The sequence below is a fragment of the Amblyomma mixtum genome, chromosome 7 (genome assembly GCF_055824585.1).
Source record: "Amblyomma mixtum isolate Tamu chromosome 7, ASM5582458v1, whole genome shotgun sequence".
Lineage (NCBI taxonomy): Eukaryota > Metazoa > Arthropoda > Arachnida > Ixodida > Ixodidae > Amblyomma > Amblyomma mixtum.
The window spans coordinates 89,453,721-89,525,444 of NC_143018.1; the positions used below are offsets into that span (position 1 = coordinate 89,453,721).

A 71,724-nucleotide genomic window follows, 5' to 3' on the forward strand; every position below is an offset into this window, starting at 1 on the left:
AAGCGAGTGACTTTTGCGGTCCTCTTTAACCTCGCGCTAAAAGTAGAGGGTCGCGATCCCCTGCTGATTGTGGGCGACTTGAACGCTCCCAGTCAGCTGTGGGGGTATCGCAAGGAGGAGTCGCGGACGGCTGGCGGAGCTTGTGTCAAGGTTGGGCCTCACCCTCCACACGGATCCCGTCCACCCAACACGGCTAGGAAACTCCGTGACACGGGATACGTGTCCGGACATAACCTTCACTCGCAGCATACGACACGCAGACTGGCTCACCACCGAGGAGACCTTCGGTAGCGACTCCAGCATCCTTGACACTAAACTACGCACACGTCCCCTCAAGCGTCCCAAAACACGAGCCCGTATCCCAGATTGAACAAAATTGAGGAAAAATTTTGACGCACTTGATAATACAACCATTTCCGAGCAATTCTACACAGCATGCCCCCAACAGCTGCTGACACACCTTTGCTTGCATGAAACTCAGATCCAGCTCTCGGAGGCGGTCACGGACGTGGATAACCACCTGCTACACCTGTGGGAAGCCTGTCACAGCCTTGCATGCCGTCTGCGACGCCAGAAACTAAATAGAAGGCTTAAAGCTCGAATTGCCTAGCTTACCCGGAAAGCGGCACAGTAGGCGGCCCAACTCGCCGACTTCAACTGGGTGGATAGATGCAACACGGCCGTGTGATATACGTCCAGCCCAAACACATGGCGTCTCTTTCGAGCTCTAATCGACCCAACCCAAACTCTAACCGAAACACACAAACATTTTGCAGGGAGCCGTGCACACTTTTCCTGGCAACCTGACTCTGGAACAAAAACATCGGGACCACTATCTGTGTACGCCCCAGACCCCGTGGATCTGCGTACTCTTATGCAGGCAGAGAGAACACGGAGCTGGATCAACCTTTCCAACTTCATGATCTGCGGGCGGCTCTCGCCAAAATGACACAGGGCACTGCGCCAGGAAATGATAAGGTCACCGTCAAGCTTTTGACGAACCTGCCCAACTTGCATACTAGTCTCTCCTCGACTAGATCAATGCGATTTGTCGCGGGGACCCCCCCTGCCAGTTGACTGAAAAAACGGCTCTGGTCACCTTTATTTCAAAAGCAGGAAAACCAATTGACACAGATAATCTCCGCCCCATCTCTCTCACCTCCTGTGCGGGCAAACTAATGGAGACGATGGTGCGGGATCGGTTATCTGCATACTTGAACATAAATATGTCTTTGCGAGCACCATGTTCGGATTCCGCCCACACAGATCCGCACAGGATGACCACCTGCAACTCAGTCGGGAAGTCCTTGACCCCCTCGAATGCTCCCATAATGACCGGGTAGTACTCGCCTTGGATCTTAAAGTAGCATTTGACAATATAACACACGAGATCATACTCGCTAACCCAAGAGTTGAGGTCCCCTCTCGATCTCATAGAGGGGAATTGTGTTGAATGATGATTGTTGTAGGATGTTTGACGTCTTGCAGATTGGAATTGCTCAATCACATGGCAAGAGGACACTTCTGGAGAGGTTAACTTTTTATAACAATTAAAAGCACAAAGGAAGATACAAGCAAGGAGAAAACATATTTACACTTGACTGGCTCGTAATTCTACGTGACGAAACCAGCCCTCGGTCCTGCCGAAACAGCTGCTTTTAAACGCTATGTCCCCGCCCTCGGTGGGGAGAATAACCAATCAGGTAGCTGCACAAACATCCACCCAATAAATTATTGGGGAAATGAAAACATCACAAATCCGCAATTTGGAAAGGACAACACAACCAATCAGTGATTGGGGAAAGAAGGCAACTCATCGCGACAAACTCTGTACACATATGTACACTTTCTACCATCACGATTTTGGAGAGTTATGCTTTCTTGCTGCGAGCTTAGCGAGCACTCTCACTTTCCCAACGTCCGGTTGACCCCAGTTCAAGGAAAGTCCCCTCAACCCATCTGTTCCGCATCGTCGCTCCTCATGCCTGCAGCTAGCGTGGCAATATCCTGTTGACCGCGCTTCAAGCTGTCAAAGCACGCCGCTGCAGACATGGGACAAAAGCTACGCACTCTGACGCGAATACCGCCTCGCCGCAAGCACGTGCACACAGGATGCGACGTAATGAATCCGCCCCTGAAGGGAGTTTGACCTTTACCGTAATCCTCCGCTATCCGGCGCCCCCCTTATCCCACTGGGTTGAGTATGACTCACCCCCTTCTCTGCGGTTGTGCGGAGGGCCCAGAGAAAGAACGTAATGGGCGTTCCACTAACGCGAACCGGATGCGGCAAACAAAATACAGCACCGCGAACTTCACTCCAAGCCAGACCGATTGTGGTCTCAACACATTCCGGTATATATGCCAATTTCTGATAGATCGTCAATCCTACATCCGTATCAAAAATAGAGAGCAATGTTCTTGCCTACTTGGCACGCGGGGAACACCCCCAAGGGGCGGTACTTTCCCCGTTGCTCTTCAGTCTGGCTATGATACACCTGCCGGCCCAGCTGAATGGTGTCGCCGGCGTGCATCACACCCTGTACGCCGATGACATCACTCTGTGGGCCACGCAGAGCAGCCCAGGGGACTTTGAAACCTTCTTGTAAACAGCGGCGGTGATAGTAGACCACTAAGCCCGCCGCTGCGGTCTTCAATGTTCCCCTCAAAAATAGGAATTTGTGCATCTCCGCCCCTCAAAAAAGTACACCCCTAAAATCTCTCTTTCTCTTCAGAGTGGTCCTACACGCGAAACTGACTAGATACGGGTACTAGGACTCTGCATCCACAAACCCAGACGGGCAGACGCTACATTAGCTAAACTCCTTTAGGGCACCTGCTTTGATCGAATAAATGCACACGTTAGTTAGTGATTTCGTCATGCGGTGTCCCGGACTAGGGACGCCGACCATGTAGCGGGGCCACTCTGTGGCTCCCAAACTCTTTCACCAAATAAAAGTTTTCACCACCACCAGCCAGACGTAGACTCTAAAAATGAGATATAAATGCGCCTGTGAACGAAGACCAAGATAATGACTTAGGAACAAAATGAAATAGGCGAACCATAGGCTGGAAATGCATATTTTATCTTTAGAAAACGTTCATGTGCTGCATTAATTATGATTAAAATGATCAAATACTTTTCATAACGGTGATGGCTTTATGTAACTTGAACCAAGGTAAAAAAAAGAGGGGGGAGGTGGAGGAGCATTGTTCATAAATGGTACAAGGCGCACACCATTGGCAGCCGTGTTGGACAAGGCAGATTATTTCCGTTCTGCCACACGAGAGAATATTGGAGCGCACACTTAAAGGTGCACTGAAGAGGAATCTGAACTTGTCTTTTTGCCGCAGGAACTCGATCTACACGTTCCGAGCTTTCTTAGAAACGTCGATTTATTGTCATGTGTGGCCGATTTCCCTAATTAAATCGAATTAACGTCCGGCTCCCACCTGTTTTTTTTAATTCTCCCACGTACGGTGGGCGGAGTCGACCAACGCGTGGAGTGCCTTTCACCCAGTCCCGTGGCGGCTTGCCGCTCTGCCATCGGCGGAGTAATGCGTAGTAGTCAGTAGTAGCAAATAGTCCGCGCGTATTTTTATTTCTGCCGGCTTATTTTGCGGCTATATTATCTGCGAATGAAACTTATTCACGGAAACCTAAAATTTATTCACGGAAACCTAAAAAACAAAATAAAGCGAAAGCAAAGCCTCCACGGAGCTGGCTGAAAGGCAGTTCACGTGTTGGTTGACTCCGCCCACCGTACGGGGGGAGAATTCAAAAATAAAGGCGAGAGCCGGACGTTAATTCGATTTAATTACGGAAATCGGCCACACAGGGCAATAAGTTGAAGTTTCTAAGAACGCGAGGAACGTGTAGATCCGAGTTCCCGCGGCAAAAAGACAAGTTCAGAATCCTCTTCAGTGCACCTTTAAGCTCCGCCTTAAGGGCACGACGCGATAGCGTAAATGGGTTAAATCCCAAATATGCAGAAGGCCATTCTCTACTTCACATTCATAGGTCCCTGGGACTCCTTAAACCGTCCCTGGCGCCGTGGTGCAGCGGTTGAGGGATGCGCCACTGCCCTGCGATGGCAGGTGCTCCCAGCTGTGGGCCTTGTGTGGCCCAGGTTTCTCTTCCCGAGTTTCCAGTCATTTATTAATGCGAAAGCATTACTAGGCTACGTCGGCGGGTTTCTGTCCGCAAATAACGTGTCGGCAGCAGTTACGGAGAACTATAAAGAGATATCGTCTAAAAAGTACTTATAATCGAAGGGGGGTGATGTGAGGACTCCGGGGGAAAATTATTGCCAATCGGATCATTACTTAATTAATTAGAGACAAAAAAAAGCGTCCAAAAGTAGGCGTGGTCGGGTCGCGAGTGGCGCGAAATTTGAATTGCCGGAAGTGCCGTACCACGTGACGCCGCCACGTGACCTACCACGTGTTGTAGCACGTGACCGGATGTGTTGGCGGCGTCAACGCGGCGCCAAATCGGAATGCCCGAATGCATACTTGGGTTAATCTAATCTAATCTAATTCTAATTATAATCTAAGTTAATCTAACTCTAATCAATGCTTAACAACTGACGAAATGTCGAGAGTAAATGGAGGTTGCATTAATGCAGTAAATGGAGGTTGCAGTAAATGGAGTAAATGGAAGTAAGGTTGCATTAAGTTTGAAATAAGGCGAATTAATCATTGATTAAAGTAGATTAATGTGGATATATTGTGTTTTAAATATACATTGAATTGAATTAAATTTAATTTGACGATAGATTGTAAATTAATTAGTAATTAACAAATAAATCTAAAGTAGGTTATTAAATGAAATTGAGCTAATTGTTGGCTAATTTTGTCAGAACTGCTAATTAAGTGAATTCAGTGTGCATTAAGAGAGACAAAGAGAGGACAAGAGGGGCGAGGAGGCGTCAGGGCTTTCGCATCCCTCCAATGCGGGTTACTGCAGTGATCGCAAACGTTTTTAAACCACCACCTGCCACAGTGGCCAGTTTATGGTGCCCGTCACTCAGTGGTTATGGTGCTCGGCTCCTGACCCGAAAGACGCGGGTTCGATCCCGGCCGCGGCGGTTGAATTTCTTTGGAGGAGAAATTCTAGAGGCCTGTGTACTGTGCGATGTCAGTGCACGTTAATTAAAGAACCCCAGGTGGTCGAAATTTCCGGAGCCCTCAACTACGGCGTCTGTCATAGCCATAGTCGCTTTGGGACGTTAAACCCCATTAACCAACCAACCAACCAACCAACCAACCAGTTTGCTCATTATCCGGTGGACAGGTTGTGATGACAGTGCAACGTCACGTGACATAGGTGGCCAACCTGCCTCCTAGGGAGCTCTCTTGCGACCACCTGCCAGAGCCATGCTACTGATTTTTCGCTCACCTCGGCGACAACGCCGACACTGGATTTTTTGGTGAACGAGGACTTTAAAGTTATCGCGCTAATAAATAATTACTGATAATTTTATTGACTACTGACTATTCATTCCATGACACTATAATGATTTCAGGGAACGTGGAGGGTGTTTACAAACGCTCAGATGCTTCCCGGCAAAGTAGAGAAGAAGCAGGCACAAAGTCCTGGGTGTCCGTTTCTTTATCTTGAAATAGTTCTAAGGCCCTAGTAATCATATAAATGAGCTCAGAACACCAATACGCTGCGTGAACAATTAATTACAAACAGTTCTTTACCAGCCATTTCAGTCTCGGTCGGTGCCAGCGCTGAAGTGCACGGTGACGTCACAGCCGACCGGACAACCTGGACTGCCACAATACTGATGATGCAGGCGTCGCCGGCAAGCACTAGTTTTTCCCGAGAACGACACTGATTTTGGTGACGTCACAATACTTGGGGAGAGTGCACCCTGACGTCCCTCAGTGCGGATGGAAACGCCGAGCGGCTTCTCGGACAACATTAAATGGCGTATTAAATGCTGTTCTACTGAAAGCGTGCGCCTTAAACTCGCTAGAAGACATCTTCTTGAGCCCGCGAAACAATCGTATCGTTAATTTGCGCTCAAAAATTTGTGCCTGTACCCCGTCGAGGCTCTTTCCACCCAACCCCTTCCCCCTCACCCCCTGCTGCGCCGCAGCGGCTCAGGGGTTATGGCGCTCGCCTGCTGTCTGAAAAGACGCGGGTTCGAGCCCGGCCGCAGTGGTAAAATTCGATGGAGGCGAAATTCTAGAGTCCCGTGTACTGTGCGATGTCAGTGCACTTTAAAGGAGCCCAGGTGGTGGAAATTTCCGGAGCCCTCCACCAAGGCGTCCCTCATAGCATGAGTGGCTTTGGGACGTTAAGCATTCATAAAATTAACTAAACTAAACTAAGCTCTTTTTCCGAATGTTCGAACAAAGGGCATGTATTACAAGGAAAAAAATTGAATAATTTTCAAATTGCGCTCTTGGTTTATAGCTCCTCCATGAATGGCCTGAAGAAACGACGCCCGCAAGGCGGCTGTGAGCAGGTCAAAAGCCCCTAATGAAGGAGAGACAGGAAAAATAGCCAGTGTTCTAACTGTCAAGAGACACGTTTCTGACCCATCATGCTTCATACGGGATTGCCCAAGCCACGCCGTGAGTGACCTCATTTTAGTCTCTGCACAACACACATGAGTAAGACAATAGCGCCAAATCTAACGTAACGTAATACCTTCGATGCATTCCGATAATGCCTCGCCCGTATAGCACTCGGAGTGTATTCCTGTTTTCTTTCCCCTCTTCTTTCCCTTTCTTCTCAGACACACCTTCAAGCTAGCTTTATTCACTCCGCGCGCGCAGGCATGATTACAGACAATTTTACAGTGGCTTTAGACACGATACTGAGGCAGAATTAAATTTAGAGGAACTGGGAAAGTACTGCTTTTGTTTTTACTCCCTGCGGCGCCAGTGATTCCTTTCGCGTCGTCAGCGATGTCGTGCCTCCGTTAATGCTAATGCTGCGTCGCTTTTCTAGAGGCCCCTTTTAAAATAAATAGGGCCCGAAAGCCATTACCAAAGCCCTGCGAACATGAATCACATTGCTTGAGTCAGACACAAGAGAGTGCTCCGATGAAACTTGTGGTACGTCGGAAGCCAAGCTATATTTACTCAAGATTACACACTCAGAAGCGTCGTGAGAAAAAAAAAGTGAAAGTTTGAATGACAGGAAGGTGCCCATGCTTCATTCAGCTTTCATTGAGTCTTAAGACATGGACCATAGGGTAGTGATGCAAAACTATCGGAAAACTGACTATCGATAGTATCGATAGTTTTTTTTGAAACTATCGATAGTGTAAAAAATATCGATAGTGCTACTATCGATAGACTATTGATAGTATTATCCATAGTCTACTATCGATAGTTTTGCTTTCGATGGTACTACTAGCGATAGTACCGCTATCGATAGCAAGACTATATGTAGTTAAACTATCAATGGTAAGACTTTTGATAGTAACAATATTAATATTATGCATTTGTTGGCCAGCGGTATAACGAAAACATTTGCGATACCTGATTGGTTTGACGGTCTCCTGAGGCTTAATGTCCCAAAGAGACTCAAGCTATGAGGGATGCCGTAGCGGAGGTCTCCGGGCAAATTTCGACTAGCTGTGGATCTTTAACGCGCACTGGGACAGTTCGGAAAAATAGCTGGAACTGCATCCGATGAAAGAACAAACAGCACAAGTTGTGCTGGCGTGCTGACGTAACCGCTGCAGAAATGGTTTTCGCACACATGCTTCGCAACTAGGACATTCGCTCGATAACATTTTATCCAACAATTTTACGTGGGGCGCGTCTGTAGAGCTCATTGACGCGTAGGCCGCGAAAACGGACGAGTCCTGTCAGTTACTCATACCATCACCTCCATACTACACACTCGGGAAACCAAGTTTAGGATGAAGTAGGTACGCGTGGTTGATTTTATAGTATCGATAGTACTATATATAACAAGTTCCGATACGGCTACCGATAGTAATATCAATAGAACTATCGATAGTACTACCGATTGTCCTTTTTCTGTCGATAGTTAGATAGTGACTCAACTATCGATAGTATCGATAGTACTATCGATAATTTTGTATCCCTACCATCGAGTTGTAGCAAGAAATTTCTCCGGAAGATACGTCAAAAGAAAAATGGTCCCCTGATAAAAGGTCCTCTGGGAAAGCACCCACTTGAAAGATATGTCCCCAAGTGAAGAACTGCACAAAGAATGAATTCTTCCTGAACTCATTTGATAAAAAATTGCCGTCTTATTTGTCGTCATCAGTAAATTTGAGAATACATGGAAGCGAAAACAACTTTGCAATACCAGATCACACCACGCTTATGCGAAGAAAAAGCACTTCAGCCGGTGACTTTGCTCAAGCGCCGAGCGAACCATAAACGCACTTACCCTGGTCCACTTCCTTTCATCCGCTATCATTTTTTTTTACATACGCCCCGCATCTGTTCGTTGTTAGCCGCTTCTATGCCGACAGGTGAAATCGCTGCAGCTTACAACAATGCAGCTGCCAAGGACAAAAGCAGTCGAATCACAGCGAATAAATGCAGCGGGAAGCAAAGAAATACGCTGATAGGATTCGACGGGTAGGTTTTGCACCGCTGTCTGCGAATGCAGCCTTTCTGGCTCTGTTCGCTGTTCATGCGACATTTTTTTCTCCTGCACTTAGGTCTTTGACTGCATCTGTGGCAATGGCGGCTGGCTGTTCTTTCCACACAAGAGCGGCCTTTTTTATCTTCTGTTTTTTTTCGCCACATTCATAGCAGCATTATCTACGGGGTGATTGCGGAGAGCACTTAGGCGCTTAGTCTTTTGAGAAATGCTCTACAGTTAATGCACTTCTGCAGCTCTTGCATTTACCACATTAGCAGAGGATGCTAGAGGCAATATATTTTTGTCTCGTGTACATAAACCCCTCAAGGCACAGCTTTATGCTTGCTTTGCTCGACTTGATGGTCTTCATTCTGAAAATAAATACCGCAGCGTTTAAATCAATACTGGGACAAGTATCTAAGTTTTAGGGCTCTGCATACCGTTAGGCCACTTGTGCTAACCCGCTCACCAAACTTGCAAGCGTTGGTTCTAGCGCGAGGCTGCTGTCGCCTGGTGCAGTGCATAGGCGTTGAACTACCGCCCTCTAAGTAATGCTTCGAGTTGGTGTGATAGTTCGATGGTAGTGCACAGGACATGCACACTGATTTTGCAAAACGCTATCATTAACCTAAAGATACGTACGACGCACAACATTAAGCGTTCGGTCATGATGTCAAGTGCCTTCGTTATGATCTAATACATATGTAGATACATTTTTTTGTGCAGTTGCTTTGGGCAGTCTATTATCTTCTGCTTGTATTTAGCTTTTATCTAGTGCCTGTATCAAGATGTCTTTCTCATACAGTGTTCTGTGAGAAATATTCCGAATCTCGAACAATAAACCACTACCACATTTGCGTTGCGTTCATCATACCGTTGTGTTTTAGGGCCAGTGGTTCGTTCCACCGTCGAACTCAAATCCGCCTCATGGGGCAAAAGTCCACTAGTGGCATCTCCCGCATGCAAGGCAGATACCCAAATCACTGCGAGTTACGAGACGTTTGATGGCACCCGTTTGAGGACATTTTTTCGGGGACTTTTTTCGGGAACCTATCTTCCACGGACGTTTTTTTCCGGAACCGAGACCATGGACAGAGCAAATTGATCTGAGTGTAGCATCTGTAAACAAAACGTGGTCAGGCCATAAAAGGGTTTCACACAAGAAAACGAACGTACCATCAATGTCAAAACAACCAAAACAAGATAAACGGAGCGCGAAAACATAGAAGTATTAGTTCCTCGATAAGAAATACACAACGTGTTTGCTATAACTTGTGGGGTTACTGGCACGGTTCGGACCCTGAACTCAGGGCCAACGCCACTCCGCTAGCTCGACCACACCTGTGGCCGCGAAGAACAACACTTCCGAGGAATAAGCCCGCAGGCAGAACCTTTAATTGGGATCTCCCAATGTCTTTCCTCGGTCGCGCGCAGGCAGCAACAGCAGGCAACAGGCACAGGACACAGGCACAGGAGACAGGCACAGAGGAGTTCAGGTCACCTGGGCCGCCGCTGGCGTCGCGTCCGCTCTCTCTCAGGGCTCGCTCTCAACTCTCCATCAGGCTGTGCCGTGCGCGCGGCCCGCGCGGCCGCCGAAACCAAGAGGGCTGGGTAAGGAGGGCTGCCCACGTGACGACGCGTAGTCGCGGGCATGGTCGCGGGCGCCTCCCCTCCGCTCCATGTCGGGGGCCGCCAGAGGAAGAGCCGTGGTAGGCCACGAGAGAGAGAAGGGTGCATCCGGCGGGCGAGGGGCAACATGAATCCCCACACCCTCCCTCTCTCAATAGTGACCTCCACCCGCTGAAGCGAACTCGGCGGATCAGCAGGTCCATGCCGCCTTTCCGGAGACTGGGCCCCGGGATGGTAGCTCTGCGCCTGGGGCGCGGGCCAGACCAGGATGGCGCCCGCGAAAGCCGGCCTGCTCCGCGTTCAGGCCGCCCATCGTCAGCTCGCCCCGCGCTGCTCCGGAACCGCCGCCGATGCCCCGTGCGATGGTGTGGGGGCGAAGTTTGGCGGCTCGACCCCGGCCGCGCGCCGCTCTCCGTGCCGTCGCTGAAGCCAGGGCCGTAAATCAGGGCAGCCGGAGGGGGCTCGGCTGCTCCGATCGGGCGTCTTGCACGGTTCCGGGCACAGGAACTACACCGGCTTGTGTATCCACACAGGCAGGGTGGGCACGAGACCTCTCGCAGCAGGCTTTGCCGTGGTCGGCATGGGTCACATTCGGCGATCTCGCCCAGTTCGGATATTGTGACGTCGGGGGCAAGGATCTCCTTGCATGAGGTCCACCGTGCGCGATCTCGCGCATCTGGCGTTCCTTCGCCGTTTGCTCGATCTCGAGCTGTTTTGGCAACCGACGCCGCCGTGTGCGTGATCTCACGCTTTCGGCATTCTCCCGTTGCCCCAGCGAGCTCGCTGGCTTCGGGTATTATAGCGATGCCTGTAGAGATCTCTCTGGGCTTCGCTCGCCTCGGCGCAATCTTGCGCGGGTGGCGTTTCTGCTTCCACAGCAACCTCCCTCTGGAAGTACTGTTTCAGCTCTCCCACGTGAATGGGTCCGCTGATTCGACCCGATCTCAGGTCTTTCAGCCGGTAGTTAAGCCGCGAAAGCTTCTCAGCGATCAGGAAGGGTCCCACCCATTTGGGCGCTAGACTGGCCGCGAAACCTGCGGTTGCATCGCTGAGTGCGTGATTGCGCTTGAGAACGAGGTCTCCCATCTGAAAGTCCACGTCTCTGTGTGCGCGATCATAAGTGGCCTTTTGACTCTCCCTGGCCTTCGCGCGGCTGCGGTTCGCCTCCTTAATGGCATTTGCCAAACGCTCGCGCAATCGCCTTGCGTAGTCGTCAACATCTGCCGTGACTTCGCGGACACTCTCCGACCCTTCCATGAGAATTGTGTCCATAGGCGTGTTCAGCTCTCTGCCAAACATGAGAAAAGCCGGCGTGAAGCCGGTCGAGCGATTTGTGCTCGTGCGCAGAGCGAAGGAGATGGCGTCCAAGTGCTCGTCCCAATCATTGTGCGATCTCGCATATGCGCCCAGGAGCGGCTTGATATCTCGATTTCGGCGCTCACTCACATTGGACTGGGGATGGTAGCACGTGGTTTTCTGCTGCCGGACACCCATTGCTGCACACGTATCACGGAAAACTTTCGATGTGAAATACGTGGCATTGTCAGTGATCAGCCGCTTTGGGAAGCCGTAGCGGCAAAACACTTCACACAGCTTTGCCAGGATCTCCCGGGCAGTCGCTTTTCGCAGCGGGTACAATTCAGCGATCCCACTGAAGTGACACGTGACTACCAGCACGTATCTGTACCCTTGTTTGCTGCGCGGCAGCGGACCCATCAAATCGCACGCCAGGATCTCCCAGGGTTTGGTGCTTATGACGGGTTGGAGTAAGCCGGGTGCCTTTCCACCTCTAGGCTTTCTCTCTTGGCATACGTGGCATGTTCGTACATATCTACATACGTCAGCCTTCATTCCCGGCCAGGTAGCAAACCGACAAAGCTTCTGCCATGTCTTTGGAGCGCTCCCGTGACCGTCTGCGTCGTGATAGTGCCGCATAGCGGCGCGCCGCAGTTTGCGCGGAATAACGGCTTTGAAACTCTCATCCGAGGCCTCTTTGCCTGGCACGTATTTTAGCAAAGCTCCATCACGGTCCAGCAGGAAGTTCTCCAACTCACTCGCCGCAATACCAGCGACACTAGAGTTAGCGCCAACCACACTACCAGTGGCTTCACAGCGCAATTTGGCCTGACTCGTCGGAGTGTCTGTTTCTTCACTAAGACTATTGATCAACTCCTGACAGAATGAGTCTTCCTGCTGAGCCTTGACAAGCTCTTCTCTGCTGAACGCAACCTCGAGAGGGATCCCCGCTCCAACGAGGTGCACGTGCTCTCGGGGCTTCGAAAACGGGGCACTCCCCGCAAGGAGCTCCTTCCGCAGAGGGGGAGACAGTTGCCACTCTGCCTCCTCCTCGTCCTGGCCGGCCGGTTGGGTGTCAGTGACCGGCGCCCGTGACAGCGCATCGGCGACTACATTTGCAGTGCCTTTGCGGTAACGCACTTCGAACTCGAAGCGTTGCAGTGTCAGGGCCCATCGCGCAAGCCTCCCGCTGGGCTCACGCAGGCGTTTCAGCCAGGTTAAGGCCATATGGTCGGTCTCGACCGTGAACTTTGTTCCCTCTACGTACATCTCGAACCTTCGAAGTGCGTAGATGATGGCCAGGCATTCCTTTTCTGTCGCTGAGTAATTGCGTTCTGCCGGCGTCAGGGCGCGGCTCGCAAATGCCACAGGTAGGAGTTCATGCCCCTCCATCTGAAGGAGTACTGCTCCCACCCCGATATCACAGGCATCTGTCTGGATAACAAATGGGCGGTTCAGGTCGGGCAGCTTCAAAGCCGCCGTCTCAGCGATAGCGTGCGAGAGCTGATGAAAGCTCTTTTCCTGCTCGTCTCCCCATATCCACGGAGAAGACTTTCTTAGCAATCTTGCCAAGGGCGCTTGCAGTCGCACACAGTTAGGAATGAAATGGCGATAGTATCCCACCATGCCAAGATAACGGCGGACACCGCTCACATCTTTAGGCGCAGGAAACTCCAGGATCCCCCGAAGCTTCTCTGGATCAGGAGACACCTGTCCCCGTTTTACTCGATATCCAAGCAAGCTCACCTGAGCCTGGCAGATTTGCACCTTTGCGGGATTGAGCGTGATGCCCCCCGCTCTCAGATTTCCCAGGACATCTCTCAGGTGATCGAGGTGCTCCTCGAAAGTTTGAGAGTAGACGATCACATCGTCCAGGTATGCGAGAGCGTGATGCCATCTGGCGTCTCCGAGTACACGGTCCATCAGCCTTTGGAATGTGCTCGGAGCTCCGGACAAACCGAAAGGCATTCTCGTGAAGTGAAACAGACCTCTGTGACACGTGAAGGCCGTTTTGCACTCATCGCCCGGTCGCATTTCGACCTGCAGGTACCCCTTGCTTGCGTCAAGAATCGAGAAGAACTTAGCGCCGCCGAGATTTGAGACGATCTCGTCTATTCTCGGGAAGGGGTACGCATCTTTCTTTGTGACCGCATTCAACCGCCGATAGTCAACGCACAAGCGCCACGTGCGATCTTTCTTCGGCACAAGAACCACTGGGAACCCCCAGGGACTGGAAGAGCGGCATATGAGACCAGCATCGAGCAACTCCTGGAGCGCCTCGTCGATAGCTTGCCGTCTGGCACCACTGACGGGCCTTGGGTTACATTTCCAGGGCAGCGCGTCACTCGTATCTATGCGGTGCTGCACCAAACTAGTGCATCCCGGCTGGTCCGTGAATATCTCGTCAAAGTCATCCAACAACGACAAGAGGCGGTCACGTTCGAGCTGTGTCAGCGCACCGGCATCTGCCAGTAAGTTGTGCATTTTCGCCCCCGATCTCGGAGGAAAACCGTGCTGACAGGCCGCCGCTGCCGATCTCGGCATTGGGCGGGGAAACCCGCTGTCTCTTAGCTCGCCGACATCTGTCGGTACAGCCTGCTTTCCCTTCTCCGACCTCGGAGAGGGCGCATTGGAGCGGGCCGCTGCTGCCGATCCCGGCATTTGGCGGTGCGGGCTTTGCTCGTGGGAGGTATTTCGCTCCTCCGCGGGCGTGTCGGCCGTGCGTTCTGACAACGATCTCGTTGCAGTCGGCGGGTCGACAAAGGGCCTCAGTGGGGCGCACGGGTTCTCCCGATATCCGCCACGGGCGATGTCTACAACCAGTCCAGTTTTCGCCAAGAACTCTCGGCCTAGAATAACTGGCACTGTGAGACCAGGCAGGTGAACGAAACGCATTCTGCGCACACGCTGATCCCAGCGCACTGCGAGGCGAACGTCACCACAGGACCGCACTTCTCCGCTAGCTAGCTGGAGTGGCGTCCTTCGCTGTCGCAACCGAACGGATCTCCGCCGGAGCTGGGAAACGACCTCGTCTCCTATTAGCGAGATGCTTGCCCCCGTGTCCAGCAACGCCTTAAAGGTTCTCCCCGCAACTGCGAGGTCCATGAAAGGAGCAGGCGTGTTAGTTGGTTCTCCAACTTTGAATGCGGACGTGACGGGGATGGGCTCCCGAGCGTTGGTAGCCTCCGCCGGTGCTGCTACCGGCGGCCTGCCTCGTTTCCCGATCTCGAGGGGCAGTGTCTGGCTATGTGACCATTCTGGCCACAATTAAAGCAGCGCACAGATCTCCATGCTTCTCGCTGCGACGCTCGGGGGGTCTCAGTGGCACCTCGGCCATCCAGCCGTACACGGATCTCCGTGGGTGCTTTCTGAGCAGGCGTGGGCTTTTGTGGCGGTACCCCGCAGATCTCCGGGGGTTGTGTATCAGCCCTCCGCAGCCCATACCTGTAAGGATCCAGAGCACGATCCGATAATTCGAACGGCATCCGCTCGTTCGTGAACGCACCTGCCGTGGGAGTGATCTCACCCCTTACCGCTGCAACGCCGCTCCAGGCACACCTTGGCTCGAGGCACTCCTCAGCCGGCGGTGGGGGCCGGTATTTACGGGCCGCTGAAATTTGAGCCTGGACTCGGCGCGCTTCAATGGCAAGCTCGTTCATATCGCTGCATCTTCAGCCCCTCAAGTAGAGGGAAAATGTCGGATGGCTCTGCCGGATGACACGTTCCACTCGCTCCGAACTCGGAGCTCCTGGGTCTGCATATTCATACAGCTCTTGCATCGCTCGTACGAACTCGACAAGCGATTCATCCGGGGCCTGTGTCCGCAGTTCAAGCTCTCGTCGCATACGCAGCTTGTAATCGTATGGAAGGAACTCCTCCCTGAACAAGCGTCGGAAATCAGCCATGTTGCCTGCTGTGTGGCCAACCAACTGGTACCACCGGGCGGCTTGATCAACGAGTGCGACGGGGAGAACTCGTCTCAGAATCTCGCTCTCGCTCAGGTCACTCGCTAGCTCGTACCGGCGCAGGGCCAGCAGAAAGTCATTCGCACTTTGCTTGTCGCTGTAGCCACTGTAATTCGGTATCGGCACTCCGATCCGAGGGCCGGGCGAGCGCGCTAATTGCAACATCTGCTGCAAAGCGTTTGCGAGGACGTTTGCGATGTTCTCTCCTTCCGCCGGACACACTGCGCGCTCTTCAGCCACCTGGCTGGGTGCGCGTCCCACATTTGCGGGCGTAGCTAGAGCGGGGCCAACTGGCCAGCTTTTGTCTGAGGCGGGAAAAGGGTTGCCTTCGCCAACTGGCGGTGGCTTGTAGTGGTGCTCGGGACCTCCCGGACCAAGTTGCGCTGCGTCACCCTCTGCCATCTGGCGGGGAGCGCGGCCCGCATCTGCGGGCGTCGACGCAGTTAGACCACCTGGTCTGAGTGCGTGCGCAGGAGTTGAAAGGAGCGAGTAGCCGACGCCAACTGGCAATGGCTCTACGAGCAGTCCAGGATCTCCTGGGTGGAAACTCGGTTTGCGAACCGCATCTGCGGACGCGCCTGAGACGTAGCGGAGCGTTTGGAAGCCACTGACACCTGACTTTGGCTTTCCTTGCTGGCCGGGATCTCCCGGAGCGTAACCAGTTGCGCGACCCGCATCTGCGGGAGCGCCTGGGCACACGTTCAGCAGAACGGAACTCCTGTAGCCACAGCCATCTGGCTGCTCCAGCTCGGAGTATTCACCAGGAACTCCTGGCGCAATATTTCGGGCGCCAGCCGCGCCCGCGGCTTCATGCATAGCGCCCGACGGACCTTGCGCTACCGCATCCGCGGTCGGTTTAGATGTGGCCACGGAAACGATGCTCGAGATCTCCCGTGCTTCGCCGCATACATCAGCCAACATCATTAGGTCCGGCAGCCCGTAGCGCGGGCTGGTCATGCTGTTCTTCGTGAGCTAGCACCCCACCTGGAACTCCAGAGGGGCCCCACGTTGGTGCGCCAAAATGTGGGGTTACTGGCACGGTTCGGACCCTGAACTCAGGGCCAACGCCACTCCGCTAGCTCGACCACACCTGTGGCCGCGAAGAACAACACTTCCGAGGAATAAGCCCGCAGGCAGAACCTTTAATTGGGATCTCCCAATGTCTTTCCTCGGTCGCGCGCAGGCAGCAACAGCAGGCAACAGGCACAGGACACAGGCACAGGAGACAGGCACAGAGGAGTTCAGGTCACCTGGGCCGCCGCTGGCGTCGCGTCCGCTCTCTCTCAGGGCTCGCTCTCAACTCTCCATCAGGCTGTGCCGTGCGCGCGGCCCGCGCGGCCGCCGAAACCAAGAGGGCTGGGTAAGGAGGGCTGCCCACGTGACGACGCGTAGTCGCGGGCGCCTCCCCTCCGCTCCATGTCGGGGGCCGCCAGAGGAAGAGCCGTGGTAGGCCACGAGAGAGAGAAGGGTGCATCCGGCGGGCGAGGGGCAACATGAATCCCCACAAACTAAAAAACATCTTTTGTCACTCCTTACAAGCGAAAATAAACTTTGCCGCTGTTCAGTTTTTTTGTTCAACAGGAACCTTTCATGCTATGGGCGATTAAACTTTCTGCTGTCGTTTCACTTCACGCTGACAGAATTCAATGTATGTGAAAAAGCGAAAAATTTAAAAGGCTCTGCTTAAAGGGCGAATGGTTTAAAGGGCAAGAGCGAAAGCCTAAATGTCTACAAAGTATGCTTAGGTCCATCACTTTCTTATGCATATGCGTGTTTTATTGCATCACTGACGGGAGCGTCACCGACAGCGAGCACCGAGGCATGACGGACCGAACGCCAGGTAATAGTAGTAGTAGTAGTAGTAGTAGTAGTAGTAGTAGTAGTAGTAGTAGTAGTAGTAGTAGTAGTAGTAGTAGTAGTAGTAGTAAAAGACTTTTATTCGACCATAATTTATAGGCCGAGCATGTCGACCGCCTGGGCGACCAGAACCCGCTGTTCTTCTTCCCCTTCAGCGCCAAGCCAGTCGAGCCAGGTGGTGATGGATAGAGAGGGTGGGGGGAAGGAACCCGACTGCTGAGCAGCCGGGCAATAGAAGAGGCATTGGGCCAGGTCCGCATAGATACAGGGGCAGTTGGGACAGGAAGGGTCCGATCGATAGCGATAGAGGAAGAGGCGGGGCGGGGTGATAACTGCATTCATCTGAATGCACCGAAGAAGGCGAGACTCCGGCACCGTGAGTGATGGATGAGGGGGAGGGTAAAGGCGTTTGTCGAGGCGGAGCTCAAGGTATAACTTCCTCTCTAGTAGGCCCCTTTTAAAACGACACCATTGAACGGTACACATTTATACAGTACACATTTATAGTTACCTTACCGTTTCATACATTCATGTAAAACTGTCGTACACACACAAATTCGCCAGTAATAACTTCTTGAGCATATTAACGTAGCGCTGCAGCTGTAATGCGACGCAAAAACCGAAACGCACTGCAAAGGGAGCGAACTGAAGGCTGTACGGAGTGCGGCGGCCGACCTGAAAGCAAAACAAAAACTTCAACGTCAAGGTTGAGTGCCAAAGCGACGCAGCGCGACATCGGTCGTGCAGGTGTGCATCGACAGAAAACACGTCGCCAATTGACCCGACGTCCCCCTGCGCTCCGCGCTGACGCGCTGCGCGTTTCGGAAGGCGCAGTTTTCAGCGTGCGCTCACCGCATCTGCCTGGCTGTCACTACAAGCTGAACCGCGACCATTGCAGTGAAATGCGAAAATATTTGACACCTTGTTAACCCATGTTATGTCGGTCAATGCATGCTTCATTATTCTTCTAGTCTGGCGTGTCGGACTATGTGGTTATTACTATATTTAACAAAGGACAGTGAAACATAAGCCTCTAATTACACAATTATAAAATGGGACAGATGTCACATCATAGAAATTAGCCATCAGGAGGATGTCTGAACAGAACATTCGCTATAAATCGCAATAATTGTTTAAGCCGCACCTTTGGAGGTCACGAATGATGTCGTTTCACCTCTAAACCGGAGGAGCGACCTGACGTCATGGCACGTGACTCGCCACAGCTGCGCCGGGCGCCGCCGCCGCCGTGCCAGGCTCCGCGGCTCGACCGATAACGTGACCCCCCGTGTGAATAATTCGTGGGCCACCGCAGCTGCAGCTTTGCCGCCGCCGCACCGCCGCCCGTGCAGTAGGTATCGAGTACTCCAGTATTCGTTCCGCACAGCCATGGAGGCCGGTCCTAGCGAGATAACGGTTCGGCACACAAACCAGACTGCGTCCGGTTATCCAGCCAACATTATTCGCCGAGCCGAGGCACTGCGAAAGCGGAGTGCTAAACGTGAATCGGGAAAAAACAATATGTAACCTTGCTCAAGTACGGCTTCCTCTCGTCTCACTAGGTAGAACAGAGTAAAAAACTCTTGCCCCTCGAAGAGCCTTCACGCATTTCACGCTGCCTACATAATCAGTATAGCATTCAACCCATTTACGGAAGAACCCTAGTCTTCAATTCATCTACACTTCCAAGTGCCATTATTCTTTGGAATGATCTTCCCAACTGTATCGCATCTATCGGCAACCACCAATCATTTCAAGACCAGCTGCACAAACATTTTCTTTAACGACATTGTGTCTTGTTACAGGTTGTTCTGTGTCGTTTGTTCCCTTTTCTTCTCGTTGCTATTGTATTAAGTTTTGGTTTCTCGTGCAATTTCAACCATTCGTATGTTTTTTATGGCTACTGCTTTTTCTTTAGATGTGTGTTGGGCACATGCGATGCATTCTTGCTACTATTTTAATTTTTGTTGCCCGGGGTGATGTATGTCTTGTAGTTACGTTTTGCCCGGTATATTTATATTTGTTTTTACTTTTTGCCTTGTATCACGCGTTGTTTTTGATTTATTGTTCCTATTGTGCTTAATCTATTGTTTTTGCCCCCCTTACTCAATGCCCTTCTGGGCCCTGTAAGGTATTTTGAATAAATAAATAAATAAATAAGTGAATATCTAAGCTGGTGACACCTGTTCAGCCCGGAAAAAGGCTGCAGTATTTGACAGAGAATGCACCACGAAATTTGGGATCATAATTAACGCAACATAGAGAAACTCGCGGATCACTCGCTCGAAGGTAATGCACGTTGCGGTCCTGTGGCTCCCCTTATGTTGTCGCTCTGGGAACAACCGAGTGAGAGCAAAACGGAGAGGAGCGCAGCAGGGTAGAAGAGGAGAAATTGGAGGAAACAAGCGCCCCAAACCGTGGAGGGAGAAAACTTAGAAAAGGGAGCGTGACGTGAGAGTTCGTGAAAGCCAAGGTGAAACCTCCCCGCGCTCCGAAGACATGGCAACGTGACCGAAAAGGGACAGCTAACTCCTCTCCCCGTGGACCCCGCTGGCCGCGGTGGCAGCGGCCTGTCAGCGCCGGCTGCCGAGCTGCCCCTTAGCAGTTACGAAGGCATTGGTATTTGTCCCACAGTATAGGCTTCTTAAAGACGCGTGAAGAAAAGGGCATGCTCATGACATGTAGTTTGAAGGCAAGGTAACCGATGGTGTTTAAGGGTAACAGATTTGATTTCAATAGAAGGCAAGCGTAGCAGTGGCCGGCAGATAGTTGGGGGGGGGGGGGAGAGATAAGGTTAACAAGTTTTGCGGGAATAACGTAGCCGCAGCTGGCACACGGCAGAGTTAATAGGAGAAATGTTGGAGAGCCCTCTTTACTGCAGTGAACGTAGTAAGACCCATGATGTTGATGACGAAGGTATGCACGAGGACATCCTGCTTTTTCCTTCCTGCATGACCACGATGCAGCGGCCGTGATTCATTTCACTCTTTGAAGGGACGAATGTTTTTGGCGAGTCAACAGCGACGCGTATGCTGATGATGTGTGCCCAGCTTTATTGTGAATCTTCAAGGAACCCATTGTTGTCGGAAACCTTCCTTGCTTCTCAACCAACACTGACGAATAATATATGGCTCAGAGTAAAGTGGTTTGCGCGGAGGGATCTTACCGACGCGCCTTGGCCTCCAGTACCTGGTGCTATTCATGGTAAATTTTGTGTGTGTAACTAAGACGTAACGTTGAAGAACTGCGTCTCTGCTTCCATAGAGGTAACAGAGCGTGTCAGCGATACAGGGCCTGCCCTGTGTTGCTTCATTACGTTGACTATCTCATTATAACAAATGTCCAACAAGTAGAGGCACAAGTTTTGGCCTTAACAGCGCCTTGAAGGTAACAATTGTAATTTCCACTAACAGCATCCTAATTCCCACTCCAACTCCGATGAGAAAGCTAACTTCCAAACGGCGCGACATTCGCGACACTCACCTGATTGCATTTGGATAAAATTCTCATTGGCTAAGAGGTGAACTGAACAGTTCTCACTTCAGACATGCTGCGATATTTCTAGTTATTTCCTCCTAAAACTTCACACACGCAACTATCGCCCGAAGAGGGGACACGATCTCCAGGTGCTTGAAAGCACGAGCATCGAACTTCTGGCGCACCTTTAAGGGTCAAATACCAGATATTTCACCTAAGATGTTCGGGAATTCTTAAACATAGGCTTTTCGAGTTAGTGTAGCGAACAATTTTGGGTAAAAGCGGTTTTAAGGAAGAAACCATTAATAAATGCATTTTTTTTCTATATTGCAAAATTTCATTATAACTGCATATCTAGTATATCCGCAGATCAGGCAGTGGAAATCTTGTATTTTTTTCTGTTAACGCTTTCGCTACCATCACAAGCGTTCGTAATTGGTTTTCAATGGCAGCCTTAACTCTTCGATCCGATCGACGGAAACACTTAAAAAGAATGATTTGCTGCATACGAAATTTCTCTCACACTGTCTTACAATTCATGTTCAAATTTTTTGTCCGAGAATGTAGGACATGCGAGCATTGTCAGCTATATACCCAATGAGGGTACTGCTAATCCGAACTTGTTAGTAGGCGGATTAACTAATATTGAGTACTCAACCTCTGAACTATTACTGTTAGTGTCCTGACGTATTCAGGGACATGTAGCCTACGTAAGTAATATCCATAATACGTTTCAGAATTTCGGAAATGCTTTTCCCTTGCCACTGCAGCGCAGCAAGTTTTGGTTACATAGCAACAAAATAAGGTGCCGCCGCGGTGGCTCAGTGGCTATGGTGCTCGGCTGCTGTCCCGAAAGACGCGGGTTCGATCCCGCCCGCGGGGCTGAATTTCTTTGGACGAGAAATTCTAGAGGCCCTTGTACTGTGCGATGTCAGTGCACGTTAAAGAACCCCAGGTGGTCGAAATTTCCGGAGCCCTCCACTACGGTGTCTCTCATAGCCGTTGTCGCTTTGGGACGTTAAACCCCATAAACCAACCAACCAACCAACAAAATAAGTGCATTTCCTGAAGCTTGCAGGCAAAACAATCCTTCCAGTGCATGTAACTCGTCGGATTGGCCACAATTTTTTGGGCAACATTGCGGAGGGAAACGGCGCATTTCAAATTATAAAAACTGATGCACATTACTTACAGGGGCTACACGCCTTTCAGTAAATAAGTAGACAAAGTGTAATTGTTAAAAAGTTAACTATTGAGTATTAATTAACCAGCCCACAAGTTAACATGTTTTAGCTGTGTTATAACGTGTCATAGCTCTGACAATGCTTTGCTGAAAAAAAAAGAAACGCGTCTGTAACTCCACGAGCATGATTTTAAAAACTGCAAAACATCATAGGTGAAATATACGAATTTTGAAATGGTGGGAAAGTGTATCGCGCCACAAAGTTGCCTGCTCTCAACATCCAGTGCAGCAGATCGAGCACAGCTGCTCGGCAAAGGCCATTAAACAGCGAGCGGCGCATCATACATGCCGACGCAGCTGCCAGAACTAGGTGAATCCCCATCAAACCGTTCTCAATATCAGCAGCACTGCCGTCGCCGAAGGGAAGCATGGCTCAAGTCGTGGACTATGTCGCCTTCTCTCTGCTTACGGGCGTCAGTCTGGGCGTAGGATGCTATTTCTCCATCCGAAGAAAGAAGGCAGCCTCCGGACAGACCACGGACGAGCTCTTCCTCGGGAGCAAGTCGCTGCAGACCCTCCCTCTGGCCGCGTCTGTGCTGGCCACCGTGGGCTCCGCGACCGGCGTCGTCGGAATGCCTGCCCACATGTACGCGTACGGACTCCACCTGGGTTGGCTTGGCTTGTCCAACCTGATCTTGATTCCACTCGCTGTAACCGCAGTCGTGCCGGTCTTGTACCAGTTGAACATCACGTCGGTCTTTCAGGTTAGTGAAATATTGATCATACCTGGCATAGGATGGTTTGGTTTATGGGGTTTAATGTCCCAAAGCGACTCAGGCTATGAGGGACGCCGTAGTGAAGGGCTCCGGAAATTTCGACCACCTGGGGGTTTTTTTACAATTCCTCCCTTCCCTTACGGCGCGGTTCAGGTGTCCGCCGAGATATGTGAGACAGATACTGCGCCATTTCCTTTCCTCAAAAACCAATTTAATTTAATTTAATTTAATTTAATTCTTTAACGTGCACTGACATCGCACAGTACACGGGCCTCTAGAATTGCTCCTCCATAGAAATTCAACCGCCGCGGCCGGGATCGAACCCGCGTCTTTCGGGTCAGCAGCCGAGCACCATAACCACTGAGCCACCGCGGCGGCATGCCCGGCATAGGAGTTGTGCAGAACTTGGCACTTCTTGGTATGCGATATGCAGCGTGTAGGTTTGAAACGGCAAGTACTTACTTTTATATTCGCCGTTAGAAATATAGTCAAGAAAATGGAACAGTAACAACGGAGGCTATTAAAGTGAGCAGGATCAACGAAGTCGTAATGTCAAATGGATCATGAACCTACAGCAGTAATATGGAAACGAAAATGCGCTATTCTCCAACAGAGACTACCTTAACAAATGTGTAAAACTTTAAAATGCATAAAAGGTCTGATCCACAAAACTGATGGGACAACAACGAATTCTGCACGTCCCTACATGGAGAATTTTTAGGTACTGCATCTTAGAATAGAGCCTCCAATCTGCACTTCACAGGCTTGAAGCGACTGATCACTGATGAGTACGTCGTGTTGATAGGTCTGAGTGTAAGTGGTTGGAAACTGGTTTTGAGGAAAGGATATGGCGTCGTAACTGTCTCACATATCTCGGTGGATACTCGAACCGTGCAGGAAGGGAAAGGATAAATGAGGGAGTGAAAGAAGAGGGGAAGAAGGAGTTGCCGTAGTGGAGGGCTCCGGAATAATCTCGACCACCTGGGGGTTTTTGTCGTGCACTGACACCGCATAGCACGCGAGCACCTTTTGTGTTTCACCTCCCTCTAAGCGCGGCCGGCGCGGCAGGGTTTGAACCCTGTGACTCCTTCTCAGTAGTCGAGCGCCCTAACCACTGAAGCACTGCGGTGGGTCTTGTCTGAATGTGCACATCTCAGATTTTTGGTCATGATAAGTACTTTTCGGAGTACTTGAAAGGTGGATCTCCCGGTGTGACTCGCAGCTTCATGCACCTTCGAACTGCGCTGCTCATAGCTAGACTACAGCTAGCGCTGCCCTTGGTGCGGGCAAATATCGGGCGCACTCACATACGGAAACGACGCAGCATGCAAACTGCGGTAGTCGGTTTTTAATAAAGATGGCGGATGCTTGCATCATGATTCCTTTCATTGACATCAGTGCAAGCTATGTATAGTGCTTGGGTGGATGCTGTCGCATTAGATTGGCAGCCGCATATGGCATGCATTGTGTGCGAATTTGCACGCGTAAGCAGCATTTTGCAGTCCTGGAAACGCATACAACGGGAGACATTCTACCTATCGCTTTTTTAGTACGAAAGCACTGCTAGCCGCCCTTCCCGTGCTTCAGCGGTGCGTCTTTTTGTGTATGAAGCTTTGGAGTAGCAAGTGTATCGTCATCATGGGGTCAATGGACACTTCAATCGCGCTTTGACGTACGTGACGGTGAGGACGCCGCCGGCCTATTGCTCCAGGAGGGGTGATAACGTCATCTGCATGACGCGTTTCGGCAGCGAGTTTCTGATGATAGGCCTCGTGTTGTCAACTCTGGGTTGATACGTTTTAACTTGAATCTAAAACTGGTGTGTCACGTATCACGTTCAGTGAAAGCCAGAAAAGTGTTTTTATGTCTGATTTTTTAATGAAGTCCCAGCGTTACACAAACGTAAACCAACTATTCGACTAGACACTTACAGCGTCAAGTGTGAACGAGTATTAAATAATTAGGATTTGTTTTTGACTCTCGCTTAAGCCTTATTCCTCATGTTAACCACTTGAAAACGGATATTCTTGTATCACCACCAAGCTCCTTAACTGGTTGCATTTACATTTTCGTGTTTTTTCTTCTCATATGCACCAAATTTATTGTCAGGTTATTCTTCCCACAATTACGTATGCCGCCTAAGTTTGGTGGTTTCATTGTCCCCTTTCCCGACTACGAGATCGCGTCTTATCACTTCAACGAATTTCACTTCTTGCTCTTACTGGTGCTTACAATACTACGCGAACCGCTGCTTTACCTAAAGTAAAGTTAGAGCATTATATTAGCTACATTGTTAGAGCATTACGCCGCCGGCTAATGTAATGGGAGTGGTAATGCTTTCGAATTAAAAATAAATATTACCTGTATTGTTTCCAGCCTGCAGCGGCAAGAACAGATCAGCTTCGCAGGACACTGCACGACAGCACTTAACTACCGTCGCAGCCGATCACACCTCTTGTTAAACTGTCAAACTGTCGCGCTGTGCATTGCCCGCCGTAGTTCATCAACTTCCATCTGTGCGCAAAAGTCACGAAGCGAAAGGGAACGCCCATAACTGGCTCGCTGGGTTAGCGGACACCTGAACCACGCTTTGAGCCACGTGGCACTAGTGGCAAGGAGACGTGCGCTGCCTGGGTTTGCGTCAGTGTTTGGGAAGAAACTCGGCACTAGAGCAATATGGCCGCCGGCGTTCATTGGGTTCATGGGCTTTGATGTTGACAACGTTGTGGACTCCGTTGATCTGAGGATAGGAAAAGAGCATTACTGGCTCCCTGAATCAGTGGACGCCTCAATGGCGCTTTCAGGCACGTGGCAGCGGTGTTCACCTGCAGAAACATGTTTGCGAACAATACTTCATGTTAAGCAACGATAAATCGCTAATTTTTTTGCTAATTGTCAGGGCGCCTTAGCGCCGGTCGGTACGGCACGACATATTCACTGCACGCGCGACCCGACGGATTTAACCGGCAGGGGCTCTTTTCATTGCTTTAGGCATGATATGCTTTATGCTCCCGTTATCGGCACGCCGCGGCTGATCTCAGCTCCAAAACGAAGGCGAACCGAAGGCACAACACGGCGAACTTCAACTACTTAGGCGAAACTTATGCAAACTACTTTGGCACGAGAGAGAGTGCATGTTTCACAGAAGCTTACGTTAGAAATGCACGCGATTGCGGTTGCCCGTGCTAAAATAATATAGAGCAATTTCCGCGAATACCTTGCGAATGTTGGGATCCTCCTACGTTTAAATACGCGTGTAAATCCGTCTCAACCGTCAATAGCATGAAATTTATAACAATTCTAATATAAACTACTTGTCTGAAGTGTTGCTTGTGTGCTTACTTTTCTTCGTGCAGTACATCCGGATGCGCTACAACACGGCTGTCTCTGTCATAACGGCTATCACTTACATTCTGTTATCGGTAAGTGCGCTGCAATTTGTCAAATGCATAAGAAAGGTGCGAAGTGCCCTCTAGTAAATTAAAGTCTGCGCTCCCCGGAAGGATCTGCCGCAATTTTTACTTTTTTTTTTATTCTTCGCTTTGCAGCAAATGGTGGGAGCCATAACTATCTACGCGTCATCGGTAGCTGTGTCGACAGGTAAGTTGACGCCACTTTTATTTTTGCTATTTGTTTCATTTCAGCTACTCTATAGCACTCAGAACCACATCAGTTATCCGTCTCGCTGAGGTAACGGAGGCAGCTGCAAAGGAAGCAGCCACTACTGTCTATCAGCAGCGTTGAGGGGATGACTTCCCCTAGCGCTTATGTGTTCGACGGAGGCATGCGAAATATATAAGTTCTGCTTGTTATTTGTTTTTGCAAGGTTGTTAACTATAGGAAGGTATGTAGATAAACAACTTTACTGACTAATGAGAGGATAAAGTAAGGGGGAAGAGAGAGACAGAGCTGGATGATGATAGGTCCTGTGTTCGCTCTAGATGACAGGGCACTTTAGTCATTCGGCGACCTCTCGGGCTAGGTCGACAGACCGAAGCTTAGCTCCGGGTAGGGCCTGAGGAGAAGCGCCGACCCCTGGGCGCACAAAAAATGATAGTAGAGAGAAAGACGCGTAGAGGCTGGCATTCAAATTTTGATTACAGATAACTAACCTTCAACACAGCCTGTTAGAGGAGGAGGAGGAGAAAACCTTTATTATAGCACTATACTGATACCGGAAAGGGAGTTAGGGATGGTCGTTGCTCTGGGTGGCAGTCCCTATTCCAGGACGCCACTGGCCGCCGCCGCTGCCCGTGCTCTCTGGACCAGGGTCCGCTGTGCCTCCAGGTCTGAGCTGGACAGGGCAACATCCCAGCCCTGCCTAGTTAGCTGACTTGTAACGGCTATATGTATATTGTACTGGCAGGCGCACACCATATGGCATGGGTCAGCACACTGCCCGCAGAATTTGCACCTCCCGTGAATGTCGGGCCCACGTGTTTTAGTATGGCCGCGGGATTTAAGAAAGACCCGGTTCGGAGCCGTTTAAGGTGGTGCTCCTCGGCACTGTTGAGGCCATTGGCGGGCCCTGGGAGTACCCTCTTGCAGAGGCGTAAATGGTTTGTAATATCTTCGTAAGAGATTAGAGAGATTGGTATGATCGCCACGGCAGAACAGGGGGACTGAGTGGAACTCGGGGAAGAAACGCCGGGAAGCCGCGTGATTCAGTAAGGCATGTTGACGGGCTAGTTGGTTATTCATCTTGCGCCTGTCCCTTGTCTCCTCGTATCTTTTTGTGTCGTGAAATAATTTGCGCCTAGGTGGGTTTTTTCCCAAGTTTCAAGCCGCGTGAGTAGCCGCTTTGTCCTCAACCCCAGGTGACCAGGCCCCAATATTATATGTTTTTTTTTAGTATTAGCCGAACCCAAATAGCCCTCAAATGCCAATAGTTTTCTGCGGGCGAACGGCGCTATCCTATCCCGTACGTAATTTCGGCAGGCCTGCAGCGAGTCCGACATTATGTATGCTGCTTCGAAGTGGGTGGCGACCAGTGCAATCGCCACTTCCTCCAACAATGGCGCATCGCTAGCGCTAGCTTTTACCGAGAACCCGTTCACTTGCTTTCCTTCGTGCACTCTCTCTCTCGATAACTCCGGTCAGTCAACCCGCAGTTCATTATTCTCGTCTGCTCCGCGTTTCCACTAGGCCAGTACTGACCTTCGGTAACTCTGTTTCGGCCCGGAATCGCGAGCGAAACATGGAAGAGAAGGTCGTCACCAATCTTGTCAGCTGCGGGGTGCGTAGCGTTTTTCTTCCGCTTTCCAGAAGTTTGGCTGGGAAGCTCGCGCCCCGTATGTTTATTTGAATCGAGTCATGGCCCGAAGGTGCGATGTGCAGTGTTGACGCCCTAGACTCGGTAGGATATGATGGCTGGAACTTTGTCCTTGCCGGCAATTGCCCACGGCGACCCACGATGAGACCTAGACGACCGACATATGTCGTCAAGATGTTTTCCTCGCATTCTCCATTCTCTTCCATGTTGTATCGCGCCATCTAACCCTTCGGTTTACAGTTGGCACGGGCCCCCTTAGTTCCAGCCTTACCATGTGTGGCCAGTGCTTAGCGCGCGCGGCTCGGCTGGCCTGCTATCGGGTGCTGCTGCAGGACTATGAGGTGTATTGACGTCTGGGAATTAGTGATTGTTAGCAATGCAACTTGCTAACAAACGCTTGCGCTTTTAATTAACTTAACTGCGCCATCCTTCCTTTAGGACTAAAACACCAGGCACTGTGAAAACGAACTCTGCGCCTTCAGCTTGCTCAGGACTGAGCTTTTTCTGGGCGAAGCACATTCCCGCCCTCATTCCGTACAACATTCTGAGCCACAGTTGATGGTTGTCATTCCTAGACATGTGCGCAGAGGCCTTGGCATGCTCAAACCTGCTGCGGGAAGCTTGTAAAGAATTTGAGCCATCAGCCAGTACTGGCAGATGAAGCACACTTATATCGCTTTTATCGTTTTTGTTGTATAATGACTTGCAATTGTTGGGCTTTTCTGTGTCGCAACAAATACCCCCGCAGAAGTAGACAGGAACATGATCGAGCCGTAAACAACCGCGGCTTCACATTCAACGATAGAAAATCACTCGCGAGCATTCCAGCTGCGTTATTCGTCAACCCCTTTACGGCCGACATGAAGCTGGCCCTTCATAGAAAACTGGTAAATAAAACACTTCCAGCTATCCGCGAAATGGGCTGTCAGCCACAAAATGCACAAAGTCGTAATTTTAGTTTCGTAGCCGCAGAGCCTCTCAAGCGACCATTGTCATCATTTTGGTCGCGCGGCCGACTGTAATAGCTTTTCCTTTAGGAGGCCGTCTGTCAGAAGGCTTCCACATTTGGCCATATTTGCAGGTTTATATTTATTTATGTTATCAGGTAAGCTCTTTCTGTCTTCGAAATGACTGCAACCAGTATGGTCTTTGCTGACGCTTTGTGTCACTTCTTTTACGTAGAAACAAACTAACGTCTCGAAGAGGATGCGGAGAAGAAACTGACCTCGCTTCTTACCTGTCCCCCCCCCCCAGAAATTTGGTAATCTGGTACATCATGGCTAACTGACCGCTTTTTCGCTCCACCGCAGCAGTGTACAGTTCAAGCCACGCACCCCACCCGCTAATTGCGAAAAATTCTGGTGCTTTTCATGAGCAACCATAATGCAGTGTAGGGAAAAGCGAAACGAGCGAAAGCAACTTAAAATGTGCAGGTGGAAAGTGGTTTAGAAGAACTTTTTGTTGGGCTAGATGGTGCATGTTGTAAGAAAAAGAACAGTAGTGCAATCAAGACGAACACAAGAGAGGACCACACAGGACTAGCGCTAATAGATACGCCATCTCCGATTTGTAGAGGTTCACTGACGTATCGCTAACACACGATACACCTCTCTTCCTTATATGATATGCTTCCAATAGTTCCCTCGCCCTTGTGTCTTTGCTTTTACCTAAAATCTTTATCCCATGAAACCGTGGTTGGCACTTTCTGCAGTACTTGCACCTTGCCTGTGGCAAATGTTCTGCCGCTCGAGGGCATTCATAACACTCAGCGCAGTGCTGAGAAAGGTGTGCACCACTTACGTCTTTCACTGACCGGGCGTGCTCACCTGCCCTTTCATTAATGCACCGCCCTGTTTGGCCCACATAGGCCTTCCCGCATAACAGCGGTATTTCGTACACTACCCCGATGCAGCAATTCACGAACTTCTTTGCATGTCTGATGCGGCACCCACTCTTGTCAATGCTCGCGATGCGCGCGCAGAGCTGTGACAGCTTGCGTGGGGCCGAGAAAACAACCGGTACGCCATGTTTGTTGGCCACTTTTTTCAAGTGGTGGGCTACCTTGTGCACATATGGCACTACTTCAGGTTTCACAGCCGCTTTCCTGTTGTAACATGGCTGCTGCATCTTGGCGGCTTTCATCTTGTTCAACAGGGCTTCAGCAACCGCTGTGATGATTGTGCCCGGAAATCCTGCCGAACGTAATCTTTCCACCTGCTTGTCATAGCTCGCTTGCATGGACTGACAACACGATTTCATGAGAGCCGATTCCAGGCAAAGCTTGGCAATGGCGCGTTTCACAGTTTTTTGACTGGGCCGAAGCATACGGTAGTAGCTCCTTCTGTGCTCGCGGTGCATATTGCCAACAAGAATGACCTTCACCCACAGTGATGTTGATGTCTAGAAACTGCGTGGCGACAAATTAGATCAGCTGTGGCGACAAATTAGAAGGTGCGAAGACCATGTGCGCACAATATGCTACACCATGGATCCGAGATGGCTAGCAGAGATCAAGCTCCAAGCAATTCGCCGCCTAATTGGAAGGATGACGGAGTTCTGGTGGGCCCACACACTCAACCAAGTGACGCGGACTGCTGTGACGAAGAGCAAGACGCAGCCAAAGAGGTCGGTGACTGTCGTGGGGAAAGTTGAGCTTCCTAGTGAAGTAAACCAACTTTTGAGCAAAGGACCTAAGTTCAGCCATGAGCCGCAAGTTGAAGCACATGAGTTCCTGGCCTTGAATAGGCGTATAGCAGGAAAGACGTCTGAAGATAGCAATCCAAGATGCCTACTGGATGGAGTGGATGCATTAACAAGATCTACGTGCAACAGTGGCACAAGGACTGGGAAGCATACGTTGACGAAAGTAGTGTCCTACTTTAGAAAAAACAACCTCCAGCTTCTCCAAGCCGACAAAGAGGGCGGCTTTGTCGTGTTCACCGAGGAAGAGTTCGGAGTAAGAGCCGTTGAAGCTATTGCCAAGAACTTCGTTGCTGTGAAATCCAGTGCCACGAGAGTGAAAGGCAAGACAGCCCAGTTGTGCAAAGACTTGAATTTAGACAGACTTGCGAGTAGCATTACGAACAGTAAAAAGAATGCGCTTACAGTGTTTTTTACTGCGAAGACGCATAAACGGTCAGTGCCTTTTAGATCTGTAGTTAGCGAGACGGACACTTGGCAGCTTAATCTAAGCAGATATCTGCAAAAACACCTCAATAATCTTCCTGTAGTTGATCCTTTTCATACCAAGTGTTCAAAAGATGTTATTAGTTTTCTAGAAGCAAATGATTCCATTGGGTATGTGTTTTCCGTCGATGTGGAAGATTTATTTTATTCTGTGCCCCACAGTGAGTTGTTTGCAGCTGTAAGAGAGGCTATAGAAGGGAGCGGTGCTGTTCAATTTCAGAACTCGTCAGGGGTTTCAATAGATAATTTTATGAAGATACTTGAGTTTTACATTGGTGTGACGTTTGTCGCTTACGACAATAAATTTTATCGGCAAAGACAAGGGATCTGCATTGGATCCTGCGTAGCGCCTGTACTGACTAATATTTTTCTTACATCTATTGACCGCGCCCTTGAACTAAGTTTAACGGGGAAGGGGGTACTGAAGGTTTTTAGGTATGTTGACGATTTCCTAGTAGTGTTTAAAAAGCAGAATGAATTGACGTACACAGACGCCGTGAGCTCTGTGTTAAATACTTTTAAAGAAATGGGAGGGGGATTGAGGTTCACGCATGAGCTGCCTGTGGGGGGTTCTTTACAGTTTTTAGACATCAACATCACTGTGGGTGAAGGTCATTCTTGTTGGCAATATGCACCGCGAGCACAGAAGGAGCTACTACCGTATGCTTCGGCCCAGTCAAAAACTGTGAAACGCGCCATTGCCAAGCTTTGCCTGGAATCGGCTCTCATGAAATCGTGTTGTCATTCCATGCAAGCGAGCTATGACAAGCAGGTGGAAAGATTACGTTCGGCAGGATTTCCAGGCACAATCATCACAGCGGTTGCTGAAGCCCTGTTGAACAAGATGAAAGCCGCCAAGATGCAGCAGCCATGTTACAACAGGAAAGCGGCTGTGAAACCTGAAGTAGTGCCATATGTGCACAAGGTAGCCCACCACTTGAAAAAAGTGGCCAACAAATATGGCGTACCGGTTGTTTTCTCGGCCCCATGCAAGCTGTCACAGCTCTGCGCGCGCATCGCGAGCAAAGACAAGAGTGGGTGCCGCATCAGACATGCAAAGAAGTTCGTGAATTGCTGCATCGGGGTAGTGTACGAAATACCGCTGTCATGCGGGAAGGCCTATGTGGGCCAAACAGGGCGGTGCATTAATGAAAGGGCAGGTGAGCACGCCCGGTCAGTGAAAGACGTAAGTGGTGCACACCTTTCTCAGCACTGCGCTGAGTGTTATGAATGCCCTCGAGCGGCAGAACATTTGCCACAGGCAAGATGCAAGTACTGCAGAAAGTGCCAACCACGGTTTCATGGGATAAAGATTTTAGGTAAAAGCAAAGACACAAGGGCGAGGGAAATATTGGAAGCATATCATATAAGGAAGAGAGGTGTATCGTGTGTTAGCGATACGTCAGTGAACCTCTACAAATCGGAGATGGCGTATCTTGAACGGTTCAGTAGATAGTGTGGTGTGGAAACTGGTATCTGTCGGCACGTATCCTGGTTTTTCCTTATATTTGCTGCGCTGTTAGTGAATAAAGTTAGATGAAGGTGGAAAGTGGTAGCTGTGGCTTTTTTTGTAAGCTATTTCAGGTTCCGCAGTACTTTGAAAATACATAGCGGTTCCACGTTACAGTCCAGAAGCATGGTATTTTAAGCCTCTGCTACTCCAAACCACCCAACATTGGTCGCAATTTTTCTCAGTCTCTATATTAAAGTACAAAGTTATTGTTTCTCAAGGACACATACTGTATTTACGCGCATAATGAATGCACTTTTTTGCCCTAAAAGGAGATCCCAAAGTGTAAGCGGTGCGTTAATTATCAAGGAAAAAGTAATATTATACGAAAATTGAGCGTTTAAAAAGAAGAAAAAATTAGGCTGGTGGAGTAACGCCACACTTTACCCGGCTCCTCTCACCTCAGTAAAGACAAACGCATTTCTCAGCATGGTTCCAGTGGCCGGAAGCCCATTCACCAACTTATCTTAAACCAGCTATCGCAATTCGCGTAGCAGCCCACAATTCTGTCCAAAGAAAGCCCCCCTAGTGCTCTCTGTGCACCAACTAATAGCATTCAGCCCAATGTCCAGCCATAATACGAGGGGGTACCCACAAGAAACCGGACTTATTTTTGTTTGAACTTATTTGTTCACATTTTAAGCACAGGCCTTCAATCTCCTTCAAAGTATTCCCCACTTGCAATGATATGCTTGTCGAATCTTTCATTCCATTTTTCCAAACATTGTTTAAATTCATCTTTTGTGATGCTTGACAGTGCCTCCGTCGTTTTTTTTCTTCACCTCAGCAACATCAGCGAAACGCTTTCCATTCACCTGTCTTTTCATTCTAGGAAACAAAGAAAGTAGCACGGGGCAAGCTCGGGAGAGTATGAGGGTTGAGGAATAGGGATCATGCAATTTTTGGTCCAAAATTGTCGTAGAGACAGGGCTGTGTGAGCAGGGGCATTGCCATGATGGAAAAACCAGTCACCCGACCGCCACAAATCTGGCCGCTTCCACCGCACACTGTTGCCCAATCTTTTCAAAACATCAAGTAGAAAGCCTGGCTAACTGTCTGACCCTGCGGAACAAATTCTCAATGGACGACTCCTCTCACGTCGAAAAAACAAATCAGTATTTTGAGGTTTGGTTTCACCTGACGAGCTTTCTTGAGGCGAGGTGAATTTGAAGTTTTCCATTGGCATGATTGTTGCTTTGATTCAGGATTCGATTCAGGAACACTTGAGTTGTCCCCCAGCATCGTCCTTGTACGTCTTTCTTAATATTTCAAGAGTTTCCATTCAACTTTTTCCGAGCGAAAAATCAGAATTTCACCGGCGCACGCTGTTCACGAAAATCAGCCATTGCAAAAACGACATTCACACAAAACAGTCGTCACTCTAAAACTCTGCCTAAACTAGTCTGACCTCCTTCAACGACGGCACTTTGCTTACTGACTCTGGAATGTTCGTTCTATGCGCTCCTAGTGGCAAAACGCGATACCAAAGAAGCTTTGCCGAGCAAAAAATTTAGTCCGGTTTCTTTTGGGTACCCCCTCGTAAGTTCCTACAATCCAAACTCTTACGCGATCCTCGGTGGACCATTTGTTTACGTTACCATTCTCTGTTACTGCTGACTTCCTTTTAGCTAGGGCCAATATATGCGGAATTGGTCATTCTCTACTTCACATTCATAGATAGCAGGGAGTACACACTTCGTACAGTGGTGCCGCGGTTAAGGGAGACCCCACTGCTCCGGCAGATGGATGCTTCAAGCACATCCGCCGGTGGGGCTTATGAGAGCCATGTTGATCTTATCTACCAGCCTAACTTGATCAATCATTAATTTAACCGCTACCTGCCACGGCACGCAGTTTGCTCACAATCTGGTGAGCATGTTGCCTCTGCCATAGTGGTCACAAGGTTCGCGAGATTCGCATCGCATCATGCGTCCCATGTGACGCGTAGTGGCGGTTGCCATGAGAAGCTTTGACCATATAGGCGACGTACTACAGGAGACGCATACCGTTTTACCGAGCACCTCCTGCGGACGCCTCACATCTCATCTCTACAGATGACATGGGTTACCGATTGCCATAAAGCTGCACATCATCTCTTTGCAGGCAAAGTATACGTGCGCCAAGTTTTGCACCGACATCTCAGTCTCCTCTAGTTTAATGTGCGGTACACGGCTCTTAGTATTCTGGAACGAAAACAATAAATATATTCACATCGCATATTTACTGCAGCGCATCAATGTGTGGTCCTGGCTGCAAGACGTATCCTAGAATAGAAAATGAAAGTTCTGACATCTAAACAGATTGAATTGTTGCAACTGTTCCCTGGAAAATGTCATAACAACCCAGTAATGAACTGCCTTTTGAAATGCTTCATGGTTGTACATAAATCAAAACTTAAAATTATTGCCTGCTGGGTTCGAGGTCACCTCAACATAGATGGCAATAATGAACCTGACACACCAGCTGTGTAAGCTGTTCTCCGGAACTGCATAGATGTTGAGAAAAAAAAGAGGACTTCAGGCCATAAATTGGGCACACAATACGCGCGCAATGGCTAGAGGAATGGAATGCAGAAATCGAAAACCAACTCCACACAATAAAACCAAGCATGAGAGGTACGCGACTGGGACACGAGATGGTTTCAAAGAAGGAGCACTGTCAAGGCTAAGCAAGATCCGCATACGCAACACACCCCATACTTTAAACAACGCTCAGGCACCCATACTGCGAGATGCGGCGACCGGCTGTCTTTTATACATATGCTCACCTGTATCAGAGATTTCAGGAGCGGGTAAGAGGCGTCACTTTTCAGACTTCCACGAAAACCAAAAATAATCACACTCCTCTTATTTACTAGTTTATGATCAAGTGTTTTCTTCCAGGCAGCTCCCATCCTTGTTCGGAGAGGGACTGTTACTGAGGATGTCCGACTACTAAAACCTGTACTAATTGCCTCATTATTCAATTCTTCGCGCTTACTATCATTATACACGGTGCATGTACTTTTAGGTCCCATACAGATACATAACACATCTTTGAAGATTTAGTCTATGCATATTTTTTTTTACCCCAGTTTCCCCTTAACCTCGTGTTTGGCGCTATTTGACTTTCAAGTAACAGCGCAAAAAGCACAGACGGGACACAGAGAACAAGAACACAAAACGAAAGTTCCTTGTGTGTTCTTGTTCTATGTGCCCCGTTTGTGTTTTTCGCTTTGTTACTTGAAGATGAATAACTAACAAGCCTAAGCTGCTGTTCTGGCTATTTGGCCGCAGATGCTCCTTAGACAAAGGTAATCGGTCAAAAGTAATCAGTAATCGGCCCTCATCATCAGGATCGAGCCGCCGCGGTAGCTCAGTGAGCCGCCGCAGTGGCTCAGTGGTTATGGTGCTCGGCTGCTGACCCGAAAGACGCGGGTTCGATCCCGGCTGCGGCGGTTGAATTTCTTTTGGCGAGAAATTCTAGAGGCCCGTGTACTGTGCGATGTCAGTGCACGTTAAAGAACCCCAGGTGGTCGAAATTTCCGGAGCCCTCCACTACGGCGTCTCTCATAGCCTTAGTCGCTTTGGGACGTTAAACCCCATAAACCAAACCAAACCAAATCATCATTAAGATCAATTAATCTTGCATTGCGTCTGTTGCTCGGAGATAAACTTGAAATACCACCCCTAAAAACGAACACAGTTCAAGCCAGTGCACGTGTCACGCTAGTCGTCGGTCTCATCTCCTGTGCCCGCCTTTACTGTCTGGGTTATTTGTTCTAAATCAAGCCATGCATCAATTAGCTTAACAAAAAGTACTAAGCTTCAACCGCCCTCCAAGAGCTGGTCGTCAGCGCAAAAAGCCCACCCACCATTTAAAAGATTTTATGCTGTTGCACACCTTTTATTCCTTGTAAGGTATTCATCTCCCCTTCCAGAAAGAACATAAGCCGAAGGTATAAGGCAATATTCTATCATATGAGGCAGCAATATTAAAAGCTCTACTCATACAAGTGGTTAGTCTTAGAACACAACCATGGAGGTATGATAAAACTGGTTCATGCTCTTAACGATGAAATGAAAATATTAGGAAAAGCGACGACTTGAAATCATTTATATGAAAAAAGAACAAAGGCTTTCGTAATCCACAAAATATCGTAAAATCCTTTTTCGGCTGCAAACGTTCGGCCAGCTGTGCGTCGCAGAAGAACAATGGCCTTCCAGACTGATATATATCAGTCATCCAAAGGCGGCAGCACCGCACAGTAACAGACTTGTTTCAAAACTTTTCAGCTGCTTTTATTTTTTTTTATCAGCACAGCCAATTCGTGTCCAGTGATGTAAAAGCAAAACGCCACTGAGAGTAAGCGTTGTCTACTCGCATGCGCTGATTCCGCCGCATGTAGTCAATTGCGAGACCCACATTGTGCCATTAATCATTAATAATAAGCAGCGCTCGCGTCACAAAGCTAATTTGTTCGCGCTCATGCCGTGTGGTTTTCGATTTTTTTTGTGCACTGCACTGTAAAGAGCGAAAATGGCAACGAGCGCAGAATCTTCCCATCATTGCCGTTGATATCACAGTCAAGAACTATCAGGTCACCCAGTTCCTGCAACAGATGGAAGAATAGTGTTCATTAGATTCTTGAAAACACAGTGACAGCTGTTCACTTGCTACAGTGGATTGCGAATGCTTCGTATTTTAAAGCCAGCCGAGGCCCTAGATATGAAAAGTTTGATTTGTGGGCCAGATGTCATGGCAAACTGTTGGTCACACGTGCTTTTTTGTTGTTGTTATTGTTGTTTAAGACAAAATGCAGTTCATGGCCTGATGGCTTTCAAAAAGGTGCAGCAAGTTACACTATGAAAGAGGAAACGTCTTTCAATCAATTTTTAATTCATAAATGTGAGGCGTAGACGGTCCCCTACTACTAAGCAATACTTCAAGGGAGAGAGAGAGAAAAGGAATTTTAATGAGGGAATGGTGGAGAGGTCGGCCGGTGGTAACATGGCCCTGGCCAGTAATACCCAACGACAATCTTGTGGCGTCCCTAGCCTTGAGGTTGCAGAAATAAAATAAATATCGCCGCGACTGTGTACCGAACCCAGGGCGATGCGAGAGCGCACGAGCGCACTGCACGAGAGGGCTATGCTACCACCTCAGCCGGTCGCGCCTAGTGTTAACTGCAACACTCTCTCGCGCTGTGCATTGCGCATCGTCAACTACCATATGCCACGTGAACAATCCTGTCCGCTTAACCACGATCAGAGCTTAACCTCAGTCTAACACCGTCTATAGGCGTGCCGACGACAGAGCAAAGCAAAGCCATGAAGCAACCAGGCTAAACACATGATTTCGCAAATGTACTCTGTTTACAACAACGTTAAAAGCCTGCCAATTTTTTAAACAGCGCAGCCATTTTTTGTGTGCCGTGAAGTAAAAGCAAAATGCCAGTGAGAGCGAGCGTCGTCTACCCATTTCAGCCGATTCAGCCGCACGTGGTCGATGCCGTTAACTATCAATATTAAGTAGCGCGTGCGTCACAAAGCTCTTTTGTCAGCGATCACGTCGAGTGGATTTTTATGTTCAGTGCAGTGCAGAGTGCGAAAATGACAAGGAGCACCGGTTCGTTCCGTCACTGCAGCTGATATCACAGTCACGGACTATCAGGTCACCCATTTCCGGCAACAGATGAAAGAACGCAATGGGCTTCAAAACTCAGTGATAGCCGTTCACTGGCTCGCATTTTGAATCTTGTTCATCCAGCCGCGGAACCAAAAATCGAAAAATTTGACGTGTGGGACAGATGTCATGGCAAACTGATGGTCACGTATGGTCGTTTTTATTTCTCTCGTCGTTTAAGATTAATGCAGTTCATGACCTGTTGGCTGGAGAAGTAGGTACAGCTATGAAAGGGGAGTCGTATTTTAAGCAATATTTATTTCATAACAATGAAACGTAGGCGGTCTCCTCTGAAACTGTTTCCTGACTCGGTGTGGTATACCCCGTATTTCATATAAGGTTTTCTGCAATGTTTAAAAATCTGCTTTTTGAGTTCGTGAGTGAAACCCACTTTTATCGGATACGATTGTCAGTGGTGTAACACATGAAAATACAGATAAGACATGCTAACTAGTAGGCTGGTTAATTAATATTGGGCACACTTTTTACTTTTATAGTCTGCTTATTTATTGAGACACGTGTAGCCCACCATAAAGAATATTCATATCAGCTTTTAGAGTTTAGAAAACGCAGGTAGTTCGGTGCTGCAGCCCAATTTATTTTGCACAATTGCAGACAAAGCAGCCCCTCCAATGTACGTAATTCAATCAATTAACCAAGCTTTGTTTGGCACAGCACCGAGGGTATCCGCGGTTTCGAAATTGTAAAAAATTAAATGATATGACTAAGCTGGGCTCAACGCCTTTCGGAACATACGAAGACTAGCAGCAGTAGTTAAAAAGGTAACTTTTCGAATCAGTTGAAAGCCTACTACAGTTGGATTCTGAAGCGCAGCACTGTTGACAATGCTATGCGGAGCTTTAACATAATAAACGAGCTGGAACAGAAAAAGCCTGTTTAAAAAAGAATTGCAGTACAGTTTCGGTGAAACACCCGGTATTACAGCTTTTAGCATTCTTGAAGAATACATCAAATTGAATGGTGTTTAACATGAGCCAGAAGGCCGACGACTACTGGGCTCAGAATTGCAGGCGCAAAATAAAAGCAAAAGCAACGAAGGCCGGCACAAAAAAAAAATTGTTTTGCCGGAATGCTGTTTATTTTATACCATTGCTATAAAACCCAGGACTGTTGCCCAACCCAGCAATTTATAGGGCAGTCAGGACGGCTAATGTAGCTGCGGATGTTGATCTCTTCTGTTTAGCCCTTTTTACTAATCTGCAGTGAACTGCAGACTTGATTCTAGGGAAGATTTTAGAATTATGCTTTCTGCTTCCTGGTTAGTAAATAGAAAGCTTCTTCCAGCTTTCATAAATGGCTGACAGCTCGCAGAAAAGAAATATTTCTCCTCTTCTTCCGCCAAGGAAGCTTACGAAATGTTTTCCAAACTATTGGTCATTTGCTCGACCCCGCGCGCATTCTCCAAAACAGCAAACTCTCTGCATTTCTTCTATTAAGGCGCCGTGAGTGTTTATTTTTCCAGACTGTCCGTGAACTGTATTCTCCAGCCCTCACACAGCTTTTCACAACTGTCCCAATAGCTGCTACGAGAACATGAAATGTCAGATGCTCGCTGAAAAAGAGGGTGCGGGATGATTTTCTTCCTCCTCTGACTGTGGACGGAGTAGCTAACTACGAATTAATAGCCATATTCGGGGACCGGACGGCGTAATTTCAGTCTGTATTCTATTCGAGTATTTTCACGTGGTATTGACAACGCCGGGCAGAACAGACGAGCAGACTGAGGCATTACTGAAACGAGATGTTAAGGGCCTGATTTGCGCCGGCGAAGAACTGATGCACACTGATGCTGCAACAGCAATAAACGTTCACGGCTGTCGTCGAACATTAGAATTTTTGCCATCCCTTCCGTGCTTTGCTGCGATTCATTTAAAGCTCACAAGAAATCTTCGAAATAAGGCGGCGAAAGTAACTTCAACAATCTCGAACAATATACGGTCGTCTGCACGCCTTTATAAGCGCTCGAACGGCGCAGTGAAGTCCGTACTTGTGTCATTTACAATTTGTCTATACCTCGAAACCATAGCTTAGCTTATATCCACATTGCTATGGACCGTATTTATCGTGTAATTTCCTTAAATCCTGGATGAAAACATCCAGGCATCGGCGACTGTCACAAATGCGCAACAGAACACGGCATTTGAACATGCTAGACCGGAATGTGGACTACTATACAAACAGGTGCCCGTAGCTGCGATCAGCAAGGAACCTAATCGCATCTCGCGTCGCAAAATGATGAAGCCGCTTGCCAGAGGCTTTAGGTCTGAACAAACAAATAGTGTAAAGCTCCGTGGCAGTATATACAACTTACCTTTTTATCTATGCGCCACTGTTACCGTTCGCCTCGGACACCCTATAATATGCGCACGAAGCACTCGAACTAAGACACTTTTTAAAGTGCTCTAGTGTTCATGTTCTTCTCGGTTCTACATCTTTAATCATCTTACAATGCCAGTTTCATTAGACTTGTTCTTCTGGTTTCACCTTGTTGGTGTCTTCGTGTCTCATCCTGGAACAAAAAGTAGACTAAACTTTATTCATAAGCTCAATGCTATGGCCCCTCTTTGCTGGTACCCACCCTCCAGAGAAGGCCAACCTGGGCAACCGAATTAGAACCAAAAAGCGGAATCCGCGCAGTGTTACAGTGTACCCTACCCCTCAAACGACGAATTCAAACATTTATAAAGTTACTGCGGCTATTAGTGTTCACTCAGCGGTTATCTAACTTATTTAGAAAAGCAAAATCGTTATCATGCAATGTCCCAAAAGAAGTAGTGACACATGCACTCGCAAAATTCCCAATATGGTTGGCCTGAACCAGCTCCCGGGGAAATCTGTGAGTGCTCCGGCACAGAATGCTATTGCCTTGGATCATTGCGTCGCACATCTGCTTTAATGAAATAGTTGCAAGTGGGCTCTGTGCTGTCGTCCTTGCCTATTACTGTGCAATGTTTGTGTGCGCTCAAAAGAACTCCGATAACTCGTCAATGGACTTCCTCCTCACTAGTTTTTGCCATTCCGTTTTCAAGGCTGGGCTAATCAGAGATCTTACTATCCAGTGGTCGCTACAACGTATACAAGTTGCACACTGTTCATCAAAACACCCGGACAACTTCCTTATTTTAAACTGTCATTTTTTGCTTCTCGCCAAGCTGCCATGCCCTCATGTTCCTAGAGAGTATGATGCAATAGGAATGTAAATCACTTGACAAAAAAAAAACAGGTATGCTCGAGAGAGTTTTAGTACTTCCACTCGAGCACGAGAATTAACTCGAAATAGGGCTACAGGATGCTGCGGTATTCTCTCAAGATCACCGCGGTACAGACGTCCGAAGTACGTGCCAGAGATAGGAGCCAAAACAGCTGTGGGGGTAAATTTAAACAGGAATTAGTAAAAAAAGAGGATTGGGTTGACAATAGCGCTGGTGCTGGTCTTGGATACCTTATCTCCTTGCAGAACTCCATATAATGGTAGCACGTATGCTTGGCAACCAACTGCTACTAATGGGAGCTCATTAACCGCTTTTCATGGAGAGGAAGAAATATCAAGCAGTGTTTATCTGTGCTGGGCGTCTTTCGAGGGCAAACCAGTAGTCTCTCTCAAGGCATTTAAGTGCTTTTTGTTTATCGTTCCAGTGTTCAACGTTTCGGCGATCTGGTGTTCCATCATCATTGGGCTGACAGCAACAACATACACAGCTATGGTGAGCATAGCAAGACGGTTAAAGGGGGTTGGGAGTGGCATTATGGGACCGCTGTTCATAGTGTTATCGGAGGCTTATTTCGGCCGTCAAGACATCCAGGGGTGAAAATCTCATTCGCTGTGAACAGCCGTATTCTTTTTGCGACAAGCCGCCAGTACAACACACAATAGAGCTAACGCCGAATATATTTGGTTACTTCACGCTTTCTTCCAAATATCATGTAAAATTATGCTACCCTGCTACCGCTTGTCAAATGAACCATAGTATGGTACTCACATGAATATTTGAATACCCGCTTACCTCACCACATTTTTCATGTCTTAGCTCTCTTTCTAAGAATGGAGGCGGTAGAGTTCCAGATCTCAGCTCGGCACATGGAGTCGCATGCACCGATGCCCCCTCAAAAAAGCAGGCGGCTCCAATCAACAGGGAGCACCCATTATCAAAGACACCCACTTCACACGCACCTTCATTTCCGATAAATAATCTGCACTTCTGCATCACGCACAAGAGTCTAAAACATTTCTGTGTACTCGCTCCACAACACAGTCTTCTATGTGTAAGGTGGGATTTGTTCAGTGAAGGTTCACAACGAGAGCAGGGCTAACAGCAGTCCGAGGCCAGCTGGTCGACAGGAGCGTGTCCCAGGCGATGGCAATGCGGCTCGCGCGTAGGCCCATCGTCTTCCTTACATATCTATTATTTGGGGTGGGAATAAGCATAAGAAAACAGCACACAAAGCGCCTTTTCTAGGGAAAATATAGCGACAATTGTACTGTACCCGCACCTCCTGTCCCTCTTTTCTTGCTCTCTTTCGTATAATCCCGCTACGATTGCACAACGCACACCCCCCCACTCTCGACAGCACCGATCTCGGGTCCGTAGGTTACTGATGACTATGGTGTTCGCATTGGCAATTAGTCTAAGCTAACAAAGTTGACGTAAGGCTAAGCACTCCTAGCTTTTGGTTACGTTATGTAAGTTAGGCTGTGCTATCGTTTCCATCGGGCGCCATGTGCAGGAAGGGGTATTTGGTTCGCTGACTGCAGCGCATTTTATGCCGAATATGGGTCATATAGAGAGACTCACACGCAGTGCGCACAGCATTCCACGTTCTTTGTGTTCTGCTTGCCGTGCATGCCATCCCATCGGTCATTCAGCAAGTATTTTGTATTAAGTTAGTGACGAGCGCTTTTAAGGCTAAAACCTTTAATGCCTCATCGTTGTCGACAGAAGGTTGTCAGCAGAGGTGTCACGCTTTTCGGTTGGTCGAAAGGGTTATGACGTCAGAGTGCATGGATTCGCAGTAATGAGGTCACCCACAGATGCCTGACGCCCCATTTTGAAGCAGACGACTACTAATAAAATAGTTGTCGGCTCCGACAGTGGGCGTAAGGCGTCCGCGGGTGACCACATTACATACCTCATTACTGCGAACAGAGCCATGGATACAACCAAACTCTTCGAAGCAGAGACAGAGTCGTGCTAAAGAAGCAGTCAAAGTCTGCAGTCGACGTGTGTAGTTGTAATCGGTAGTCAACGAACAGTCTCGCAGTCAATGCCGAACAGTGCGCCAGGAAAGGCTTTCGCCTTGCAGCCCTTTAGAGAGCCAAAGTGCCCTGAATTTTTTATCCAGGATAGCATCTGGCGCATTTCATGCACTGAGAGACGGCGGGTGATACGCTCTTGTTTCTTTCAAAATAAGGGCGGCCTCCGCAGTGTGGTGTGGGCGGACTGCCTACAGGGGCTACTCACCGTCTCCGTGCCCGTCCTGATAATGGCCAAAGTCGCCTACGACGCCGGACGTACCGGAGCACGCGCCCTCAACGAACTGGACTCTCGCAAGTACTTCCTCAAGTACGTGCGGCAAGTAACCCTAACTTGTGGCTTTCCTGCGTCTCGACCGAATGCTAGGAATGACCACGCTCTCTTAATCTCCGGTACCAAAAGCTTCCTCTTTTTTTTTAATTGGCCGATTTAGGGCGGTGATGTGACCGGATTTTAATGTCTATCCAAAGCCTGAGCATACTAATTGCTCATGCAGTGGTATTTTTTACATCGAAGAGTGTTGAATGGAGCCCTTCGGAGGAGTCAAAGCAAAGCGTGTACGGTCAGCATCCAGTGTCGTGACCAGCAAAACGTGCGTTGCGGTGTGCCAGCGCCAGCTGAGATTGTTGTGGGATCCGAGGTTGTCACAACGCTCGTTTGTGTATTCTCGTTCTATGTGTCCCGTCTGTGTTTTTGAGCTGTTACCTGAACACAATCTCTGTAGGTCTTTTTACAGGCAGCAACGAGGCGACAGGTTTCGCTAAGTTTATAGCGTTAGGGAGCATAGCGTGAATGGGTGGCATTTTTTATTGAAAGCATGTATTCCAGTTTAATGCTTAATGGCAGGCTAGTTTGTTCTGCATACATAAGAATACAGCGCAGTAGCAATACCGACAAGACAAACTTTCTCCATTAGCACTTCGGGCACCCACTTTTGCCTCTCGATGTTCGCAACCTGCTAAAGACAACCGACGTTCCTAAACCACGTGATACTGATACACGGCCGCTTAGTTAGGAGGATAGGGTATTCATGTTATCTTGGATAGCATGGAATAATACGAAGGAAAAGACGGAGAGGAAAAATAAAAAATTGAGCGTGCATAGAATACAGGGTCACTGTCTGTGGGCTCTCCGTGGGGGGCCATTTGTGCAGCAAACGCAAGTCAATAACTGCATAAGGGTCTGCAAAGTTCAGTTTGTTATGGAGATCTCTCAAGATAAGGCGGGGACTCTATGGAGGCTTGTGACTAGATTAGCTGTACGATCCACATGTGGAGGAAGGTTCACATAGGGAGGAAACTCAGAACAGATTAGATTTCGGGCCTGAGTTTGCAAAATGTTGCTCTTTAGGTGAGTGCCGCCTCTATGTGTCACGAGGCGGAAGAATACCTCCCTTTGGGGGAGCTATGACAAGCCTACACCAAGCCAAAATTCTGAGGTGTGGATGTGTGCGTTGTCTGCGAGGAGAGATCGGTGTTTACCAGTTCACTCTTCACCACTGTATTATGTTAAAGCAAGTAAGGCTCGGAGTGCGCTAACATCTCCACAAGAATAAAATGTCTCCATACGACCGTGAGTCCTTCTTTCTTGCTAGGATTATCATAGTGTACTAAAATAACTTTCTCTCTTTAATGCAACACCGCAAAAATACGCTACAAAACAAACGCTCACTGTAACTCTTTATTGCCGACGACTGTGAGCAGTCCTCGATCAAAAAACAGTTTCTCATAGGTTAGTAGACGCTCCTGCTCTATGTGTTATGTGTGTCCGTGCATCTTTTCGGCTTCAGTGACAAGGCCAAGATGCCTGAAGCAACAGAAGGCCTAAAGTAGTTCAAGCAGAGCCGCTTTTAAAACATAAGCTGAAGGGTTAGGCGTGTCGCTTTTGGTACAGAAACAGTGGGAGCGGGTTGTGCCAACGACTGCGGTATGGCCATGGAATCTTGTGGATTTTTCAATTCGCTCAAAGGCGCTTGCAATGCAGCATAGAAATTGTAGCCGCCTCGTATGCCTAATAACACACATTTTCCCCTCTCGTATAAGCACCAGGGTCGCACTATTTGGCTGTCTTCGCTAGTTTCCTTTGCAGTGAATACAGAAGAGGTTGTGTACGCTCGGATAGGAAGTCCTTCAGAGGACGTGCTAGTAGCCGTGCTAAACGTTTGCTGATACCGCAGTGCCCGTGGCTCTGAACTCCCACATTGATTATTTCTGGGGGGATATGTAGCTTTTGAGCACCGGAGTAGCAATGATTCATTACTTTCACTACTTCCTTTTGTTCTAATCTCCTTCTTTGATGAATAGCGTGGTGCACAACGTGTTTCCTACATTTCAGTACTGCTTTTGACGTCACAACGGACGAAACCGTCTGGGCAGTTTTGATAGCTTCATCGCCGACGTTCTTCAACCGCGTATGCGTGGACCAGGCTACCGCCCAGAGGTACCTCGCTTCAAGGACACTTAGACAGGCGAAATGGTGAGCACGTATTTTCACTGTTCGTATATGCTCTTTCCTATGCTGGTTCTGAAAGCCTAAACAGTAACGGACTTTGTCGCAGTTGACGCGATAGGCCGTCAGAGATGCATTTAAACAGCTTGTTCACATTTCTTCACTTTCAAGCTGGGGTTACAGCTGTAGGATAACGGATGCCACAAACGTTGTGATGTGTGTTAATTCTGGTGAAGCAAGAAAATTCACACCGCTTGGTACAGGTCGAGTGCACGAAGGGTACAGACCATGTACACTACTTTTTAAGGGCCTGCCAGTTATGAAAATACCAAACCAATCTCTCCAGCCTATTTATAATGCACAAGCGCTTTAGTGCACAGAATTCACAAATTTATGCTTAAACAAAATACTTACCCAGGAGAAGACAAGTCCTCTTGTAGAAACGTTGGTAAGATCACTGAGGCTTCCCTTTCCCTGTAGCACTTTATATTTGTAAGAACCGCATCTAGCTGCTCTCTCTCTACCTTTGACGTTGCTGGCATACTTTTTATAAAATGAGGAGGGACTATAGCGGAAATGCTACTCTTAGGAGTCAGCTGCTCCAGACGTCGTTTTACCGTGAAGGTATTACCTCTGTCGCTAGCATACAACGCTACTACTAAGTTGTTTTTTTCTGTCATAACTAAAAGAACACAATGCGTGACTTGCAGGACCGTCATAATCGGCACAATATTTGCCAGCGTGTACTACGCTCTCCTGGGTGGCGCTGGAGCGGCCCTTACTTCCAGGTATCGCGGCTGTGATCCTCTCCTCGCTGGGTCAATTCAGAGGTTCGACCAGGTGAGAACAATCGCGGCCTTGGGATACGTAAAGACACTTTTGAAGCTGATACGGTTGAGACCGGCTGACGTTAGGTGTTTAGTGCGGCATGTATGGAAAATGGCCCTCCACAGACAGTTCTGTTTGGACAAAATAGTTGCAATATGGTTCCTGGTTAGTAGAATGTGCAAAAAAGGAATCAACTTAGAAATATTCTCACAATAATTTGACGTTGCTTCTCTATTGCCCGTGTCTTCCCATGAATACTTCGCCTTGAAGTACTTTAACCCTTAAAGAATAAAGTTCGCGTCCAGGTGTACGTTTCGGAAACTCTCTCCTTCTTCTCTGAACACATAAATTTCACCGTGACAGTGTTATTTAAGCTGTTATTTTTACCATTTTGGATTCAATTAACGACCTCTGAAGGCTTAATGGTCATGTAAATGTCGCAGATCTGCTGTTTTCGAACCGCTTTAAAATATCTATTTTTGTGTGTCCAGTAAAATTAACCTCGTTTTGTTAACAGCCAGGGGGCGCAGTAACCGGCACGCTGATCACATTAATCCGATAGAAAATCTTCGCTATGTGCTAAGCTAGAGTAAAAGTGTTTATTTGCGGTTCCACCCAGCCAACAGCTTTAGCAGCGTAACAACCTGCTAAGCGCTAGGGGAGATAACAGCTACGGGTACGCGCCATCCTATGGATGCCATTCGTATTGCTTTCCTAATAATGTGACAGCAAAAAAAAAAAGAACGTTTGTTCATAACAAAGCAACAAACGAACTTTCGTTAAGCGTGTGTAATCGCACCGCTACCTTATGCACGGCGTGGCGCGACTATATTCACTGCAAGCTGCATACTTATAACAGTGGGGTATGAAAGCATTCTGAGCGAATACGTATTTCCCGATGCAGTCGAGATAAGCCGAGCTCAGAGAAAATAATCCGGAAACAGACGACAGCAACCGAGACAAAACAAAGCGAAGACAACAAGCGGATGGTAAAAGTGAGCTGGTCATCGATCTTAGATTTCTGGTGAAATGGAAAAAATCACACAGCTCGTGCCTTAAACGTCAACGAGAGGTGTACGGTGAGAATGTGATGACAAATGAAAGAGCTTTTGAATGACCAAAAATTTTTCCGAAAAAGAGAGAAAGTTAAATACTGCGCGCGATCTGGGCGCCCTACAACGGCCAGAACAGGTGAAAACGTCCTGGCAGTTACTAATATTGTTCACAACGATCACAGGTCGAGCTTCCGAGTGATTGCGGATAGAGCCCATATTGATAAATGGACCGCGCTACCAACCTGACCTGACCAACTGAACGTGCGCAAAATCTACTATCGCCAAATACCTCCTACAGGAGCCGAGAGATTACCGAAAAAATATCTGCTTCCCATACACACAGCGGCTATCAGAGGAACCTGGATTTGTGGCAAAGCTCATCACATGTGCCTCTTACGATCATATAAAAAACCACAATCGAAGAACAGCAAAATTCTATCACCACCAAGAATGAACAATGCTGCATTGAGCAACCCTAAAGCGAAGATAATGGCGTCTTTTTATAATAATAGAATGGCGTACTTGTGCTTGAATGCGTGCCACGAGGGCAGACAATAGGTAAGCAGGATTACCTTGAGCTTCTGGTCAAGTTGAGGGACCGAATTAGAAGAAAGTGGCCTGAATTGCGCAAAAACAACGCCTGGATTATTCAACCTAATAATGCATCAACTCACAGTGCTTTGTTCGAAAAGCTTTTTTTGGCAGACAGGACCACAGCTCTCGACTACCCACCTTACTCACGAGCCTAAGCTCCGCGGCGCTGTGAGCTGTTTCATTATCTAAAGTATGCGTTGAGGGGAACTCGTTACCTGACTGTATATGACGTCACGGAGAAAACGAAGACACTGCAGAAAAAGGCGACACACGAGCACCCCATGCACTGTTTCGAACAGTAGATAATTCGCATCCAACGATGCAGGGACCGAGGAAACGAGCATGTTCAAGGTGAAGACAGTTGATGTGTGAAGTTGCAGCCGCAAGCGGCACCTTTGATAGCAGTCGCGTTTTTGATTAGCCTCATGCAAACAGTGCATACCGTTCAGAGCGCTGCGCTTAATATATTGAGTAAAGCGGCTGCACTCGATATGATTGAGGCAGCACCTTTGTCAAGTAGACATGTGCTGCGCTTAACAAAACTGCTTTTATATTCAGCATTCTTGGAAAATTATTTAAAATATTCGAATATTGTATTGCAGTGTTATGGTCCACTCTTGCGATGTGTAACAAAATCTTTCTCTTAATTTTTTTTTTCCATCGCTCGCATTGAGCAGTTTAAGCCTACCCTAGAAAACCAATGGAGAACGTTTTTGGCAATAGCAAAAACGTTGATAGCAAGAAAATGAGAGCCTGCCGACGGGAGATGTCCGGATATAGTGACTGTTATTGTGAAATCTTATAATATATAAAAAATTGCGCTCGTAAACTCTTTCGCGTTGGAAAATGGTTCTGTTCACAATTGTTGGGTACGCATAAATCAGGGCGACTGCATATCCACCTCCTCCCGAAAATTGACTTAAACCTTATTCTGTGACGCGTAGATAACAGGTCAAATATAAAATTAGCTCAGTAAAATTCTCAGTTTTCTTTGATTCTGTTCTCTTCGAAGCCTATGGGTCTTAACATAACGCTGGTCTTTCGCACAGCATAAATTGTCACTTCGATAGTGTAAGCTTACTTTTGAGCAGCATTCAGTCTGCGCTGGATCATTGCTCAATGCGCCATGCACAGTGATGTGTGCTCCAATTCGCTCCGAAAGCTTTGAACAAAACATCTGCCGGATATGCCACGTGAGCTTGACATCGACTTTGCCCCTACAGCGCGCTACCCAAGGCCGAGGATATGAATAAATGTGATTCACTCGCATCTCCGCCCGCCTACAACGCATACGGTGCGTGTGAAGGAAAGCCGTGTTTACAAACCCTTGCATCCTACAGCCTTTAAAGAATTTTCGTGTACCATAACAAGAAGCAAAAGCTCTCACTTTGCAAACACAGCGGCCAGTCAAATCGAACATAATTAGCGTAACTTTGAAACCATTTTGCTTTAACGAGTAGTTTCGATCGAGTAGTTTCTAAACAAGCATCCGCCCGTTTTAACATTTTTCAGTTTTCTCGGCTCTTGCAGTATTCACGAAGAACTGTGCAATGACAGCAATGCTGACATAGCCGGTGATTTGAAAGAGGAGTTATTACAAGAAGAGCCGAATCGCGGTACTAAGAGCCGGATTAGTATATAAACACCAACCTAAATCGTTTTTCTCCAAGACAAGAAGAGAGTAGATTACAGTCTGCGGCAGACCAGCGACGGAGTGAATTTTTTTCGCACCCCTTAGTTCCCCGTTTGTGTCAGAAGACCGAGCCGTAGCAGTTTGTGGCCCAGAGTTACAAGCCGCCTCTACGTTTAAGAAATTAAACGGTTTGCAAACGAACTACTTACTCACGACATTTTGTGGGTGGAAATTTTACCAAGACGAATAAAAGAAACACACGACACGTGCCGTGCTGGAAAGGAAACGGATGCTTAAATACAATGCAACAACCACACAAAATAAGGGTAAACAATTCAAGATCACAAAGAAAACAAAATTGAAATGCCTGAAGGTAGCCTATTTCTTTGACAGTGAAAGTGGTGGCTTGCTCGCACAACTTGTACATGAGATGATGTGTAATGCTTCCATCACCTCTCTGGTGTCCTTTTGCGGTTGCAACAAGAAGACCAATGTTTTATCGAAAACACGGCTCGCGTCCTGTGCCTACTTTTTTTGGCATCGTAAAGTTTGTGGCCACAAAATATTATGAACAGCTTCTAAGTACCCAGCCCGCTACTCTGTTTAGCTACCTACTCCTTAATTACTGATTTCTCAGGGCTTGTGTTCACTTTGAGATGAGCTTTGTGCATATTAGATAGCCCATTTCAGGTCAGCCTGAAAAATTCCCCAAGATTGCACACTACACGAGAGATTTTCGTAATTGGGCCAATCAGTATAAGCTTCTCTTTCACTCCCTAAGAACTTGTGCGCACTAATTACGGGGTGAAATTGGAAGTCGAAGAATAGCTACCCGAATTACGTCAGCACGACTTTGATCTTTGGCTTGGAGCTAATGCCCTCATCTGTTGTTGTTGGCCTCTGTTCAGAAGGCTCATACCTAAGGCAGGGTTGGTAGCAAACCGAAACGCCTTCAAATTTGTATCAGCACTTGTTCTATTCTTTTTTCTATATTCCATTTGAGTTCCCGATTTGCATTAGTGAAGGAGTAGTCATACATTCACAAATAAACAGTTTTCAACCACATGTAGACAAAACGTTTCGACGAAACGAAATGTCTTGAACTTTTATCGCCGTTTTTGTTAGAAGACAGCTTAGTCGTGTCAAAGATTCCTAAGTTGCATTTCATCGCACTAAAACAAAATGACCTAACATGAGAGCAGTCAAGATTCTAGCGCGGCTTTCATGTCAAAGTTGGACGATTGCTATCATGGGTTAACTTCTGCGAGCTTTCGTCCACTAAGTAGCACACATTTTTGACAGAGCGCTCAAGAATTTGAGGCAATATCGCTATAACTATTTTCTAATAAAATAACAATGTGGTTAACCAGCAGCTTTTTTTTGTGACAGTTGGTACCCTACTACGTTGTGCAAGATTTCCGTGGCTTTTCTGGGCTTTCTGGTGTCTTCCTGGCCGGCGTTGTGAGCGCTTCAGTCAGGTATGTCCTATGATTAGCGATTCCTTCGTTCTCAAGTCGAATCTCGTGTTTTTTCAATTTCTCGAATGGAAGTGCATAGTCACTATTGAACCGCTCGTTCTATAAATAGGAGCTCCGAGCCTTCGTTTTTATTCCGTAAACCGTTAAATTCAAGCAATATTCAGCTAAACAAACAAACAAACAAACAAACAAACAAACAAACAAAACAAAGATTGAAATGTTCTGCTGTATCTGTAGGGCGGAATAAGCAGCTTGAAAAACTTGATACGAATAAATTTACACTGCCTGTTTAAATTTTAGTTTCACTACTTCTTGCAGCTGCAATTGTTCTTTTTTATGCGCAGCACCGTATCTTCGGTGGTGAACTCCCAAGCAGCCGTGTGGTACTTCGACGTTGTGACGCCTTTCGTCAAGGTTGCTGGCGCTCGCTTGGATTGCATCATAAAGTCAATAGGTGAAGAGCTGCAAACATATGCGTGTAGTTTCACATTTGCAGTGCGAGTAACACAACCTCTTTCGAATGAACAGCCTTCGCAGTTGGGGTCGTGATGACGGCGTGCAGCGTTCTGGTTCCGTACCTCGGGTCAGCCATGGCGGTAAGGGGCATAAGCATTATTTTTCACCCGTGTTCACCGCCGCTATGTTATACAAACCTTAGGCCTTAACTGAATCCAAAGGTACCGTGTTAGCTTAGTGGTTATAGTGCTCGGCTTTGGCCTGCAAGATGCGGTTTCTATTCCAGGCACGGCGGTCACGTTTCGATGGAGGTGAAATGCTAGAGACCTGTGTACTATGCGATGTCAGGGCACGTTAAAGAACCCCAGGTGGTCGAAATTTCTGGAGCACTCCACTAAGGCGTCTCTCATAGCCTGAATCGCTTTGGGACGTTAAACTCCACAATCCAAGCAACTGAATCGAGATCTCTAGATTTGCAAAGACTCAGCCGTATCGAGACAAATCCAAATACAAAGGACCTTACTCGCCCCGCTGCAAGTAAGGTGCAGGCGGAAGATACTCTACAGTTACAGGGCGGCATTGTAGCGTGATTTAGTGGCATTGGGCAGCAGCTGTTACGTGTGATGTGTTTAAGTGCGTTAACGATGACCTGCGGCCCTTAGCTGAATCTTTTCAGCACCTGCTCATGTTGAGGAGATCATTCAGCAGGGCCAACGACATATTGGACACTTCCACCTTTTCACTCCCAGCTAGTTTACTCAAATGACTTCTGGAACCTACATGGAAATTGTTCACCGCTGCTTTCTCTCTGTTTTCGAGCGCTTGCAAAGAAACCTGAATCGTCCTAAACACTCGTGACGTCACCGCTTCCTCTCGCTACGCTCCTCTCCTCTGTCGTGAAATCAATTCAAGCGCGGCAAATTCAAATCAGTGCAATGAGCCGCAAACGGCTTTCGCCTTCCCGCACTCAAGAGATATCGAAGTGCCTCCGACGAATTTTTATTCCCTGTGATTGCCTTTGCCATATGAAGCCAAGACCCCACTGTTTATTAAGTTTATGCCATTACTCACTCGGCGCAACTTATGATTTCAGGTGAGCAGATAGTTGCTGCAGCAACGACAAAAAGCTATATTTCAATAGTTAGGACCATCAGTAGCTCAGCACTAGCATCTGGGTTCGTCAGCCGGCAGCGGAGCCGCACTTTCATGGCGGCACAGAGGGTATTTCTTGTACTGATATCTGAGTGCATCGTAAAACTTCGTTCAGTGCGGCGTTCTTTCTAGCCGAACTGCAACTTTTCGAAGTAAAGTCTTGATGGTTTTAAGCAAGACTGTGTGCTTCACTCTGTCGCCCTGCCGCAGATGTTCATGACCGTTAGCGCTGCCATCACCGGCCCATATGTTGGACTTCTCTTACTTGGACTCACTGTCCCGTTCGCCAACGCTAAGGTACGTTCATGGACACAACTGTGACATGCAGAAGGTACGCGAAGTAAGGTCTTCCGCTTACGCCAACAAACTCCTCGCCATTTTGCCTTCGCACTGCACTATGTCAAGTGTTTAAACAGAGAAAAAAGAAACAAAAATTTCACAGATATTCGCTCCTCTTAATACTACACTGGTGCTGAAAAGCAATATGGAGTATGTTTTTGCAGGCTAGTTGTCCTGTCTACCTCGTTTCTTTTGTGTCGTGTCTTTTGCGCAAAAAACCCACAATGCAATATGGAGACCTCTTGCGCCAGATCGCCGACAAAACTAAGCAGAAAATAACTGTGCTGTTTATTCATGCATGTTGTTGGACCCTTTACGCTCTTTTTTTTAGCGGAACTTCAGCTTTAGGCATACAAACAGTGACGCGCGACAGGTAAAGTAGGAAGCGTGCAGCATTGCCTATGGAGCCATATTGGCCGCTTCAGTGACGAAGTACGTAAATGTTCCCTATCTCGCGGCCGGCACCCGAGGCTTAATAACACCAGCGACACTGAACGTCTGTTGCACATAGCAGTCGAGCCCAACATCCCGTTCCATCTCTATTCGTCTTGTCGATGGCTTTGCCAATAAATGTGAATGTTTGCGTCCTAACATATCGTCAATGTGCAGCTCAGTTCTGCCTGGCATGATCAGAACGACCTTATGATACATAATGCATGCAAGCATTTCAATAGATGGGTAATTGACTATAGTTCTGCCATCTGTTAAGCGTATAACTACCGAAAACTATTCATATTTGTGCACTTCCTACAGGTGACACGAATCCCCTGCGGCAAAGAATCCAGAGACCAACCACTTTTTTACTAATAAAAAAGTGCAGTGTTGAAGCCAAGGAAACAATATTTCCGCTAATAACGTAGCACTTCTCGAAATGATACTAATCGCAGCTTCTTTCTTTTCCACGTACTGGACGCGTGCCGAAGCACTTGTTTGTTGACCAATCGCATTACCAAGCCGTGCGAGTGCTACGACTCAGAGGCATCACTCTGGCACAAATCAGGTTTCTTGTACGCTCGCGAGTATTGCGAAGTACAGTCCAAGTATGCTTTTTCTGCTTTGAAATAGTTAACACTTTCTTCTACATCACTTCTGTTCCTCAAACGCTGCCATATATCTTTTACAAGAGTTGGCACGGTCGCACCCGCTAGCTAAGTTAAGTGCTAGCTAGATAGCTAAAGCCTCTAACGCTGCCTTCAACGGCTGCATTTTTATTTGTTTTGCGCGCCCATGGGTTCTCTGCACGCGGCCATATGCTGTCGTGTTTACATCCTGTTGTATCTGGCAGTGAAGGACACTCAGGTACGGGCGGAGGATGGGATACAACTGTTAACAACGAAGTTTAACAAAAAAAAAAACATTAATAACACGCCGCTTTCCGTGTGCCGCATGGCGCTCACATGAAGCCTTTTAACGCTAACCTGCCCACACATTTTTCCAGGCGAGGGGATAATACGCTGAAAACTTTCCGTTCCGTATAAAGAGTGTCCAACTGTACCGCAGGGTGCCGGCGTCGTGACGCTTCTCATGGTGACCTACCAGCTTGCTCACATGTTCGTCAGGGTAAACGCCGGTGTCACAGAAGATAGGATGCCCGTCAGCTTGGACTACTGCCCAATAAACATTACAACGGTTGCTGCAGGAAACACGAGTGCAGCCCTGAACGCTCACACAGAAAGGTATTGGCAACGTGCAGTCACCTGTGAAGCGATGCTGAGAGCTCTCAGGTGGAGCGTAGCCGTGTATTTGACCGAATCAATCTTTTGATTTTAAAGTGTCATTCTTCTTCGAAGAGCCTAGAACAATTACTGTTCTTAGCGTAAACTGTATATCATGGAATAGAGGAAACTATTTTGTTGCTATCTATGGCAAGGGATAAAAGAATACGGTGCTCGGAGAGTTGTCGCTTACTCCTCGTCACTCTGCTTAGTTTGAAACTTTAACGAACACGTCTAAAGAGATTGGAGATGGCAAGTACGCCAGCGAGCGAACGCACTGAAACCACATAAGCTCTCTGTTCTCAAGCTGTGCACTAAAATGCAGTTAACCAGCTATTGTTGCAAACAAGGAGGTCAGCAGAAAACCGCTGCTGCAGAACGGAGACACGCGCTAAGGACACGTGGTGTAATGCAGCGCACACACAGTACTATGCCCGAAGGGTTGACAATAAGTTATGGTTTAAAAAGCCTTCAAAACGCCTGATGCTGTTCGAAATTCTGTTCATTCAGCGTCTGCAGGTTCGTACTATAGGTTCATGTTGCACCTTTCTTGCCACAGCTGCTAAAGCAAGCTCTGCGACAAGACATTAATTTGAATTTTTCTGGCGTGTTCCACAGATCAGCCGAAGTGTTTCCATTATTCCGCATTTCCTCACACTGGAGCAGCTTCTTCAGCACATGCGCCACGTACTTTGGAGGACTCGCAGTCAGCCTGCTCTTAGGTACTTTAGATTTTCTCTCTGCGGGTTCTTGGTGCATGCTTTAATCTTGCCACAGCTTAGGCGTGCTGTGTTAAGTTATGCACCGGGGCATTACACTGGCCGCCTAAATCCCACTGCGTAAGAAGGGCTTGCGATATGCTCTATGTGCTAAAGACGAGTCTCTATGTTATAGACTGCAGTGAATTCCTGAGGAGGAAATTAATAATATGAAGCATCACACACTACCATTTTTCTCTCCACCTTTTTTTGTAAATGAATTGTAAGCAAAAAGTCATAGGAACTTATAAAACTCTACCAAGGAACCCTACTATAAATTTATTGCTTTACGCGCACTTTAAAGACAAAACACACAAAACAAAAACAAAAACAACTGTGGAAACGCTGTCACTTAGTGCGTGAAATAGGGCTTCATACGGAGTACGTGCACTACTTCAGGCTGGGTTCGACGGCGCGCACTCTGCACAGAACCGCCGGGCAGAACTTCCTAGTCGCACCCAGGATGCGGTGGAACACTTTGTAGGGGCCAAAGTAGCCACATCGGAGTTTTTCCGACAAGCCTATGCGATGGACAGGGGTCCACACCCAAACCTGGTCGTGGGGTTGGTACTCGATGTGTCGGTGTCGCTGGTTTCAGCCACGTGCATTTGTCCCCTGTTTCCCCCTGATGCGCGTGCGGGCGAGTTGGCGGGTTTCCTCCGCGTTGTGGACAAATTCCGCGGCGTGTGGCGTGACCGCCCCGTCATCGGCAGTGCACGGAAACACGATGTCCAGCATTGAGTGCACATCAGGCCCGTAAACAAGTCGAAATGGCGTACGTTGTTTCCTGCGCGGCTGTATTGTACGCGAAAGTCACGTATGGGAGGATCTAGTCCCAAGTCTTATGCTAGGCGTTTACGTACATAGCGACCATATGCGCTGTAGTTTTGTTGAGTCGCTCGGTGAGCCCATTTGACTGCGGGTGGTAGGTAGTAATCTTGCGATGGCTCGTGTGACTCAACTTTAATACCTCGTGCATGAGCTGCGCTGTGAAAGCTGTTCCTCGATCGGTGATTACGTAGGACGGAGCGCCGTGCCGTAAAACAATGCGGTGCATGAAAAACTGCGCGATTTCAGGTGATGTGCCACGCGGCGTCGCCTTAGTTTCCGCACAGAGTGGCAGGTAGTCAGTCGTGACTGTTGTCCACTTATTGCCGGCCGATGGTACAGGGAACGAGCCCAGAAGATCCATGCCGACTTGGTCAAACGGCGTACGAGGAGGTGCAACTGGTTGGAGTAAACACGCAGGCTTGAGGGGAGGTGAACTGTGGCGCTAACATTCACGGCAACCTCGGACGTAGCGGCAGATGGTGGGAGCAAGTAGGCCGGGCGCACCCGAGTGGGGGTGTGTGTAAATCCCAAGTGCCCAGAGGTGGGCTCGTCCTGACAAGCAAACAGGATGTCGGCACGTAGGTCGGCCGGCACGAAGAGGAGAAGGCGCGGTCACCGTGGCTCGTGTTTTTCATGAACAGGATGCCATTGCGCATGCAAAAGGAGGAGGAAAGGTTCTGAGAAAACTTCCGGGGTATGGTAGCGTTGCAGCCCTCCAAATGGTCAGTGACAGATCATAAGTTCATGTCAGCTGGCTGCCTCGCCATTGCGTCGGAATCGCTAACAACTCTAAGGAAACGACTGCCGTCCTCCGTGATATCATCAGTTAGCCCGATCGGTGCGCGGGAGAGCGTGTCGGTCTCTTTGTGCTTGTGTCCAGATTTATAGGCAATTGTGCAATCAAATTCCTGAAGGCGGAGGCTCCCCTTGCTAGGCGGCCTAATGGGTCCCATAGATAGGCCAGCCAGTGCAAGGAATGGTGGTCTGTCACGACATTGAACTGGGGTTCGTAGAGATAAGGTCGAAACTTCATCGTGACCTACACGACCGCGAGGCACTCCTTTTCCGCGGTAGAGTAGTTATTTTTGGCGCGAGACAGAACGCGACTCGCATACGCAATCACTCGTTCTATGCTGTCTTAGTGTAGGACTAGGAGAGCACCCAGGCCGATGTTGCTCGCGTCGGTGTGGATCTCGGTGGCAGCCTCCTCGTCAAAGAGAGCAAGAACAGGGCTTGTGTGCATGCAGCGTCGGCGTAGCTTTGTGAAAGCGTCCTGTTGCTCGGTAGTTCACACGAACGGGGTACCGTCACGCGTCAAACGGGACAGGGGTTCGGAAATCTGGGAAAGTCGGCGATAAATTGACGGTCGTAGGCGCACAGACCAAGCAAGCGTTTCAGCGTTTTCTCTGTAGTAGAAAGCGGAAATTAGGCTAGGGGAGCAGTTCTGTCGGGATCGCGTTGGACACTGTCGATGCTCACAACGTGGCCGAGAGACCTGAGTTGTTCTTATCCGAAGTGGCATTTTTCGGGCTTGAGCTTTAAATTGGCCGACCACAGAGCAACAATACAATCCGCGAGCGTTCAAGATGTTCGTCAAAGGTTTCAGAGGACACTATCCCGACATTCAGCTAAACTAAACATGTTTTCCATGTGATCCCATCGAGGACTGTATCCATCATTCGCTAAACCTTCGCCGGAACTGAACAGATACCGAAGGGCAACACCTTAAATTCATATAGGCCTTCGGGAGTAACAAAGGTAGTTTTTCCCTGTCCCGTTCATGAACCTCAGTCTGCCAGTAGCCGCTCTTTAAGTCAACTAAGGAAAAATATTTGGCGCGGCGAGTACTGTACGGCGAGTCGTCTGTTCAGAGCAGTGGGTATACGTCCTTTTTGATTGTGGTGTTCAACTTCCCGTAATCTACGCAAAAGCGCAGCGTTCCATCCTACGGCTCAGTTCAGTTCAGTTTATTACCTTAAAAGTCCCCCGTAGGGGCATTACATAAGGGGTGGGTTTTTATACAAACAATAAGGATCATGGTAAACAGTTATTGAAAAAATGGTCAGAGACAAGTTGCAAAAACGAAGATGGGCAGGTAGTAGAAGCGATTTCGTGGGGAAGGCCGTTCCAGTCTGTGGCGGTTCGGAAAAAAAATGAAGCAGTGAAGGTGGTGGTCCGGGCACGTGGGCGCGCAACTTGAAGTGGATGGCTGGTTCGATATGATATGCGTGCTGCTGCTGTGATGTATGGTGCTTGATTAAGGGACGAAAAAAAGAACTTGTGGTACAGTGAAAGGCTAGCAATGCGACGTCGACAGAAAAGCGATGATAAACCAGATTCTGCTTTGAGAGATGAAACGCTGATATTATTATACGCTGTTGTCGTATGGGGCGGGCATCTTCACACGTGATGATGTGGTGTTTCGTAATGGCCGCCTCCTGAACTTTCGAAGGAGACGCGAAGCAGGATGTGTATTAATGTAGTAAGGTGCGCAGAGTGCGGTGTTGAACCTGTGACAGCCCTGTTCTGATGCCAATGCGATTGAGGGACATGCTCTGAGATCCCACGGATTCGCATGTAAAGCATTCAGAGAAATCGGCTAATTGGTAGGCGAACACCATCGCTGTGGCACGAAAGAGGTGCCAAGGTTCGTGTGTGAAATTGGTAGCCAGTAGTTGGGACGTACCATTACGTAGGTGGACGAGTTTTAGGGCCGAACAAATGCCGTGCGCCAGCAGCAGTAAAAGATTGCCCTCGGCGACTGCTGTCGCGTTATGCAGCCTATCGTAGTCGACATTGATAAGAACACTGGAGCGTGGCGAGATCAAAACAATCTCGGAGGAAACTCGAAGGGCGGAGTTACATGGGCGAGTGCCAGAAGTGCCATCGGCGTTGTCTGTAGAAAAAGTAAATGTGCGCTGTCGGAGATCGATAATGGCCTCATTCTCACGGAGGAAGTCAACACCGAGAATCAGGTCACGAGCACAATCACGGAAAACCAGGCAGCTGACAACGAATGCACAGTTAGGGATCTGGACTCGAGCTGTAAACTGGCCAAGCGGAGTGACGATGCGGCAGCCAGCCGTGCGGATCTGTGTGCCACACCATGGTGTCGTGACTTTTTTAGAAGAGCTGCCGATATGCTGCTTAAATTTGAGAAATTGGCTCCAGTGTCCAGCAACGCGCTACTGCTGTCACCGTCAATGAGCACAGGTACATCGAGTGAAAACCGCTCCTCGTGTTCAGAAGCTGTGGTCGTCGATGTCGTCACGTTCCTACCAGCCGATGTCCGCGTCGTGAGTGGGGACGGGGGAGGGGGGGGGGAATGAAGCGCGTCGAGTTTCAGGGACCCCGCCACCGATGGACACTGTCGTTAGTTTTCCCGGCGAGGGCTCGGGGACCGTCCAGGCGCCGGTCGTGAGAAGAGATGGCTTGCCGTTGATGGCGACGGTCGGCGAGGTGAAGGCGATCTTGACTGCCATCGTTCGGAGGATGGCCGACGATGCAGGGTCACCTACTCTTCAATCTCGCGGGGTCGTTGTCCAAATGAAGGTCTGGGCGCGTCGGCGGAGAAACCCTGCAGGCCGAGCTCCCGGTATGGGCACTGTCGGAAGAGATGGCCGGACTCTCAACAGTGAAAGAACAAACGCCTTCGGTAGAGACCACGCCGGACATTCGCCAACGCAGAGGTGGTTGATCATTCCGCAAGTACCGCGCCGGCTGCGTGGAAGGAATTGGGACGTGATGGTCTAGAACAAATGACGCAGACGCTGGGTCAGGGCGTCGCAGAGCGTCAGCGTATGTCGGGCGATGGAAGTCATTCCGGAAGGGCTGAGGTTTGTCACCCAGCAACGGAGGTCTGATCCCTTGCTGCACCTCCTCGCGGATGACGCTAGTGAGAGAACCGACAGCTGGTTGCGACGCACCGCAAATCTTCTGGAACTCTTCACGTACAATAGAGCGGGCCATGGCCCGGAAGAGGCCAGGGTGTCCGAATGACGGGAAGGACTCTCTGCCTGAAGCAGCAAATACTTGCCTGTCGTATAACTTTTACTCACCGTATTAAGTGGTGTAGCTTTTTTGCTACTGACATAGCTGGGTCAGCTCGCCGAAAGAGACGCGTCATGTCTTCGATATACATCGTGAGGTTTCATTGGGCATCTGTATTCGGGTCTGCAGAGTTCGCTCAGCTCGTTCCCGACGATCCGCGCTGGTGTATGTCTCCAGCAGTCGAGGGCAGAACTCACGCCATGATGTCAGAATTTATTCAGGATTCTCGTACCACGTACGAGCGCAGTCTTCCAGGCTTAAGATGACATTGCTTAACTTCGCGGAGTCGTCCCATTGACTGAACAAGGCGACGCGTTCAAACTCCACGAGCTAGTCTTCCACTTCCTCAAGCTGGGTGCCGTGGAAGAACTTCGGTACTCGTGGGTGGGTGTACTAGCTAGTACCTTGCATGGCTGGTCGTGGCGCAGGCGCCGAGATAGAATACAATGACCCGTGCTCAGGGGGCAGCCCTAGGTTGCGGCGACTGACTGGATTAACTGATGAATCTAGCGGCAGAGGGCCGTGGTCCGCGGGGAAAGGAGGGGTGTGTGACATAGGCAAGGAAAGTACTTAGCGCATTACATCAAAAATATGTCACGGAACCAAGGATGGAGACACCGTTCAGCGGAGTTTCTAGAAAAGCCCTCAGGACGCGTGGGCCAACCTTCACCTCCTTGTCTTTTGATGCTACCTGGGGCCACCTGGTGGCACTATGTACAGATATCGAGGTGAAGTTAATGGCCATTTAATTATTTCTAAGAATAGCATGGTCGCTCTTTTTTAACGTAATAGTGGTCTGAGTGCGTTGCGTATTCTTTGCACCAGCGTAGTGACTATATATACGTCGTTCACTTTCGTGTCATGGCAAGCACCGTTCTTTCAGTACTAGTGGTGGTGGTGAAAAACTTTATTGAGGAAGGCCTAAAAAAACGAAAATTATGCAGCAGCATGGCGGGCGGCTTTCAGGCTGCCGGTTGTGGCGTCCAGGCCGTGCGCAGCCGCGACGTCCTCTGCCCATGTCACCAGCCGAAGTTGGCGATTCAGCTCGGTGCTGGACAAAGCAGCCTCCCACTGCTGCGGACTGTTTACGTGCCAAGAGGCAGGGGGAAAGTGTGCTGGGAAGAACAGGATATGTGCGTAGTCGGCTCTTGGGCTGTGCAGTACTAGCGCTCAGAATTAGATTTCACCATTTAATTCCAATCTCTTACACAGGTGGCAGTAAGCTACCAGCAGATGGCAAGCAAAATCTCACCAGCGACCTTCTTTATCCGCTGTGGCGCAAATTGGGGTGGATGCCATCGATTCAAAAAGAGGTAAGTTGCTAAACAGACGTAGTTCCAGGAGACGAAAACTACATAGACGTTGGATTACTTAAAAAAGGAAGGCATTCGTTCCTGGCGTCTCTCAGTGGGCTCTCATCCTGCGTGGATAATGGTTCCACAATTGTTTTTTATATAGCAAAACTATCTTACTCAAGAAAAATTGAATACAACCTTAAACGCTCTCTACTGAAAATAGATTGTGAAATGAATGAATAATAATCTGTTATGAAGTGCGATGAAAGAAAGAAAACACCGCTGAAAGATGTATATTTATATAAAAACTCTTAGAGCTATTATATGAGTAGTTTATTAATGAAAAAAAATGGCTGAGGCTTAACTTGGTTAAGCCTGGAGAATGCGAAGCATCATCGTGTCGCGTAATTTGGGGGCGCACAACCACAGCGACGGCGCGAGGTGGGCCCCCGTTTCTCCACTGTCGTGACGTCATCGTGTCACGTGGTGTGACGTCATGTATCACGTGATTTGGAGGCGCACAACCACAGCGACGGCGCGAGATGGACCCCCGTTTCTCCACTGTCGTGACGTCATCGTGTCACGTGGTGTGACGTCATGTATCACGTGATTTGGAGGCGCACAACCACAGCGACGGCGCGAGGTGGGCCCCCGTTTCTCTACTGTCGTGACGTCATCGTGTCACGTGGTGTGACGCCATGTATCACGTTATTTGGAGCCGCATAACCACGGTGAAGGGCTGAAGTGGTAGCTAAAGTAGTGTGCTTCTCATAAAAGGAATAGATGGCTCATCGACAGGCGCCCCCCAAAAAGTTGCGACGTTAGAAAACTCGCGATTGTTTGAAACGGTGCGACATCATTAAATGCGGAATACGAAATATTAACCATTTATAGTCAGTTCTAGTACTTAAAAGTGCGCCAAAATGCCAAGGAATAGAAAAGAATTAGAACATATTTGGCGGATTACGAAATGTTCACCAGTTATAGTCAGTTGTAGTACTTATAAGTAAGTGCACCAACTGCCACCAGTTATAGTCAGTTCTTGTACTTACAAGTGCACTAACTGCCAAGAAATAGAAAAAAATTAGAACAGATTTGCAACAGAATTGAGCTGCTTTCGTAGCCCTCACGCGTAAGTTCCTCAAGTGCCCACCGGTAAATTTTTGGTTACGCTTGGTGCACAAAACTTTTTGGGATTTCCCTTGCTCAAGGGATATTATCACCCCCCCCCCCCCCCCCTATAACACTGAATAAGCATGATAATGATGCACTTGTGTAAATCAACTAAGTACATGCAGTCGGGAGACGGTCGGGAGACGTTTCTCCTAATGGCTAGCGGCGGTTGGATCCATTAATACCACAGCACGGGTTATTCTTCTTCATGCCAATTTTCATTTATGTCCCTTTTTTCAGGACCACTATGAAGTCCCGAAGACAACACGTCCAAGGAACGTAATTCATCACGAGGAGCAAGTTGCGCTTAGGAACGACAGTTTAGTTTAAAAATTAGCTATTATAATGATCGATATTGAGTGTAGCACCATTAAACCATCTATGTGTTAGTCATGAAATTCACCAAAGTGCGTCTGAGGCTAAGTTAAGAAACGTTCGGTGTTGCACTCGAATTAGTGCGACAAAAATATGATGCACATTGTGAACTCTATACATGAATAAAATACAGGCGGGGCGTATGTGGTTGCTGCTCGAGTGCACAAAGAGCCTGTGTAACATTCATAGCATGCCCTTGTGACCGTTATAATACCTACAACTATCCCAGCAATGATTTTTCAACATTTGCTCTAAAACAGATGTCGCCACATATCTACACCGACTGCTCACTCGGTTGCCGTCATGTACAAGCTTCGAACAATTTGCACATGGTGATGTCAACAACTACAAAATTTCTTGTATAAGCGAAAGGTACAGCGGATTAAAATACACCTTTTGGTGACACTATACCGGCAAAGCATTTTCGTAAGTGTGGTTAACTCATTCCGTTTACGAATAGGTGGTGTGACTCTTTTATTAGAACATCCTTTCTATTAGGCGTTCAGTACGTCCTGGGCCAAGGCGTCGAGGGCACGTTGCAGCCTCAGATCCAGGGAGGCGAGCCAGATGGGCTACGGTGGGGGGGGGGGGGGGGAAGGATAGGCGGGGGACTGGAAGGCTGCGTGGCACTGTGTAAGGCAGTGCTCTGTGCCTGCATAAGTGTGTGGACAGTATGGGCACTGAGGTGTGGAAGTGTACCGGTATAGATAAAGTTTGGCTGCTGTATGTAGGAGATTAAACTGTATTCGACGAAGAATGCGAGCTTCACAGATCGATAAGGATAGGTGTGGTGGTGGTAAATCAGCTAAGTTCAATTTTTGCTGCGCGTAGTATTCGTCGACAGTGCGTTTGTAAGCCCTGACCGCCTGCTCCGTCGGTGGGCTCGTCCATGGGATCCCCGGCGCCCGGTGTATAGTTTCGCAGGCAAGCTGGTGAGCCAGCTCATTGCTGGGGATGCCCATGTGACCAGGGATCCACCGAAAGGTCACCGGTCGTGGGCTTAATTCTAGGACGGCGGCATCTAAGGCCGATCAGGTAGGGAAAGAGAGGGCTCTTTCATGCAAGGCACGCACAGCGGCCTGCGAGTCTGTAAGATAACGGCAAAAATTTATACAAACAGCCTCATAGGAGCGGGTTCGATACCGGCCGCGGAGGTTGAATTTCTATGGAAATTCTAGAGGCCCGTGGTCGAAATTTCCGGAGTGCTTCAATACGGCGTCTCTCATAGCCTCAGTCGCGTTGGGACGTTAAACCCCATAAACCATACCCATAAAATTTTATTAGGCCCAATAAGTGCACATATTTGAAAACTTTGATGACTTTAGCCGGGAGTGAAAACATTGGGTGCAATGGGAAACGCATGTTCGACGTCTCCAACTACTTCTTCTTTTGTTACCGACTTCTGCGACCGATCCACAAACCGTCTCCCCTGAACTGCTCCTTCGTTAGCGCACAAATAACAGAACAGCCAGCTAGCAGCCAGGGTTTCAGTTTCCCAGCGCAGTCGCGATTCCCTACCAGCGATATTTCGGCGTATATGCGGAGTTTTAATCGCATGAAGAAAATTTATTTTAGAGTACAGCTCTCTTGAACCCGTTACTGTTTTTTGCGGCGTCGCCGTCGCCGTTGTCCGTAGTAACCAGCAGTGGACACCTTTGTCGCGCTTTAAGCTGCGAAACCAATGGAACGAGAGCTTGGAAAGCAGAGGAAAGGCGCATAACTGCTCTCTTGGAACAGTGGACACCTCAGTCGGACTTTAGCTACGTCGCGGTAGTGACAGATGTGCGCTGCATGCGTTGCCATTGACAACGTTGTGCCAGAAACGCCGTGCTGAAGCCGTAGGCCGTCGGTGGTGGTGGTGGTGAAAAACTTTAATATTCAAAGAGAGTTTGAGGGTCAAAAATCCCTGCTGCATGGTCGATATCCTTAGTCCGGGACACCGCACGACGAGGCCCCGTCTCGCGCCCGCTTTACTACAGCCCTTTGAGACTCCAGTGTGGAGCAGTTGAGGAGGGCAGTCTCCCATGCCTCTCGGGTGGGGGTGGGGGAAGAGGGAAGGTGAGGATTCTGAGTACACGCCCACACCATGTGAAAGATATCGCATGTGGTAGTGGTGGTGAAAACTTTTAATTACGGAAATAGAGTTTGGGAGCCACAGAGTGGCCCTGCTACATGGTCGGCGTCCTTAGTCCGGGTCACCGCATGACAATGCCCCGTATCTCGCCCGTTGCCCTTTTGGACTCAAGCGAGGAGCAGTTGAGGAGGGCAGTCTCCCATGCCTCTCTGGAAGGGGTAGGGGAAGGCGGGGGTTTTGATTACATGCCCACACCATGTGGAAGATATCACAGGTCTCCCCACAGTGCCGGCATCGCCCATCCGTGTTAGGATCGTAATGTTTTAAGATTGCAGGACAGAGTAGAGTACCTGTCTGCAGGCGCCTTGAAGCTCGCTCCTCCGTCTTACTCAGCCCCTTTGCAGGGGCCGGGAGAAGGCGGTGGTTGTCGCTATAATGCGTTATTATTTCACTGAATCGCAGCAACGGCTGGTTAGTCTCCGAGCCAGAAGAGCTGGGATGAGGAGCCCGGTGAATAAGCGCTCGGGAAGCCCCGTCAGCGGCCTCATTACCTCGTAAGCCCTGGTGGCCAGGAGCCCAAATGATTATTTTCGGTGTTCGATCAGTGGCAGTCCGTCTTAGAATGCAAGCAGCTAAGGGGGAGATCTCGCCTGCGAAGTAATGGTCACATGCTTTTCGGAAGTCCGTAATGATGATTCTCGAATTGGCGTGGGCGGCAGCAAGCGCTATCGCTACTTCCTCGGCTCGCATTGAATTCGGGGCTCGAAAAGAGAGTCCATCAACGTGCATTTCCTGGTGGACGACAGCGGCCGTGTAAACTCTCGTGGGCGATGGCCCTGCTACGTCTACATAATATACACCGGGTCGGGAGCCATGTTGTCTCTCAAGAGCCCGAGCCAGCGCTTGTCGTCTGTTTTCGTGCATGTGGGTGTCCATGTTACGGGGGAGAGGGGAGACCCAGAGCATATGGCGCCACAGTACTGGGATACGCTCCGACTCCTCCGGAGTGCAGTCGTGTTGGATGTGTAAGCGGTTTAGCAGGCGGCGCCCAGGGGCCGTCTGCATGAGCCACGTGTATTGGTTCACGAGGTGGGCCTCCCGCAGCTCCTGGTAGGGGTTTACCACCCGCAATGCCTTGAGTTTGACATTAGAGGTAGCCACCGGGAGATCCAGGGCTCGCTTAGTTGCCTTGCGGATGATGACGTCAATTCGCGCCTCGTCTTGCTTAGTAGTGCGGAGATATGGCACGGCGCAGAGGATCCGGCTAGTCACGAAGGCATAGATGAGCCGAAGCGCGTCCCTGCCCCGCATACCACACCGCTTGTTGGAAACGCGGCGGATCATGCGCCCTACCTGTTCGCCTACTCTCTTGAGTTTCACAATAGTGGAGTCCGGTCTGAGTCTGTGGTGAATGAAAAGGCCCAGAATACGGAGCTCCTCCACCTCTCTAATAGGACCTCCTCACAGAGAGATGTGAATTGCTGTCCTATCCTTTGGGTTCGCTCTGACATGCAGAAGCTCTGATTTCGCTGGAGCACATTGGAGCCCACAGTCAATATCATACACATAGACTATGGAAGCGGCCTGCTGAAGGCGGGCCTCCATGTCCCCAAGGCTCCCCTCAGTGGTCCAAATCGCAGATCTCTCCACAGTGCGGGCAGCGCCCATCTGTGTTCGGATCGAAGTGTTTTGCTATGACAGGACAGAGAAGAGTTCCTGTCTGCAGGCGCCGCAGAGTTCGGTCCTCCGCTTTACTCAGCACCTTGGCAGGTGCCGGGTAGAGACGGTGGCTGTCGCATTAATGAACTAGGATTTCGCGGAACCGCAGAAGCGATTTATAAGCTTCTGAGCCAGGAGAGTTAGGATGAGGAGCCCGGCGTGTGAGCGCTCGGGCGGCCGCATCAGCGGCCTCCGGATGTTCTCTCGCATAAGCGGTAAGGAATTCCTGTTTGTCTTTATATGTACATTAAAGTCCCCACCCACCCTGACACCCTGGCAGGTGGCAGCTAATGGTTGATCGCGAGAGTTCGCTCACAGTTGTCATCGCTAACGCAAGCAGCCCACATCCCTCTCTAATCGCCTCACGTACCTATAGGCACCCTGCGCATCTAACTCCAGCGCGACGCGCGCGCCACTGGGGGCGGCGCGCGCGTCCCTGTCAGGAAGGCGGGGCAGTCTGACAGCTCCCGCTGTGTTCCGCGCGCTGTCGCGAAGCAGTTGTGCGCCTCCTCCCCAAGCACAAAATGGCACATGACAACAGCAGGACACATTGCTGTGTTGTAGGATGCAATAATACATATATAAATTCGCCTCATACAAGGTTTTATGGATTTACAACGCAACATTGGGAGACGGCCCACCCTTCGCGACGTGCTACACGCGCGCGCGGTTTCTGGCCAAACAATGGTCAAACCCGTGCGGAAGACGCTTACTTGACTCTTGCATTACCTCCTAGACAGGTTTCTGACTCATCGCAAATTCAGCAGACTCGGAGGAATGCCAATGGCTCTCTGGGAACCTTTCCCTCTTCTTGCACCCACGTTTTCTGGTCATTGACTTGGCTGTCAACGATATGTGGGCTTAAAAACCACGCGGAAACTCGCCCGTAGTCACACCTTAGGAAGGAGCCCAAATTTTGCGCTGCAAATAATCGTTTACCTTAGTTCCAGCTATGTGAAGAAGCCTTGCTCGCTTCCACTGCGCCTTGACGTCCAGCGTCTTTATCGACAGTAAAGGCACGTTTTCAGGGGCAACGGCAACACGCTCCTGATAAATCTTTGCCTCCACGTCTGAACGGCTGGGTGATAATTTAGTCAATCATACATCCTAATGTCGAAGAGTCAGGGCACTTGTACTAAATGCGTAGAAATTAAACAAACCTTGCAATGAAATTCCACTTTTTGAGCACAAGCTCTCTGCAAGAATCCTGCATGAAATAGCCGGGATACTCCTTTTTTCCACAATCCCGGTCAAGAAGTTTCATGTTTTCGGCAGGAGTTTCAGTGCGCACAGGCGCTTCGCCGCAGCTTGCATTCTCTTCTGCTTGCAAAAGCTCATTCATTGGACATCTCATATCACCAAAATACTGACGCACGAGTTGCAGCGATAATGACCTGGCAGTCGCCGAAAAAAGAGAAAATATGAGTGGCAGATTACGCAATGGGCACATAATTTCAAGGCGTAGTTTTAACAGGATATTCCACATCGAACACCGAACGTGCGGCAAACGAGAATGTTATGAAGTCAAGTTGTCGCCGTTCGCTCAGAAACTGGAGTTTTCTAATTACCTTCAATGTTATACCGCCTGGCCGTCTTTGAAAGTTCAGGGTAAGCATTTCTAAAGGCAGGAACACCCTAGGCTTGCGGGTGGCTCGTTTTGGAGAGCGTTTCACACCGCTCCAAAAACACGGTAACGGCAGCAGCGTGTTTACATTTGCTTGCCTTGCAACTGCAGCTCGCGGCTACAAGCTGTCTACTGGAAGATAGCTACATAAAAAAATGAGTGAGAGTGCAGCGCTGAAAGGCATTAGATAGGAATATTTCTTAGCGTTAATTTGATCGTTTTCGGTGGCGCAGTGATGTTTGTCTGCGCAATGCACCGGGCTGCTACTTCGCTCCGTCGCACGACACCGCCTCTTTCACATAGTGCACATGGCCTGCTTCAAAAAGCTTCGTTCCTTTCCTGACGTTCGCTCCTCGAAAGAGTTTTGCAGCCTCATGAATGAATAGGTCGAAATCCCGCCTCGACGAACAGCGGCAGCCGCTAGCAGACGCCATCCCTTCGAAGTGGCGGGGCGAGCCTTCCTGACAGGGACGAGAAAGTGGTCGCACGGGGGAGCTGAACGCAGCCTCGACGGTGGCGGTGCCTGTCGGGTGCAGGGTGCCTATATGCACAATTCAGCCGTCTGCTGAGCCAGGGAGCCACTTTTGTGCACTTCCTTTCCTCAAAATGATGGGAGTGCAAAACGTTGTCGACGCCAACGCAAATGATAACAACGAACGCCGACGGCTTATGGCTTCAGCGCCGCGGTTCTGGCACAATGTTGTCAATACCAACACATGCAGCGCACATCTTACACTACGGCCACGTAGCTTAAATCACGATTGAGGTGTACACTGTTCCGGTTGGTTTGGTTTATGGGGTTTAACGTCCCAAAGCGACTAAGGCTATGAGAGACGCCGTAGTGGAGGGCTCCGGAAATTTCGACCACCTGGGGTTCTTTAACGTGCACTGACATCGCACAGTACACGGGCCTCAAGAATTTCTCCTCCAAAGAAATTCTAGCCGCCGCGGCCGGGATCGAACCCGCGTCTTTCGGGACAGCAGCCGAGCACCATAACCGCTGAGCCACCGCGGCGGCGTACACTGTTCTAAGAGGGCAGTTATGCGCCTATAAAACTTGTAAACGCCAACGCCAATAAATACAATGAAGGCCGTCGGCGTTCAATGTATTTATTGGCGTTCGCGTTGACAAGTCTTATATGCGCATAACTGCCCTCTTGGAACAGTGTACACCACAATCGTGATGTGTACACCTCTGTTCATGCTTTGCCAACGGCATTCTAATATTGGCCCGCTGTCATGTGCTACCTGGGTAACTGGTGGCGAAGCAACAGGGTGAAACTGCACTAAGGGACGAGGCCAACACAACTAGAACTGCTGCCTGAGACAGTGGCGGTGCCTGTTCTTTGCTGTCGTCCTTCTTTCATAGCGTTGTTTTACCTGCTCCAGAGGGCTCATTTTACAATTTTCTGTTTTAAAGTGGTGAGGTTAGGTAGATCCGACTATTATTTTTAAACAACGCAACTTCTGTGACATACAATCTACTGAGCAGCTCGCGTAGTTTGCAAAGCACAAACTAACTTCTTTCACGTAGTTAAGCAATTGCCATTTGATGCTCTTGACATTATCAGAACTAAACAATTTAATCATATTCTCCTGTATACAGCCATGCCTCGTTAACACCCACCCTGCAATGTGGATGGCTCAAGATATAGACAGTTTTTTTCTGGGGACAGAACTTCTTCAATACGTGTGCGCCTTTTTAACACGGAAACTTGCTGCTTTTACAATGGAGAGAAAATGCACAAAGCCCTTCAGCATATTTTTGTCCTGTATTACGGGCTGCAACGCGAAGAACATCTCAACTCTGGTAACCAGATACAATGTACACTGTAGGGGCTGTTGGGAGTGTCTGCATTTGAGAAGAAAAATAAAATACAGACTAATCGATTTGGATGTTGGACCCTGCATTTGCCATCAAACCACTTGTAACACAGCGTGGAGTTTTTTGTTCAACCGTGGAATGGCAGGAACACTGACTCTGCTCACACATTTTTTTATTTATAAGGCACTTCTCTTTCTGGTGTCAACATCACTGACATTAAAACGCTCGGCGACTCCTCAGCTGGCGCACATTGTTCACTGCTCAAATTGAATTAAGGCGCTCGCTTAAAGTAAAACCTTTTTGTTGTAACTCTAGAGGTGTTTCCTCGCAACACTAAGTTAAAGTTTTTTAACAGAGCACACTGGCAAGAAGAAAAAGAAACTGCTTGGGTTCAGAACATGTTGGGGAGGAAGGGGACTTAGCACAGGTGCAAAGCAGGGAATCTGCAAACACAGTCTGAGCAGTAAGGAAATTGGATCAAATTAAACGTGGCCTTAGCCTCGACAGGTTGACGGTTTCATCGACACTACAGGACTTTCAGACATGGCTCAACTTACGCATTGCAGAACCAACCACCATGCAATAGCGCATAGGAAATTTTGAAAAATCGAAACAAACTTTCGCTAA

The 71,724-nt window shown here is 48.7% G+C and overlaps 2 protein-coding genes and 1 pseudogene across 2 annotated transcripts; 2 read left to right on the plus strand and 1 right to left on the minus strand.

The window, feature by feature from the left end:
• Positions 1–14,759: 14,759 nt before the first annotated feature.
• On the minus strand, positions 14,760–15,772 carry LOC149336786 (uncharacterized; annotated as a pseudogene).
• Positions 15,773–22,333: 6,561 nt separating this feature from the next.
• On the plus strand, positions 22,334–56,872 carry LOC149336787 (sodium-coupled monocarboxylate transporter 1-like). The gene is made up of 14 exons (XM_089554231.1): positions 22,334–22,758; positions 26,127–26,192; positions 26,319–26,370; positions 42,060–42,127; positions 43,833–43,984; positions 46,010–46,150; positions 46,834–46,963; positions 51,623–51,711; positions 52,056–52,165; positions 52,240–52,307; positions 53,530–53,616; positions 55,159–55,334; positions 55,992–56,095; positions 56,730–56,872. Exons 1-14 carry the CDS (start codon positions 22,423–22,425, stop codon positions 56,870–56,872), a joined length of 1,722 nt encoding a protein of 573 aa, XP_089410357.1. The 5' UTR covers positions 22,334–22,422.
• On the plus strand, positions 30,588–31,815 carry LOC149336788 (uncharacterized). The gene is made up of 2 exons (XM_089553621.1): positions 30,588–31,663; positions 31,809–31,815. Exons 1-2 carry the CDS (start codon positions 30,588–30,590, stop codon positions 31,813–31,815), a joined length of 1,083 nt encoding a protein of 360 aa, XP_089409747.1.
• Positions 56,873–71,724: the final 14,852 nt, after the last annotated feature.

What these genes read in the sequence shown, in the direction of transcription:
- LOC149336787 (XM_089554231.1), top strand. Translation starts at nt 22,423, where the DNA reads ATGGCTCAAGTCGTGGACTATGTCGCCTTCTCTCTGCTTACGGGCGTC. An exon ending in GTTGTGAGCGCTTCAGTCAG is followed by an intron (nt 51,712 to 52,055) that starts GTATGTCCTATG and finishes TTTTATGCGCAG; the next exon opens with CACCGTATCTTCGGTGGTGA. An exon ending in CTGAACGCTCACACAGAAAG is followed by an intron (nt 55,335 to 55,991) that starts GTATTGGCAACG and finishes CGTGTTCCACAG; the next exon opens with ATCAGCCGAAGTGTTTCCAT.
- LOC149336788 (XM_089553621.1), top strand. Translation starts at nt 30,588, where the DNA reads ATGACGGAGTTCTGGTGGGCCCACACACTCAACCAAGTGACGCGGACT.